The following is a 72,089-nucleotide window of genomic DNA, read 5'->3' as shown; positions in this document are numbered from 1 at the left end:
TGTCTCTGAACTCACTTTCAAAAGCGCAGATAACTGAGGCTCCTCTAACACCACCTCTGTGGAACCCATGTATTGTTCCACCTCATAAGCCTTATCCACCTTCAAATTCTCACAAAAGTAAAACAATGCCGGATCATACGTGCGCAACCGGGGCGCACCACTATACTTCCCAACGGCCTTCACCAACTCAAACGCATAATCGCCGTCCCCTTTCGCCGCAGCAAGTCTCGCGACGGCTGTGATTGTGGCCTCATTCGGAGCAACGCCGAGTGATTGCAAGTGATTAAAAACACGAAACCCAAAACTGGCCGCGGATTCTTTCAACGACGGGGCAGAAATTGCGGTAGAACAGAGGTAGAGGAGAGTATTGAAGTGCTGCTGATTGAATTTCAAGTTCTCCGAAACTGCAGCTTCGTAGACGGCTATTGCCGAAACTAAATCTTTGTTTCTCGAACAGTGAGTAAGGTCTAAGTGAAACTTGATTTCTGGCGATCGGTTCTTAGCCTTCTTTCTCGCGTTGGGAGAGGCAGAGGAATCCATGGGAGGGTCTGCGGAAGAATCGAAAACAAAATGCCCTAACCGCGGGAATTTTATGGAGCTTGCAAATTGTTTGACCGCTCAAAAGAAATGGGCCGTTTCAAAGAGTAGGTTTTGGCTGCTGTAGTGTAGAAGAAGGCCCTTTAAATTCGCTTGTTAGGGCTGCAAGAAATCAAGAATACTAGGTTTCTAAAAAAAATTCTAAATATTAAAAAAAAGAAAAAAAAACCAAAGCACTCTCTTGGTTGGATATAATCGATTAGTGTTATTATTATAAATGTTGTAAGGTCAGGTGATTGGTTTGTAAGATTAGTCGAGATGTGCCCTAGACACTCACGATATCAAAAGAAAAAAAATATATTGCTATTATCAAAGTTAATCGATGAGGAATCAATTTTGAAAAAAATGTTAAATATTTGCAACTTTGGTTGTTTTTCTAAAAAAAATTTATTCCTAATCACTTTTAGAAAAAATATATATATATTTACAAATAAGTTAAATTACAAATTTAATCTCACTTGTTATATTAACAGATCTCTAAATTTTAGAAGTGTTTATTAGATCGTGTTTAATAAAGTAAGGACCTTTTGACACAAAATTGGAAGTTTAGAAATCTATTAGATACTTCTAAAATTCAAAGACTTATTAGACACTGCATTAACAGTTTAGTGACTTATTAGATACTTTTAGAGTTCAACTTATTTGATATACCCTTAAAAGTTTAAATACAAAACTTGAAATTTAATATTTTTTTATTTATTATAATTTTATAATAGAATAAACTCAAACATGAATTCAATTATATTATTCTAGAATAAGATATTTTAAAAACAATGTATGTTTTGTATATATTATAAGTTTTTTGCATATTACAAATGAATCATTTGTAATATGTGAAAATTATTAAAAAAATTATGTTAAAAATTATTTAAGCATGAAATTTTGTTAGATTTAAATACAATTGACACGTTGAAAAATAAAATTAGAAATTATTTAAGTATGAATAAACTTTGAAGTTAAAAAATAATAACATCAACTATAAAAGAACCCAAAAACAATAATGTAGGAAAAAAAATAATTAAGAGAATAAATTTTTAGTTAGAAGGGCGACATATTACGTAACAGAAATCATGAAGTATTTTTTTAGGCTTTATATATTAATATTTTGTTATTGTTTTTGATAAAATACCAAAAAGTAATTTAATAGGCATGCTAAATTTGTATAAATTTTAACCTACTAGAAATCAATTCTATAAATTCGAATGATGCACAAATATTATTGGAAACAAAAATACTGTAACAGTAATTATAAAAGAATAAAAAAAATAACAAGTAAGAACATAAAGACATGTAACAACTTAGTTAAAATAGATTTACCTCTCACTTGAAAATTGTGAAAGAAATACAACTATACAACTTCATCAAACACAATGTATCTCAAAGTATGATTTATAATTTTGATAAGTTTCTTTTCAGATTGAAGAGGCTTTAAATGAAAGTAAAGAAAATGAAACTTAAATTATCTGTTTTAAAGAAAATGAAACTCAAATTATCTGTGAAAATGGTGGAAGAAAGTTTCTTTTTTATAGTTACAAAAATTTTATAGTCCCTTTTTTTTTCAAGTTCTATAATTAATTATAATTAAAGAAAACATCTTTAAATTAAAAAAAAATAGAGGACACAACTCTTTTCTATCACGCTGATTAGTTTCCATATATTCTCATTCACTCGAAAGATAAATGCCTATCAATTATAATTTGTTTATTGAAATTTTGAATGAAAAATTAAGCTAGTTTTTAGTATTCACAGCTTAGTAATTAATTAGAATAAATTTATTGAATTATAATAATATTTTGTTAGATTGTAATATTTTAAATTTATTGTGTCATTATTAATGAGTTATAATTGATAATTGATGAGAGAAAATTAGAAATTACCCTTTTGAGATATAAATTAAATATATAATTTATTAATAATTAATAATTAATTATAATTGTTTGATCAAGAAAATGATCAAATCCACTTGCTTCAGATCGGTTAGGATGAGCTGGATAGAGAGCTCCGGACGCCGTGCACAAGACCTGCAAAACAGAATAAGCACTCTGATGCTAAAGTCAGCAAATATCCAAATCAACTCACGATAGAGAATTGGGTTGTTCACGTACCTTGAAATGAAGCGGAATGGTTCTATTTATAGGCAAAGTCCCCGACAACGTTCCCGACAAGGCCTCAACGGCTCTTTAAGGTTATCGTGAAGTGCGGCGTGATGTCGCGGAGTCTGTCGGAGAGTAGGCTGAGCCGAAGTGGTCCAAGTTAGGTAATTGGTCGGCTTAGCCGTCTAATAAGGTCGGTTCGACATGAGAATTCATGACCAAGGTAGATACACTTGCAAAGGGCGACACATGTGTTGCTGAACAGTCAGCCATAGCATGCCACGTATAGGTTGAGAATTCACCTCCAACATTGACCCCCACTATGCTGAGGCACCTTGACGGTTCAGCTCAGTGATATCGTTGAAGAATATGGTCTGCGGGTCATCCGAACGATTCAGATGGAATATGAAGGGGTCGAGCTGACGTGTGATGACGTCACGCCCAGTTGTCTTTTGGCGGGATGGAATCTTGGCCGTTGATTTCAAAATTGACAGACGGTTGAGATGAGACCCCCATTTTCTATAAATAAGGAGATTTATTTCTTCATTTGTCCTTACTTTGAATCTTCAAATTCTCTCAAATTCTCCGACTCCCGAATTGCCTCGGCTCGAACAATTCTCTAGGCCAGTTTTCTTGTTTAGTTCTTATGAGTGAGTCGTCTTCGGAATCGGGTAGAATAATCTTTAGGGCTTGTAGTGGTCAGGTCGAGGGTAACTTAGGGCCTATGTTAGAACCATCGTCTAGGGCCGAGCTGAATACAAATATGGAAGGGAACATAGGTGCTTCAACGTTTGGTCGAGCCGAACCTTAGGAGTAACTTTGTTTTATAACTAGAATTAACAGAGACACGAATCACCGATTGAAAAGAAGATGGTGATTTGTCTTCCATACTAGGGTTTTTAAGAGAAGGAGATGAAACGATAAAAACAGCAATTACAGTGACTTTACGACCCTGAGGCTTGCATTTTCTTCCCAAGAGTATTGTTAGATATCCATAAATGAATTAAATTTACCCAACCCATCAACTTAAATTTTTGGGTTGAGTGGTGGTTTATTCATCATTAACATGGTACCAGAGCGGGAGGTCCTGTGTTCGTAAAAGGCCAAATCAAATTTAAAAAGTATATATATTTTTTGTCAATAAAATAACCTATATAATTTAATGAAATTGAATACAAGAATCATGGACGTAAATTCTCTTATAAGTAAAGAATTACCTTTCATGTATTACTATATTCTCTTATAAGTGAAGAATTACCTTTCATGTATTACTATGTATTCAATCTACTTGGAAGATTACACTATATGTGGCTAATTATTGTTTTATAAATGAACTTCTAATGTCCATTCATGGTCTTACTTTATTTCAACTACCTTACTGTCATTCACCAAATTTTATGTAGACAAACAAATATGATACTGGAGTTTTTCACTATCAAAATATTGTAATAAAAAGAGTGTCTCAATTACATAGAACTGAGTCTCATATGACCTACATGTTATTTATATAACTTAGGTGCTAATCCCTTTGTCAATTGATCTGCAATCATTGACTTAGTGTCAATATGTTAAATGAACATCTCATTAGACTTAACATGCTCTCTAATGGTTAAGTACTTAAATTCGATGTGCTTACTTCAACTTCCATTTTTGTTATTCTTAGATACACGTAGCGGAATTGACACAATATATCTTTAATGGCCTGGAAATAGAATCTACTATTCCAAGTCTAGAAATAAAACTCCTCAGCCAAATAGTCTGTGATGTTACTTTATAACAAGAGATAAGCTCAGCTTCTGTAGTTGATGTGGCTATTAGTATCTGTTTTACACTTCTCCAAGAAATAGCTCCTTCGGCTAGTAAAAAGACATATCTTGATGTTGATTTTCTGCCATAAGAACATCCAGCAAAGTCTTAGTTTGAATATCTAATCACTTCTAAATGATCAGAATTTATGTAAGTAAGCATGTAATCTTTCGTTCCTTGAAGATAAGACATCACTTTATTTGCAGCTCTCCAATGATCCATGCCTATGTTACCTTGATATCTTCCCAACATTCCCATTGCAAATGTTATATTAGGTCTAGTACAAACTTGAGCATACATCAAGTTTCTTACTGTAGAAGCATAAGGAATGTGTTTCATCTGTTTCCTTTCAAGGTCATTCATTGGGCATTGACTCAAATTAAATTTGTAACCTTTAATCATAGGTGTCAAACCAGATGAATAGTCTTTCATAAAAAATATTTCAAGAACTTTATTGATATAGGTTTCTTAAGAAAATCTTAATAGCCTTTGAGCTCTGTATCTTTTAATTTTTATGCCAATTACATAAAAAGTTTCACCCATATCTTTTAATTTTTATGACACTTCATAGAATAAGCCTGAATCACTTGCAACATGCAAGATGTCATCTACATATAGGATTAAGAACATGATTTTGCTTCCATTAACCTTATGGTATATACATTGATCCATAATATTTTCTTCAAAACCAAATGAAGTAATGACATCATGGGACATTAAATTGTTGGCTTTTTGGCCCTTAATCTCAAATTAATTAATTAATGTTTTGATGATAACAAAGTTAATTTTATTTATTGACATTTTTAGTATTTTTAAAGTGTCCACAACGTAGAGCTCGTTACAACAATTCCAACAACTATTGGATAATCCAAATCGGAGCTCAAGTAGAGAAGTTACGACCGAAACAAGTTGGAAGGAAAAATATCCGAGAAGATGACGTGTAGTTCGTAGGCTGACAAGTGGCAAGCTTACTTATATATATATATATATATATATATATATATAAAGAAAAGAAAAGGATTTTAAAAAAAATCAAAATCAAAATCAAAGTTACCGTTGTAACTTTTGAAAAAAAAAAATTCAAAGTAACCGTTTTCTCAATTTAAACCCAACTCCTCCTTCAAAATTACATACAATTCTCTTATTTTCAAAGTCCTCCATAATCTCAAAATTTCTAATTGTTATTCTCTTCAAGTTCTCAATTTTTCTTTTCATCTTATTTGTGAGAGAAATTTATTGTTGTGATGATTGAATTGTTTGTGAGCTCAAATTTGTACATTCGCTCTATTTGAGAGTTTGTAAAGTGTGTGTTTTCAAAACTTTCAACTCATTGTAATGATGTGATCCTCACTGTGGAAATGATCGTCTTTGCTCTTGAGAATGACAGTATATCGGTTTGACTCCCACCGTGGAAAGAGTCAGAATTTCAATTTACAACTCAAAAGGTGCTTGGAAAGTGGAGTATGACAGTTGTGTCAAACCACTATAAAAATTCCCAGTGTCAAAATTTTCTAACCCTCTCTCTTATTTATTTTTGCAATTAATTTTAGAATTATATTGTTTGTTTTAAATTTCTCTTATTTGCCTTAGAATTTACTTTATCTTACTTCATCAAAATTGCATATCTCAAAAAGTGTATTATTTTTGTTTAAATTGAGCACATTTGTTAAAAAGTTTGCATTTTGTTAATTAAACTCTATTCACCTCCCTTCTAGGGTTGCTATACCGATCCAACAATTGGTATCAGAGCGATGTTGCTCTTATTTGATAAACTTAATTATTTTTTAGCTATGCCAACTTTAGGTTTCATCACTTTTACCGATAGTCAATCTATTACTAAGCCTCATTTCTTTAATGGTGTACTAATTATAGTTATTGGAAAAATAGAATGAATTTTTCTTGCTTTCTATTAACTACGATTTATGGGAAGTTGTTGAATAATGTTTTAAAATTCCAACAAAAGATGTTGATGGTGTTAGAGTTGTAAAGCCTAAAGAAGAATGGTCTATGAAAAGAAAGCACGTTCTTTAAATGCCAAAACTATTAATTGCTTGTTTTGTGCTTTGAATGAAGTTGAGTACAATAGGATGTCTATTTGTAAAACCGCTAAGGATATATGGGATAAATTAGAAATCACTCATGAAGGAACTAGTCAAGTAAAAGAAACAAAGATTGACATGTTAGTTCATCAATATGAAATGTTTAAAATTGATGAAATGAAGATATTTCTGATATGTTTATTAGATTTACTAACATTGTCAATGCTTTAGAAGGGCTTGGAAAAGAATACTCAAATCTTGAGAAGGTAAATAAGCTCTTATGGTTTTTGCCAAAACAATGAGAGCTTAAAGTCACCGCCATTCAAGAGGCAAAGGATCTCAAGACTCTCTTCATGGATGAACTCATTGGTTCGTTGATGACGCATGAGATAAAGATCAAGAAAAACATGGAGGATGAGAAATTTAAGAAAGAGAAGAGTATAGCTTTGAAGACCATCACCTTGGAAGTTGACTCCAAAAGTGAGAATGCCCTTGATGAAGATTATGTGACCTATCTCTCACATAAGTATAAAAATTTCATCAAGAGGAAGAAACAATTCAAGAAGTATTTCTCCAACCAAAAAGAGTCAAAAGGTGAAAGAGTACAAAGGATGAGGTAATTTGTTATGAATGCAAAAAAGGGGCCACATTAGAACCGATTGTCCTCTTCTTAAACCATCCAAGAAGAAAGCAACGAAGGCTACTTGGGATGATAGTGATGAAAGTGGAAGTGAAAGTGAGAATGAAGAAGTGGCAAACTTTTGTTTCATGGCTCATAGTGACAAGGAGGATGAACAAGATGATGAGGTAACTCTTGACCCTTTCTTATGATGAGTTGTTTGAAGCTTTTGAGAATATGCAAAATGATTTAGAGAAACTTGGTTCTAAATATGTTGTGCTTAAAAAGAAATACATGCATTGGCTAGTGAAAATAAGTCTTTACTTATGATATTGCTTGCTTAAAAAAAAATGAGCATGATATTGTGAATGTCTCTTGTGATAAGCATGTTCTTGATTGTAATGAGAAAAATTAATGCCTTACTTGATAAAATTATATTTCTTGAGCATGATGGTTGTGAAAAAGATAATTTGATTAAATTGCTTAAGAAACATGAATCAAATGCTTTAGTGGATAAGACTAAAGATTCTATTAAAAAGTTACCAATAGGTGCTGAAAGATTGGACAAGATAATTGAAGTAGGGTAAGTTTTATGGCGATAAAAGAGGTTTAGGCTATGTTAATGAATGTTCTACTCTAAGTTCTAAAACTATTTTTGTTAAAACATCTCCTAATATGCCTAAGCTTTCCTAAGGTTGTATCTAAACATGCTAAAGTTAGCTTTGTGCCTATACGTCATTATTGTGGTGTTGAAGGTCATATAAGACCTAAGTGCTTTAAATTAAAGTATGCTCAAACTACTTCTCCCTAGAATAAATTTCTCTCAAAGGACAAAGTTTCACAATGCTCCAAGAAGAAATTTCTTCAAGAAAAGTAGGATGCATAAATGTGTTGTAAAAGATAATTCATTGCATAATGTTGCTTGTTTTTCATGTGGCAAGTATGGACATAAATATTACTCTTGTTACTTGTCCAAATCTTATACTTTCAATGAAAATGCAAAAAATGAAATGGATTCCCAAGTTTGTTAATGCTAACCTTCTAGGACCCAAACAAGTATAGGTACCAAATGATCAAATTTAATTTTTTGTGCTTGTAGGTTTGTTTGAAAGCTTCAAATAAAAGCAAGTGGTACTTGGATAGTGGTTGCTCGAAGCACACGACGGAAGACCAATCCAAGTTTGTCACTCTCTCCAAAAATGATGGAAGTTTTGTAACATTTGGTGACAACGAGAAAGGTAAAATAATAGGTAAGGTAGTATAGGTAATGAATCATCTACTTTGATTGAAAATGTACTTTTGGTTGATGGTTTAAAGCATGATTTACTTATTATTAGTCAATTGTGTGATAAAGGATTTAGAGTTGTGTTTGATAAAAAGAATTGCATCATTGAAAATGCTAGGGATAGAAAAGTTTTATTTGTTGGAAATAGAGATGAAAATGTGTATACTATTGACTTGAATAATTGCCCTATTAGTGATAAATGTTTATCGGTCTTGCATGATGATTCTTGGTTATGAGATAGAAGACTAGGACATATTAGCATGCACTTAATTTCAAATAATTCAAAGAATTATTTGTTTAGAGGTCTTCCCAAGTTTAAATTTGAAAATGATAAAATTTGTGATGCTTGTCAAATGGGTAAGCAAACCAAGTCTTCCTTCAAATCTAAAAATATGATCTCTACTACAAGACCTTGAAAACTATTACACATGGACTTATTTGGCCCTTCTAGAATTGCTAGTTTTGGTGGGAATTATTATGTCTTTGTGATAATTGATGATTTTTCAAGATTTACTTGGGTTTTGATGCTAAAACATAAGGATGATGCTTTGAAAATTTTTTGTAGTTTTGCTCAAAGAGTTCAAAATGGAAAAGGATTTTTGATTTCTAAAATTAGGATTGATCATGGAGGAGAATTTGATAGCAATGCTTTTGAAACTTTTTGTGAAGAAAATGGATTTTCTCATAATTTCTCCGCTCCAATAACTCTTCAACAAAATGATGTGGTTGAAAGAAAAAATCGTACTTTGCAAGAATTTGCTAGGTCAATGTTGCATGAGTATGGTTTACCTTCATACTTTTGGACGGAAGTCATTAACACCGCATGATATTTTAAATAGAGTTTTAATTAGACATTCTTTAGATAAATTCCTTATGAACTTTGACATAACAAAATTCCAAACATTGGGTATTTCAAAGTTTTTGGTTGCAAATGTTTTATTTTGAACAACAAAGAAAAGGTTGGGAAATTTGATTCTAAGGCGGACGTTGGTATTTTCTTTGGCTATTCCTATACTAGTAAAGCTTATAGAGTTTTCAATAAAAGAACTTTGATACTTGAGGAATCTATGCATGTGATATTTGATGAATTTTGCAATGTTGTTTCTAATGATTCTTTTTGTAGTGATTCTTTAGAATGAAATTTTGGAGATTTACTTGTTAGTGATAAAAGCAAAGAGATTGCTTCAAGTAAACAAAAAGTGAGCATCAACGAAAATAAGGTGGACAATTTTTTATCCATGCCTAAGGAGTGGAAGTATATGCTCCATCTCATCCTAAGGATTTAATCCTTGGTGATCCCGAACAAGGTGTGAAAACTTGTTCCTCTCTTAATATGTTTAATAATATTGCTTTTGTTTCACAAATTGAACCAAAAAGTTTTAAAGATGCTGAAAGTGATGAATTTTGGATTTTAGCAATGAAAGAAGAATTGAATCAATTTGAAAGGAACAAAGTTTGGTAATTAATCCCTAGGTCTTCTAATGCTTCTATAATTGGGACTAAATGAGTATTTAGAAATAAAATGGATGAGAATGGAAATATCATTAGAAATAAAGCTACACTTGTAGCACAAGGTCACTGTCAAGAGGAAGGAATAGATTATGAAGAAACTTTTGCACCCATTGCTAGATTATAAGCTATTAGAATGTTACTTGCTTTTGCTTCTTATAAGAATTTTATTTTGTATCAAAAGGATGGTGCTGTTTTAAATGGTTATATTATGGAGGAAGTTTATGTGGAACGACCTCCACGTTTTGAAAGTTTTTCCAAATCATGTTTTTAAATTGAAAAATGCTCTTTATGGTTAAAACAAGCTCCAAGAGCTTGGTATGATAGACTTAGTAATTTTCTTATTGAGAATGGTTTTAAAATGGGTAAAATTGATACTACTCTCTTCATTAAGACTAAAGAAAATATATGCTTTTAGTGCAAATATATGTGGATGATATTATTTTTTGTTCTACTAATCCTTCTATGTGTGAAGAATTTTCTGAATGTATGCATAATGAGTTTGAGATGAGTATGATGAGAGAGCTTCTTCGTTGGACTCCAAATCAAACAACTCAAGAATAGTATCTTCATAAGTCAAGAGAAATACATAAGAGATTTGCTCAAAAGGTTCAAATTCAATAAAGGTAAAATTGTCAAAACTTCTATGAGTACATCCACTAAGCTTGACAAGGATGAGAAAGGTAAATGTGTGGATGTAAAGACTTATCAAGATATGATTGACTCTTTACTTTATTTAACCGCTAGTAGACCCGATATTATGTTAAGTATATGTGTTTGTGCAAGATTTCAATCTTGTCCTAAAGAATCTCATGTGCATGCCGTTAAAAGAACTTTTAAATATTTACTTGGAATTATTGATTTAGGTTTGCGGTATCCTAGAAATGTTGAGTTTAATTTGGTAGGATATTACGATGTGGATTTTGCAGGTTGTTTACTTATCGAAAGAGTACTAGTGGGACTTACCAATTTCTTGGTAGTTCCTTAGTTTATTGGTTTAGTAAAAAGCAAAATTTGGTTGCCTTATCCACTACCGAAGCAGAATATATTGTAGTTGCTAGTTGTTATGCTCAAATTCCTTGGATGAAACAAACTCTTTGTGATTTTAGATTAAAGTTTGAAAATGTGCCTATATTTTGTGATAATAACAGTGCTATAAATTTGACTAAAAATCCTATACATCATTCTAGGACTAAGCATATTGATATTAGGCATCACTTTATAAGAGAGCATGTGTAAAATGGTCATATTACTCTTAAATTTGTAAGCTCTACTAATCAATTAGCGGATATTTTTACCAAGTTTTTAAACGAAGAATGTTTTTGCAAAATTAGGCTTGAGTTTGGTATTATTCGTTGCGATACATCTTGATTTTGTATTTGTTGTTACTAGTTATTTTTTTAGAATGCATATTGGTAGGGGGGAGCTTTTATGCAAACTCGTGTTAATATTTTTAGGGGGAGTTTTCTATGTTCTTAATTATTACTTGTTCTTTTTTATGATTCCAAAGGAGGAGAAGTTTAAGAAAAATTTGCTCTAAAATTGTTTCATGATTTATTGGTTTATTAATTTATGGAATTTTTATTGAGGGGGAGAAATTAATCTTTGAATGATTTTTAAGTATGATATTTATAGTGATTTTCTAGATTTAATGTGATGATTATTAAATGTCTATGTATTTTTCTTTGGAGGTTTGTCATCACAAAAAAAGGGAGATTGTTGGCTTTTTGGCCTTAATCGCAAATTAATTAACTTTAATTAATTAATTAATTAGTATTTTTATGATAACAAACTTAATTTTATTTATTGATATTTTTAGTATTTTTAAAGTGTCCACAATGTAGAGCTGCTTACAACGATTCCAAAGACTATTGAATCATCCAAATCGGAGCTCAAATAGACAAGTTACGATTGAATCAAGTTGGAAGGAAAAGTACCCGAGAGGATGACGTGGATAGTTCATAGGCTGACTGTTGTGCCTCTGCTTAATAGCTAGAGGATAAGTGCAAGTGCACACTGTCACAAGTAATAATATGGAAATATTCTAAGTTCGTCTCCACAGGGACTAGTTTTCTTTTAAAATTGAGTTTGTAAACTGCTTGAATGAGCAATCGAGTTTGGGAATAAAAATTGGTGGAATTGTTGGGAAACACAATTTAAAAACACAGATTAAAAAAACCAATCCCCCTACTAAGATTTAGTTCTAAAAGATGAATTACACCTATCAAATGTGTCCGTAATTAAACTCAATTTATGCAAACTGGTTCAACTTCTATTCCATACCGCTTTTGGTTTGTTTAGAAGCTTAGGCTCTTGTTTACATATGTCTATGCAACTCTAGAATCCTAAATAAATCAAGCTCCAACTTACGTTTAACGGATAAGAGAGCCTATGTCTAGGATCTTGTTTTAGTTCTTATTTCTAAGTAACTTCCCGTTTTACCTTGATGAGATCCGTTTGACTCTAACCTTTTCAGAATTAAATTCAAACTAACGTGATTTAAACAAGTGACCAACAAGAAAATCAACTAGATAAATTAGATCAATCAAGATAAGCAAAAGAGAGAGTAATACGCCGTGCTCACTGATAGATGTAATTTAAATAGATGAATTAAACTCGTAGGAGGGTTGAAGAAACAATTTACATACTCATTAAATTGAAAGAAATTAAAACACAAGAGAAGATAACAAAAGAATGCATTTTAATTAGAATTGGAAAGAAAGTACAAAATGGAACCAATTGAATTGCAATAAAATAAACAAGAGTAATTGTAGAAAAATAATTGAAAACAAAACTTAAATAAAAACTACAAAACTAAAGTAGAAAGAAAAACAAAAGCATGAAAAATGAGATGCCTTGAAGTGATGCTTGGAAACTCCTTTTATAGGCCATGGAGGTAACAAGATGTTGAGAAATGCATGAGAGGTTGGAACCAAATGAGGTTGTAGAGATTTTAAGAACTAATAACAAATCTTGTACCAATTACTTGGTCAAAAGTGATTATTCACGTTTTGATCATCTAGGCATCAAAGGTGGCTGAAGTATTGTGAAACTAGAATGTCCAAGCAATTGGCTGGCGCATCCCTCTAATAATCTGGAAATACTTGGCGTGTAATGTGCATGACGGCATTGCAGTCATCAATTTTCAATTTTCCTTACAAAATAAACAAATTTTCATCAATGAGCCTCTATTTGCTTCTAACTACTTGTCTAAGTCCTTAATAACGAAATATGCACATTTTATATGAATTATATGCATGAACATACATTTTTCATCCCAAATAACTATCAACTAAGCATACAAACCTACAATTTTTAGTCCTTTAATCAAGGCTTATCACTGACAAGTGGCAAACTTACTTTTATTTAAAATATATATATATATAAGAATTTTAAAAAAATTTCAAAATCAAAATCAAAGTTACCGTTGTAACTTTTGAAAAAAATAAAAAAAAAGTCAAGTCACATTAAATGCGCTGACGTAAAAAAAATTTCAAAGTAACCGTTTCTCACACACATATATAAGGCTGACGTGGCAAGCAGTTAATTGGAGGGGAGTATGGTGCTCCCTAGTACCTGAAAATTTTTCCAACAATAATGAACTTTAATTTATAATACAAGGCTGACATGGCAAGTAGTGGTGAGTTTAGGAATTAATGTTTGAGAAACATTCAAGCTCGGTTGGTATGTGGAGTGTTTTGGCAATGAGTATAGTGAGTAATCTATCTACTCCTAGTATTTAACTAATCCATCTAACTTTTTCCTTTTGAGTAGAACCATCTATACCATTGGACTTTTGTTGGCTAGAGACTTGATTGTCCATATGCTTGAGTTGTCACGTATCTACCCCTTTTTTGGCTCTCAACACGCCGGCAACTCCTCTTTCCGTCTTTCCACGTTGGCACTCCATTTCCATCCCACTTTCCTCTATGATCTTCTCACATTCTTCTTCATGCATGTCCTTCTCCCTCTCTCTTAGACTAGAGATTATCGCTTAACTTACTCTTTCTTCCCCGGCTAGGTATGTTTATCTTCTTGGCTTATTTCTCTCTAAGATTTGAGATTTCTCTATCCACTACTACAAATTTGGTCTTTGTTGACGCTGACCTTTTTTGTTTAGTTGACATTTTCCGAAAAAAAAAACGTTAATAAAAATTGAATTTTGACCTTAAAATAAATTATTTTTTAAAAATACATATATTGACAGTTATAAAACATCAACTTACATCTATATTAAAGTTGACACGATAGAGTGTCAACTTTTAGACTTTTGTTGACGTCAATTACATAACTTTTTCGTAAATTGCCAGATCCCCGTGTTTTTCATATGGTTGATGGTTCATCAATATTGCCCTTTTTATTGACGGCTAACAATCGTCAATACAACAAGCAAAATTGACGCATTTTGGCCGTTAATGAAAAATATGCATTGTTGATGTTGAATAACTTTCAATAGTTCTTATTTTGTTGATGGTTTAAAAGTGTCAATAAAAGGACAAATATTGACAATCAATATCCGTCAATTATACTACATTTTAATTGACGTTGAATAGTCGTCAACTTAGATTTACATAAACTATCACCTAAAACTGTTAAATTTGATAGGTATAATTGACACATTTAGACTGTCAATATTAAATTTAATAAAAGAATATCGTTTTGATGATTTAAAATAATATTAAAAATTTATTTGATGAATATATGATTTTTTTTTTTTGAAAAATCATAATTAAAAATAAAAGGTTCATAATCAAAAATAAAAATTCATAACTAAAAATCATAATTAAAAATAAAATATTTTATATTTAAATTATACCTTTATTTTTTTGGATTGGAATTAAAGATATTTTTCACAAATTAAGAAAATGGAAAAAAAAAACCATAATAATATAGTAAAAAGGCAAAAGCATAAATCAAATCCAATACCTAGAAGATATCCATGCACGCCTTAAGCCAACGAACCAACTCAATATTTTGAAATTTAAAGTTATTTTTCACAAATTAAGACAATGAAAAAAAAAACCATAATAATCTAGTAAAAAGGCAGAAGCACAGATCAAACCCAGCTCTTGCATGCCTCGGACCAGCTCAATATTTTATTTTTTTTATACTAATTAACATGTTATCTTAATCGGCCCTAGGTATTTATGGGAAGCTTTCTCTTACAACAATATGCATTTCTTCAACCATCATTGATTTCAACCGATTCAGGAAATGAGGAGAAACGATCTTTAATATTATGCAATCAATTAAGAGAGATCAACCATCGATTAGTTATCATTCCTTGTAATCCTGGGTAAGTATATATTTGAGTTATTAGTACATTTTTCTATTTGAATCGAGTATAAGTTTAATAGGTGATCATTGTATATAGATGTCATTGGATGCTGCTGGTTATATCGTTAGGGACTAGTACAATCTTTTCAATAGACTCTCTTGGACATGACATCCGCAATGAATTAAAGAATATAGTTAATACGTAAGTCAAATAGTCATTTTAACATATTCATGTTTATTATGTTTATTATTCAAATAAACACTTATGTAAATGATTTTTAAGTACACGTTGAATTATGGCCATAAGACTGTTTTATGCTGAAATTAATGTGAGAGGTCGAAGTTTCAATTGGGTGTGTTTAAACTAGTAATTTTATAGGGATTGACACATAGATGGTCTATTTAGGAGACCTAATTACATAAAAAAGATTGAAAGTACTAGAATTTACACTTTTGTCTAACATAATTCCCAAAATAGATGGTACCCATAATAGAAATTACTAATATATCCATCTCAATATTAAATCATTAATAAAATATGAAATTGGTAAATATTTATTAAGATATATGAAATCCCTAAAATCAAGCAAATTCAAAATTCAAAAATTGAGGTTTTTAGAAATCCACAATTTCGTAACCTCTTCATCTCCGTTGTTTTCTCCTTCCTCACCGTTGCGACAAAACCTTTTCTCCATCATCAAGCTTCCAGTCGCGTTTCTGAAGAGATATCTCCGGCGGGTGCTTCTCCGTTTTCTGCAGAAAATATCTCCGGCGGCTTCCGTCGCATTTCAGAGGGCAACATCGTCACACTTCCTTCGTCTCTGGCGGCTACGTCGACCCATTACACTGTAAGTTCTAATTTCATCTTCTTCCTCCGTCGCATGATCAATCCAGCTCGTTATGTCCACTTATACCGTATTTTATGTTATATTTAGGTTTCAATTTTGTACAGAACATTAGAGATATAGTTCTTATTGTATATTCTAAAATTAGGTTTCATTTTTTGACAGAATCTGTTGCTCTCTGGCTTCTGGTATCTCAATGTATCTGCTATTATCGTTTATAACAGTGTATGTTTCAGTTTATATAATATAGTGATACAGATTAGGATATATAATATATATCTACATAAAAGTATCTCCATATATACCGATGAAACAATTTCCATGGAAAATCTAATAGGATATATAATATATCTCTAGTTTACAGAGGACTTTCGGTATTAAATTGGTATATACGAGTATATTTTTCTTTACTCGTTTGTTCTGAGTAACGTATGTATGGTGATATATAGTGTTTAGATAAGGATATATATTATATCTCAAGATTTATGTATCTCGATATATACAGATGGTGATTTAAAGTTAAAAATATATTGGATATATACCGTTGATGATTTACATCAATACATATGGATAAATTTTATATCGCATAAGGTTTAGTCTATGTTATATCAGATATATTATATACTCAATATGTTATATTTTATACCATGTCTTTTAGAACTTCATATTGGCTTTCAGCTTGGATTTTTTGCCCTGTAATGAGCATTTACTATTTTACATGTTTTAGGTGGATATATATTAGTTGAATTACATTAACATGGTCAAGTGCAAAGGGCTACCAAAACAAAAGGAAAGAAGAAGAAGTAATAGAAGTGCTACCTACATGACATTTATAAAAGTACATTTACTTACATGGGTATAAATTATATACTACTTAATAGGCGTTTATACATAATTGATAGTATATTTCAATAGTACAAGTATATTATATACCCATGTATGTACTAATCCCTATCTTATAATAACAAAACAACATGAACATAATTTACACCCATAAATATGAATACCTAAAATGTAATTTAAAACAAGATAGTAATAGGAAGTACAGAAATAATGTGACAGTGAAAAAAACTGTGATATTAACCTGTAATCATAAGAAATAATAAAAACATGTAATTGTTGGAGGCTTTAATGACGGTGGAAAAACCAGAATTCATGTTTTGAATGATGAGTGACGTGTAACATACTGTGTTTTTTTTTTGAACAAGTGCGAATGTGAGAGGATTGTAGAAAATTTAGATTACCATTTTGAAACATTGTAGCACCGTGCAACATATCAGAAATCGAAGGGAAAGTGTTCATAGCACCGTAGCAGACGACAAAGATGTTGTGTTGGGTAGTGAACGAAGAAGAAAACGGAAACAATGGAGGAGAGATGAAAAACAGAAGAAAAGCTGGAGAAAAAAACGAAGAAGAAGAAAATCGAGGGATTTGGAGAAGAGAATGGAAACAATGGAGGAGAGATGAAAAAAAATCATTTTTGAGGGATTTGGAGGAGAGAATTAAGGAATTTGAATTGAGATAATATCTATGGGTCCACATTTATTAAATGATTGTGATATTAATTTATGGAAATAACAATTTTATATTTCAAAAAATCCAAATCCATTAATAAATGAAAATGCAATCAATAGGGGTAAATTCGGAATTAAATGAAAATCCTACCTGCAGAAATCTAAAAGTGTAAATTTATAGAAATTTAGACATTTATGTAAATAAGTTTCTAAAATAGCCCTCCGAAGATATTATCTCAATTTTATATTGTAATTTGTATCACATATAATTTTTTATTAATACATGTTTCAAAACATGTAGTGTGTTCGACAACTAGGAAGTACAGAGTGTGGGTATTACACAATAATGAAGTTCATGCGAAAATATAATAACCCATCCAAGCACCATAATTATTAACGTGGTATAAATTTTATGCTAGTATTAATTTTAAACTTTATTATTTGTATAATCTTTTATAATATATTATATTTACGTATTTGTTTGTAACTGACAAGAAATGAGAAATTTAGTCAAGTAGAGATGAACGAGGTTCGAGTTGAATGATGTGACTTCATTGGACAATATTCATATGAGAATGTTTTTTTAATACTTTTTAATAGCGTAGGTCTGTTAGACTTGTTAGACTTCTGTTATATTTTTTGACATTGTTTAAACACACGATACATTAAGGATAGTTTTTTGTGGACAATTCGTTCTTTTTTGTGATACGTTAAGGATAGTTTTTTTTTTTTTTTTTTTTCAATTTTTATGTGGATGAAGAAGCGAAATGAAAATGTAGTTGAAGTTGTTATACTAGTTTTGTGTAAACGTGTAGTTGGATAATATTGGTTTACAATTTGGGCAACAGTGGTTGGTGACTACTTTAGGGAGATTGTTAGCTAGTTGAGTGTAAATGCATAATGAGGATTAGTTGCTAGCTAGTTCTGTAGATGAAGGTTTGAGAGTTGTATTTAGTTTTGTGTGAAGTGTAGTTTAAGCAGATTGCTGGTTAGTTATGTGTAAATGTGTAGTTGGATATTCTGGCTAGTTTTTAGCTTAAATGTCTATTTTGAAGATTGCTAGCTAGTCATTACTGGATAGTTTTGTAAATGCAGATTTTAGAGTTCTAATTAATTTTATGTATATGCAGTTTTGGATAGGGGTAGATAGTAGGATTGAAGGATTTTTTTTTTTATTATTTACAGTACAGTTGTCGGCTAACTAACGTCAATAAAATGTATTGTTGACGACTAAAAAAGGTCAATGAAAAGCGTAATCTTGACAACTACAAAATATCAATAAACGATGCAATAGTTGACGGCTACAAAACGTCAATAATAATGTCATGTAGACGGTTAAAAAATGTGAAGAATAACCATAGTTAACGTTAATAATATTTAAATTTGATGGATAAAAATTGTTGACGTACGAGAAAAATCTGCTATCAAATCTTTATAGATTATTTAGATATTCTGTTTATAATTGATTACCTCAATTTTAGGATGTAAATCAGGGTATGGTTGTATCATTTTTGTTATATATGAGTTGTAATCGTTTGAAGGAAAAAAAAATAAAATCGATTTCCCACCTTACTTTCCTACATGGTATCAGAGCAATACTAAACGTAGAACTTGATTTTTTTTCCCAACAAATCATGACCGAAAAAGACTCATCTTCTTCCTCACAAATCATGACTAAAAAAGACTCGTCTTCTTCATCCACTATTCCTCATGAATCTCGAATTATTATTCAAGACAATACCCCTTTTCCATCCGGAGTCATCTTAGATGATACAAACTTCCCGTTATGGTCTCAACTTATGGAGATGCGTATTGGAGCTCGAAACAAATATGGATATCTTATTGGTGCAACTCCAAAACCAGATGCAAATGACAAGCAATTGGAAAGCTGGCTTATTGATAATAATCGGGTTAAGAGTTGGCTTATTGACTCTATGAGTCCGCTCTTGATGCAACGATTCATCCGTCTTCAAACAGCCAAAGAACTATGGGAAGATGTTGCAAAGACATTTTATGATGGCTCGGATGAAACACAACTCTTTAAATTGAATCGAAGATCGTTTACTACTCATCAAAATGGTAGATCCTTATCTTTATATTACAATGAACTGATTGGTATATTTCAGGAATTGATGCTCGTCTTCAAACAAAAGAAGATAATGATGTTGTAATCGTATCGCTCCATAAATATATGACTCGACTTCGAGTTCATATTTTTTTCGGTTGGCCTTGACCCTGAATTCAATCAAGCTCGAAGTGAAATTTTGAGAAAAGATTCATCCCTTGATCTTGAGGCATGCTATGCTTATGTTCGAAAGGAGCACAATCAGAGGCAAACAATGGAAGAACCTAAGGTTCAGTCAGATTCTATGGCTAACTTTACTGCCTGTACTCGCCATGCAAATTCCCAACAAGCCAAAGGAAAAAAATCCAGCACTAAAGGGAATAATTATGTTTGCACTCATTGTGGTGAGGAGGGACATTCCAAACAACATTGCTATGAAATTATTGGGTACCCTAAATGGTGGGATTTTACAAAAAAAACCTCGAAAGAAAATTGGACAAGCTGCTATTACTACCACAATGGGTGAGGAAGTGATTCCATCTACTTCAAATAATGGTGCAGCACATATTGTCGAGGTTGATAATTCAGGTCTGTCCAACACTTATCTTACTTTGAATAATACATGGGTTATTGATACAGGTGCTACATACCACATGACAAACGATTGTACCCATCTTTCCTGTATTTGTTCTTCATCTCAACACCACATACTCACTGCTAATGGAGAAATTTCACCTATTACTGTCAAAGGATCAGTACATGTGTCAAAATTCATTAATCTTGATATTGTGCTTGTAGTCCCTTCTCTTACTTCCAATCTTTTATCCATTAGCAGAATCACAAAAGCTTTGAATTGCACCGTAATTTTTTGGCTTGATAAATGTGTTTTTCATGATATTGCAACACAGACTCTTGGCTTTGGTATTAGACAAGGGAATTTGTACTATCTTGATTTGATTGCTGAAAACAACCAGATACATGATCAAGCGAATAATACCGGAGGAAGTCAAGGAAACAAAGATATGGCTTGGTTGTGGAATCGTCGCCTTGGTCATCTTTTATTTAATTATCTTCGGAAATTGAAACCAAATCTGTTTTTACACACAGATTCTAAGTTTAATTGTGACATTTGTGAGCAAAAAGCCATAAAATTTCTTATCTACCTAGTTATAATAAGAGTGTTATGCCATTTATGACTATCCATTCTGATGTTTGGGGACCTGCTCAAATCCCTACTTTATCTGGTGCTCGTTATTTTATGACATTTATTAATGAGTGTACTCGTATGACTTGGATTTCTCTCTTGCGAAAAAAAAGGAGATATCAATGTCGAATTCAAGTTCTTCAATCTGATAATGGTGGGGAATATATAAATTCTTATCTCGAGAATTTTTATCAAGCTAATTGCATTCGACACCAAACTTCGTGTAGTGGTACACCGCAACAAAATGGTTTGGCAGAACAAAAGAATCACCAAATACTTGAGGTTGTTCAAGCTTCCCTGTTTGGAATGAAATTGTGGCGGGAGTATTGGGTAGAAGCAGTTCGCTCCGCTGCATATATTATCAATCGAACTCCATCGAGAGTCATTGCTTTCAAAACTCCATATCAGAAAACTCCATGAACTTGTTTCAGCACCGATTGGTTTGAATCTTGAACCATGTGTGTTTGGTTATACTGCATATGTCCACCAAGTTACGAGCAAACTAGATCCATGAGCTGTTCATTGAATATTTGTTGGATACACAGATTTCAAAAAGGGATATCGATGCTATGATCCTAACGCAAAAAAAAAAAAACGTATATAACTCGAGATGTTACATTCCATGAGGATATTCCTTTTTTTGGTGTTCTCTTCAGGAGGAGACAAGACTTAATTTAGACAACACTCATGAGTTTCTCTAGGAGCAAACACAAAGTAATATACAGCCAGATGTTGAATTCTCAAATACTGATATATGTTCTGAGGATGTTGATGGCACTCAAGAAAATTTTGAAGATATTGATGCCACTCATGAAAATCAAGATAGTACAATTTCCCAAGGCACACCAACGACCATGAAAATTCTGAATGTGTCTCCTGATCAGGTAACATCATTTCCTTCACCTCCTGTAATACATGAGTCAACACTTCCTAATATTGAATCAAGATATCCGATTAGGATAAATAGAGGGATTTCAAAAATTTAGTATGATCCTGATCTTAAAGCCAAGGCTAAATACCCCATTAACAATTATATTTCTACTCATCGTTTGTCAAAATCTCATGCACTTGTTGTAAATCAATTATCCCATGTATCTATCCTAAGTAAAGTGTAGGAAGCATTGATGGATTCAAAATGGAAGGAAGCTATCAATAATGAAATGGAAGCCTTGCAGAAAAATCATACATGGGAACTTGTATCTCTACCCGTAGGGAAGAAAACGGTTGGGTGCAGGTGGATTTTTACAGTCAAACTTAAACCTGATGGAACCATAGATCGCTACAAGGCAAGATTTGTTGCTAAAGGGTATACGCAGAAGCATGAAATTGATTACGGGGATATATTTGCTCCTATAGCAAAAATAAATACCATACGAGTACTTATTTTCGTAGCAGCAAATCAAGATTGGCCACTACGGCAGTTCGATGTTAAAAATGCATTTCTCAATGGAAATTTAGAAGAAGAAGTGTCCATGGATTCTCCTCCAGTGATGTGATCATATTTGACCGAGAGCTTGAGGAAAGACCCCCCCAAATGAAAGAGACTTCATTGGACACATCAACAAATTTTGACTATTTTGAAAGCCAATGAAGAACCCACTAGGGTCAAGAGGAAGAATGGAGAAGAAGAGAGGTTAAGCGAGTGGCCCCATTTCAAGGACAAGCCTATCGAAAGGCCACCCGCACGCAAGCACCGCTAGGCACCGCCCCTGCTGCGTACACCAACGTGCCGCTAACCTCACAACGCCCATGTCATACGCCCGCTGCCATCCGTCCACGCCTGTACTACCTGCCTCCGCCCGCGCGACCTACTGCCACTAGCACCCATACCCGCGCACGCCGCACGCTCACCAACGCCCCTGCCGCCCTTGCCGCTCGCCCAAAGCCCATGTCGCCCACTCAGCATCCTGTCGCTCAACGCCCACGCCACCCGCGCCATGCCACCCACCAAGCGCCATCGCACCCCTGCCCAGCGCCTGTGTGCGTGCCCTCGTGCCAATGCTTGCCTCAGTGCCCCTGTCGCCCGCCAGCACGCCCTGCCCCAGTGCCAGCCATCCGCCAATGCGCCCCTGCCCCAGGGCCCATGTGCGCACCCATCGTGCCAGCCCAGCTACCCACGCACGCCCATCGATGCCTTGCCGCCCACTCCTCCCAAATAAGGAATATATTTTCTTATGATTTTGGTTTATTCTTGAGATATTTGATTTAGGATTTATCTTTGATTTGTTTGTTTTATTTATCAAATTTAAATTTCATCTTTAGGCAAGTTTTAGACATTTTAGGAATTTATCAATTTTAATTTTCTTTTTAATTTTGTTATTTTCCTTAAAAGGCCAAGGGCCTTGGCCTATATATAGGCATGTACCCCCTCCTTTGTGAGGCACCTATCTTTTGAATATTGAGTCAAATTGAGTTGAATGTTTCTATCATTGCCGTGTGCAAACCCCCCCCCCCCCCCTCAAATCTCGAATCCCTTTGTGTGGTTGAACTTAGGCCATCATGTTAGAACCTTTCGGAGCATGCTTGTTTGATTGATCATCAAACTCGTGGAGTGTTTCCGGCCTCGAGCATAGTGAGTAATCTGTCTGCTCAAGGTAACGACTACAAAGGTAATCCCTCTAACCCTTAGTCTTTCGGGTTGAACCAACTCTATGGTTGGATTCAAGTGGCTTGTGGCTCGAGTAGCTTAATAAGCTTAGGTTGTCGCGTATCATTTGGTATCAGAAACTTAGGCTCTAGACTGGGATATATGTTTATTTTTTGTCTTTAAATTTCAGTCTTGTCTTTACATTCCTTTATTCGAAAATCTCATAAAAAGTTCCATTGTTCTTGTCTTTTGCGAGCCAACTTTATCTATCATTGTTGCAAAGAATTTGTGATTTTAAAAATTTGCTTTAAAGTATCCAAAACTTGTTTGTTTGTATTCTACACTTCAAAAGCTTTCCAACAAACCAAGTTTCACTTTAATTCGAGCCTCATAGCCAAAGTTATCAATTTTTCTTCAAACCCCAGATTTTTTAGAGAAACCTGCAGAGAGCACAAACCCAGAGCAAACTTAAAAAATCCTAACTTTTTTGCTCAGAAGTCCAAATTGAGTGAAACCGGTGCCATTCGAAAGGTCTCTGTGTTAGCTTTCCATAGAGCCTAGAATCGATAATTTTTTTCAGTAGTTTGGAAGTTATTGAGTTTTCGAAAACACTGTGCATTCTAGAAATCTTGCAGCCGCCGAAGAAGCAGAGTCCCAACTTCGACGATTCATAACTTACTGATCTTTTTATTGAATATAGTCAAATCAGGTACCATATTAAAGGTCTATGAAAGAGCTTTCCAAGAACATATAGATCGCCACCATCCGAGATCTGTAGCAGAAGTTATTGGAGAAAGAAGAGAATGTGTCCAAGCAGAAAGCTTTCCAAATTTGAAGTTGGACATTTTTTGAGAAAATCTTTGGGCCACCAAATCTTGTCCAAATCAATTTTTTTTTTTGACAAATAATTCTAACATTGATTATACTTTGATTTAAAATTATTGTTGGATTATTTTGACCTATTTGGACAGCTCAAAAGAAGGAGGACAGCCGCATTACCCACTGGGCCACCCGAGAGAGACCATTTTTGCAGCCCCAAAATTTTCTTTGAGAGAGCAGCCCCCTCCAATGAATTTCAAACCTTTTGGCAGCCCACATACTTCAAGTACACTTGTTGTCCTAACATTTGTCACTGGTTGGAGCCCCATCCAAGTTGTATACATCACACACCCCTCACCCAAAGCTACCCTATTTATCGCAAGGGCTACTGTTTTGTTGGTAAGTATTGTTTTGTGTGTGTTTGCACTACAAATTAGATTTGTACAGCTTTTTGGTTTATTTTTTATTTCATTGATTTTATTTGCATAATTATTTCTTTGTTTAGCTTTAACTTCAATTTGCATATTGTAGTTGAGTTCTTTAGAACCAAAAGCATTAGGCCTAAGGTTGTCTTTATCATTCTTGTTCATATCTTGCCTTATTCTTCATAACTATCATTTGGTATCATTGTAACTATCATTTGGTATTCTTTTGAGTCTTGTCTTTGGTATCAACTATACCATTGGCCCCTAGTCAAAAAAAAAAAAAAAGAAAGAAAAAGAAAAAAGAAGGATATTGCAAGTTGCTTGTAGGCTTGTACTCACTTGTTCTAAGACCGATTCGACATGAGCATTCAAGTGAGCATCTCCAAAGGGTATCCACATCAACATCCACCCTACCAAAGGAGAGGAAGCCGAGAGATTAAGTAAGGGAGTGAGAGTGAATTTTCATTGTTTATACTAACCTTTACTTGTGTAGTGGTGGCATCAAGAGGAAAGTCTCATGACTCACAAGAAGAAAGAGACAAAGCCAATGTGAGCGATGAAAGACTTAAAGAAGCTCAAATCCAAACCTTTGCAAGGTTCACACAAAGGCTTGAAGACCTAATCAAATCCTTGCACATGAACACACGTGTTCAAGGATTGGAAAGGCCACAAAGAATGCCATACCGAAGGAGACCAATGAGTCCAAGAGAGATATCCGACGGTTCTCAAGAAGATGAGGTAGGTACTTTAAATGAATATTTTGCTAATGAAGACCCTTTTGATGTAGGTCCAAGAAGAGCATACATTGGCCAAGGAAGAGGAAGATTCCAACAACATCGAGAGAGACCAAGAAGAGAAAACTACCTTGGGAGCATCAAGTTAAAAATCCCCAACCTTCCATGGAAAGTCTACACCCGAAGAGTTTGAATCATAGGAAAAGGAGATTGAGTTAGTGTTTGCATGCCACAATTATGATGATGGCAAGAAGACAATTCTCGCAATCACTCATTTTAAAGATTATGCATTAACTTGGTGGGATAAAGTGATGGCTCATAGAAGGAGAAACCATGAAGGACCTGTAGCTTCTTGGATATAGTTTAAGGAACTCATGAAGAGAAGGTTTGTGCCACCACACTATCATAGAGCAAATTCAAGGAAACTTAATAAGCTCTATCAAGGCACTAAGGGAGTTGAAAACTACTACAAGGAGATGGACATGTTGATGAGCCGATTGCAACTAGAGGAAGATGAGGAGACCACTATGGCTCGATTCTTAGATGGTCTTAATCCGGACATAGCCGACAAGCTTGATTTACAACACTATGAAGACATGGAGGAACTTCTACACCTCGCCGTAAAAATAGAGGAGCAAAACCAAAAGAGAGCTAATTAGGTATATCAAATCTACTCCTAAGACCAGTAGTAGAAAAATGGAGAACAAATCCCTAGAGTTAAAGCCGAAAGTTAACTATGAAAAGGGAGAGTCATCCAAGTCCAAAATCCAACCCGAAATTCCCAAGACTAGGACTAGTGACATTAAATGTTTTAAGTTTCATGGAGTAGGCCACATAAGCCGAAATTGTCCTAACCAACGAGCCATAATACTCAAAGATTGAGAGCTAGTCACAGATGATGAGGAGAAAGAAAAAGTAGAGGTTGAGGAGAGGAAAGATGAGAGTAGTCAAGAGGAGGAAGTAGAAGAGGATTCCAAGGACATAGCCTTAGTGGCTAGGAGGAACCTTAATGTGCAATTTAGGGAAGAACCCTTAGAAACACAAAAAGAGAACCTATTCCATACTAGGTGCATAGTAAACTCCACCTCATGTAGTGTTCTCATTGATAGTGGAAGTTGCACTAATGTTGCTAATAAGGATATAGTGGAGAGGTTGAATTTAGCACTACACCCCACCCACGGCCTTATAGCCTACAATGGTTAAATAATAGTAGGGATGTGAATGTCAAAAAGTAAGTTCAAGTTCCATTCAACATAGGTAGGTACAAGGACGAGGTCACTTGTGATATTGTGCCTATGCCTGCTAGTGATTTCTTGCTAGGGAGACCGTGGAAATTTGATAAGAGAGTGAGTTTTGATGGTTTTCTTAATAAATATTCCTTTGAGCATCAAGGTAAGAAAATCACACTTGTACCTCTTTCTCCAAAGGAAGTACACATTGATGAGTTAAATTGGAGGAAAGAAGGTTCGAGGCCGAGAAAAAGGAAGTTATTGAACTTCAAAATAAAAAGAAAGAAAAGGCTCCAAGAAAGGATGAGAAAGTCGTGACCCTAATGGCTAGAAAAGATGAGATAGAGCCAACTCTATGTGCTACACAATTACTTCTTCTATATTTCAATGAAGGTAATAATCTCCTAACTCAAGAAAGAAGAAATACTTTGTCTAGTACTTGTGTTGAGTTTTTACAGGAAATTGAGGAGACAATGCCCGAAACCATGTCGAATTTGGAAGGAAGAATGGAAGAAGAAGAAGAAGAAGAAGAAGGAAGCAACTTCGAGCCACCCACTCAAGGATCCCAAAAACCTCAAGAGGCCGAGCCACATGAGGAGAGCACAAATGGCAATCAAGTGGAGATCTTTGAAAAGAATAAAGAAAATGAAGTTTTTCAACTTCATCAAGGTAATGGTCCTACTATAGATGCATATCATAGGACTAACTTGCTTCGTTTGGATGTAGGTAAACAACTTGATTCGAGGATGAATCCAATTCAAGAAGGAGGAGATAATATGATCATATTTGACCTAATACTCCAAGATGACACCTACACCAACAAGGAAGAAGAGCTTGAGGAAAGAACCCCCAAACGAAGGAGACTTCATTGGACACATCAACAAGTTTTGACTATTTTGAAAGCCAATCAAGAACCCATTAGGGTCAAGAGGAAGCGTGGAGAAGAAGAGAGGTCAAGCGATTGGCCTCATTTCAAGGACAAGTCTATTGAAAGGCCACCTGCACGCAAGCACCGCCAGGCGCACGCCCCTGCTGTGCACGCCAACGTGCCGCTAACCTCACAGCGCCCATGCCATACCCGCGCACACCGCACGCTCACCAGTACCCCTGCCGTCATTGTCGCTCGCCGAGCGCCCACGCCGCACGCCCAGCATCCTGCAGCTCAGTGCCCATGCCGCCCGCGCCATAAGCTGTGATGGCAAAGTATGCAAGCTAAGAAGGGCCTTATACGGATTGAAACAATTTCCTCGAGCGTGATTTGGAAGACTATCTACTCTCATGAAGAAGATTGGATATAAACAAAGTGATGCTGATCATACTCTCTTCATCTAGTAAGGTTTTAAAAAGATAACTGTTCTTATTGTATATGTTGATTATATGGTTGTTACAGGAAATGACTCAAACGAGATAGCTGCCCTCCAAGAAAGTCTTGCAACTGAATTTTAACTTAAAGATCTTGGGCACTTAAAATACTTCTTAGGCATCGAAGTTACAAGATCAAGCAATAGAATCTCTCTTCGCCAACGAAAGTATGTGCTGGATTTATTAGCAGAAACTGGTATGCTTGACTGTAGGCCTGTTGAAACTCTCATTGAAATGAGTCACAAGTTAGCCATTCAACAGGATCAAACTCCAACCAATAAGGAGAGATATCAAAGATTGGTTGGGAGACTAATATACTTATCTCATACACGTCTTGACATTGCATATGCGGTGAATATTGTAAGTCAATTTATGCATGCACCAAGTGAAGATCATATGGAAGCTGTTTATCGGATCTTACGATACTTGAAGTCTTCTCCGGGAAAAGGATTACTTTTTGCAAAAAAATGGAGATCTGGAAGTCAAGGGATATACAAATGCGGATTAGGCCGAAAGTCAAACCGATCGAAAGTCTACATCGGGGTATTTTACATTTGTTGGAAGCAACTTGGTTACATGGCGAAGTAAGAAACAGAAGGTGGTAGCAAGATCAAGTGCAGAAGCAGAATTTCGTGAAATGACACAAGGTATTTGTGAGTTGCTATGGATAAAACGTATTTTACATGATCTTGGTGTATGCATATCAAAACCTAGGGTGTTATTATGTGATAACAAAGCAGCCATATCAATTGCAAATAATCTGATTCAACATGATATAACCAAACATGTGGAATTTGATCGACACTTCATCAAAGATCATCTTGACAAAGGATCAATTAGTCTTCCGTTTGTCACATCAAAATATCAATTAGCAGATATTCTAACAAATGTTGTATCTGGAAAAGTGTTTCAAAGCTCACTTGACAAGTTGGGCATGTTTGACATATATTCACCAACTTGAGGGGGAGTGTTGATGTGAGCATTCTAAGGAGAAAAATCTGCTATCAAATATTTACAGATTACGTAAATATTGTGTTTATAATTGGTTGACTCAATTTTAGGAGGTAAATCAAGATATGGTTGTATCATTTTTGTTATATATGAGTTGTAATCGTTTGAATGAAAAGAAAAAAAATGAAAATCGATTTTCCACCTTATTTTCCTAAAAAATAGTCAACAAAAGTTTAACTTGACGAATATGAAATGTCAACAAAGCACAAATAGTTGACAGATGGTAACCTTAATTGACAGTGTAAAACTGTTAATTATTATATACGTTGAAAAGACATAAACGTCAACAAACACGATATAGTTGACGTTTTTCATAGTAAAGTTGACGAATAAGATACGTCAACATTAACGTCGTTGACGATCAAAACGTGTCAAGAAAGCCTATAGATGACGTTTTTTGACCGTCAACAAGTAAGGAAAAGTTGACATTTTGGGAAACGTTGACACCTGAATATTTGATGGTTAAAGGACGTCAATTATGAGATTGTTGACATTTTGTAGACGTAAAAAAAAAAAAGCGAATTTGTAGTAGCGGTCGCTCTTTTTCTTAGTTCTTGGTCCGTCGCAATCTTCGATGTCTAAGGCTCTCACCGTTTTATAAAACAAATTTTCTTTCTTGGTATGCTTTCTTCATGTTTCAGAAAAGAAAAAAATAAAAATCAATTTAACCGAAACCAACCAAGTTGGCAAAAATGAAGAAAAAAATTGTCTGTTTCAATTTCTGGAAACCTAGCATGTCGAAAATTGACATTGAAACCGACTGACTTACACCCCATATTACCCTTGGTTACAAGCGTAAAAAGAGGATGAATTCATGATGTTTTGCTTTATTTTTTTTAAAACTAGTATGTGTTGGTTTGCTTTTGTGCCAAATTGATGTATATTCGTGCATTGTGCTTAACAATGGTCTATTTATACAAATATTGAATTTTAGCCAAGGTTCGAAATGTCGATGTTGATGGAAATGCCGAGGTTCCGATTTTACGGACATATCGATGTAGACAAATATTTTGAAAAAAATGACGGAAATTGTGAAAAAAAAGTTATTTTAATTAGTAAATAAACCTTTAATTGTAGCTTAATTAAGTTAATAATGGATCATTTTTATCCATCATATGTAAAAATATGACTATCTTACTTATGAAAATGTTGATGTCGATAGAAATATCAGAACAAAATAACGAAGATTGATGAAAACAATTTGAATTAGTAAATTGAAATTCAACGTTGCTTAATTATGTTTTATTAATTTATAACAAAAATTAGTCTTTAGTTACATAATTGAACAAGATATGAAATATTGATATATATGATGATTAAATTGAGTTATTAGAAATTGAAGGATAGGGTTGAAAATTTGTAATTAAATTTGAGAAGCAAAATAGGTCTAAGGTTAAAAAAACCAACAGGAATAAAAATACGACGGGTCAATAGTAAAAATTGAAATAAATAAATAAATTTAAATAATAATAATATTATTATTTATTAAAATAAAATAAATAAATACAAATAAAAAGTGCAAAAGCACAAGCCCCACCCCACATCAGAAAGGTAATGGTGGTGTGGGGGGGCCCGACTTTTTAGTTTTTTTTTCCTAATATCGCCGAAATGTTGATATTTTCTCAACATATTGACGTATCGAGCTAACATTTAGAACATTGGTTTAACATCATTTAGAGTTGAAAACTTAACAAAAATCGAACTTTTTGTGCAGCGGCATCAGGGTAGACGCTAGACGCCTATGTTGCGCCTCTACTTAACAGCGAGGTTACAATACAAGTGCACACTGTCACAAGTAATAATTATGGGAGTAGTTTCTTTTTAAATAAACTTGTAAACTGCTTGAATGAGTAATTGAGTTTAGGAGAAAAATAGTTGAAGTTGTTGGGAACACAGTTCAAAAATAATACGAGGAAAACAGAATTTAGAAAGCCAAACCCCCTTACTACTATTTAGTTTTAAAAATATTAATTACACCTACCAGACACATTTCCGCTCATTTTATGCAAGTTGGTTAAACTCCTATTCCATACTGCTTTTGGTTTGTTTAGAAGCATAGGCTAGCATTTACACACCTCTATGAAACACTAGAATCCTAAAATAATGAAAACTCCAACTTCCGCTCATTTTTACACATTTCCGCTCATTTTATGCAAACTGGTTAAACTCCTATTTCATACTGTTTTTGGTTTGTTTAGAAGCTTAGGCTAGCATTTGCACACGTCTATGAAATAATAGTTACCTAAATAATGAAAACTTCAACTTTGGTTTAATAGGTAAAAGAGTCTATATTTAGGTTCTTGTTTGAGTTCAAATTTCTAAGTAACTTCCCGTTTTATCTTGACAAAATCCATTTGACTCTAACCTTTTTAGAATTAAATTCAAACTATAATGTAATTTAAATAAGTGGCCAACAAGTAAATCAACTAGATGAATTATATCAATCAAAATAAGCAAGAGGAGTGTAAACGTCGTACTCACTGATAGATGTAATTTAGAAAGCTAGGAATCTAAGATATTCATAGGAGGGTTGAAAATGTAATTTAGCTACTCATGGCTATAGAAAAAACGAAATCATAAGAGAATTAAATTAACAAAAGAATTTATTTTCCTTAAATTTGAAAAAAAGTACAAGATTAGAAATAAACAAATCAATTTGATTTAAAGGAAACAATGAACAATTACAAAAGTAACTAATAAATAAACAAAACTCTGGAAAAATAAATCAAGATAACAAAAAATTAGGAAGAAAGCTTAAAAGCTCGAGAATGATGCAAATGATCTTGGTGGTTTGTATTAATAAGCTTGTAGGTTGCCTTTATGTTGGAGATAAGTTTGGGAGGTTAGAAAAATCTTGGACCAACTTATTTTGACTTCTTCTTGCGTGATCTTAGGAAGAATGGGGTGGGCATTTGATTTTCACGGAATACTTGGTCAAAATAAGTTAAAACACAATTTTTCTCGATTTGGGCAAGAAATACACTTGGTGCATTTAGGTGCAGCAAGAAATCTCAACAAAATGTGGCTGGTGCATTTGGTCAATAAGTTGAGGTTTTGGGAGTGTTATCCGTCCGACACAATTGATCAACAATCCTTGTTTTCCCCTACAAAATAAACATATTGGCAACATTTTACCTGCATTTACCTAAGTCTAAGTGTCCGAGTTTTTAAACACAAAATAGACACATTCTCACTAAATTATATGCATGAACATATGTTTTCAACCTTAATGGACCTTAAATAAGCATGAAAACATAACACATTTTAGCCTTTTAATTCAATGCTTATCAGCTTACCTCGGGGTTATTTTCTTCCGTTTTTACCTTTAATGAAATGCAAGTTCATAAGTATTTTGACGAGTTTTCTATCTCCACACGTGTCAACCAAGTGTAGAAGAGTATGTTTGAAATAGAATGGGTCAGTTAAAAGGGGTTGGAAGTCAATGGTGGAGAAAGTTTTCTACCAACCTAACCAACTGCATGCTGCCTATAAATTTAATATTCACTCAACACAATTTATTAAGCTTTCTACCGTTGTTAATCACTTTACAAGCTTTTTAGAGTTATTTTCCAGCATAATTTAGGATTGCACTGTTCTTCAATTTTTTATTTTTTTACCTAAGCTTAAATTCTTAACTCTTTTTCTTATTTGTAAGAAATTTCCCACCTTGATTTTACTCCTTGCACTTTAGGAAACTCAAATTTATAAAATTCTAGCCAGAGATGTTCATTTTCCCTACGGGACCCCATCCCCACGTGGACCGGCCTAAATGAGACCGGGAATCCCCATTTAAATTTCCCACAGTGAGGATGGGGAAAGTTTTTTCCCCATCACCTAAATGGGGACGGGGATGAGGAATGCATTCCCCGTCCCTGTTTCTCGTTCCCTGTCCTACCTCATATTTTTTTTAATACATATATACACTAAAATAATCTTATTATTCTTTCTATACTAACATATACTAATAAAACCATATTCTTCTCTACCCACCAAATATATAGAGGAGGACTAGACCATGTAAATAAATTTTTATCGTTGAAAATTATTTAATTAATTAAAAATTTCCTTAGGAAAAATTTTTAATTGAGAAATAATTTTAAAAGTAAAAGAATAAATCGGGAAAAAATCCTCACGGGGAACCCGATCTCCGTGAATTCCCCATGGCGAATCGCCAGCCCGATTCCCGCAAAATTTTGCGAGGAATTTCACGGGGATGAGGAATTAAATGGAGGGTGGGGATGGGGACGAGGAAGCTTTCCCCGTCCTCGCCCCGCCCCATCAACATTATCCCTAATTCCAACATTATTGTTCTTCTTCTTATTTTCGTTCCTATGTTAAGAGAATCTTGTAATCTCACATTATTGTGGAATAGAATGAGTTTTTGCTCCTCTAAGCTCGAGAGAGAAGGGGTAAAGTTTATTCGAATTGCAAACTTTTCATATACAGCTTGTTCTTAATCTTTAGATCTTAAATCATGTCTTTCTTTTGCAAAACCTTTACATTCTATTTTTCCTTTAAAAGTATGAGCTAAATTTGTTTTCCATAGCTCAGTCATTGATGATTAGTAAGTTTTTAAAATGGGAGCAAGGGTAAATGGTGTTTTCTCACTCTTTCATCAACGAAGTTGTTTTACATAAAGTTTAAGTTTTAATTTGGCCAATTAATACTTGAACATAGTTAATACTGAGAAGGTTGACAAGTTTTTACAACTTAAGGGATTAAACCGAGGAGATGAGGCTTTAGATATAAAGGTTACATTCAAGTAGCCTAGATATAGAACCTTGACCCAAGGTTGTGATTATTTTTAAGCCAAAACTAATGGATTTTCTAATAGATATATTAGGAAGAACTTAGAACTTCAAGATCACTTAGATATAACCGGATTAAGAAACATTATCATTAAACAACAAGAGATGCGCAAGAGAGGCGCTTGGGCGCCTCGAGCTAATCCCGACATTTTACTAGCTAATTATTTGAAGTAGCTAGGGCTGAGTTTTATTGCATTAAGTTTTAAAAGAACCAAGCCAACATCACTTGTGTTATTTGTCACCTTAAACCAATTACAACTCTTTGATCATTATCATTTTTATCAAAAAGATTATATTAGTTCCTGAGGATCGGTACTCGAAATATTCATTCCACTTATTACTCGTGACGGGTTTACACTTGCGCTCTATTCCTTTCGAATTCAAAATTCCAAACAACCTCTGATATGATTTATTCCTTTCTTCATAGGTAATCTTCTAATTAGATTTTAAAAAGTGTTTCACAAGGAATTTTGAAGAGAGACTCTTAACAATGAGCTTGATTCTGTATTTGATATATAATCCTCTTTATGATTTCTCTCATGTATAAAATTTGATTCGGGGGTTGACAAGTTTGTTCTCGGATTGGGAGGATTCAATCTTCGACTTTTAACTTATGAAGAGACGATCAAATTCTCAAAGTTTTGTAGCTTTTGGATTCTTCAAGTATTCAAAGAGTGTTCTTGTCTTTTACTAAGTGATTCTGGATACTTCTGAATAATTCTAGATGGTTTTAGATGGCCAAATGAGAGGTGACCTCCTCCATAAAGTTTTTGTGAGTTTTATTCGAGCTTGGACTTGGTTGACTTTAAATCCAACACTTGGACTAGGCTTGACCCTAGGTGATTGCGGGGCCCAATTTCTTTACGTGGATTTGAGCTCATATGGGCTTTGAGCCCAATTGCTACCCACCGATTTGATTAATTAGATGATTATAAGAAAAAACACATGACATTATTTAATTCACCCATTTTATGTTTTTTTATTTAATTTCGAGACACGTGTAAATTTATAATTAATATTAAATTTAACCATGTGTGGATTTGTCACTTATTTAAAATAATAACACAACAATTTACGATTAGTTCAAATTTATCACTCAACACAGAGATATTAATTTTTTTCATCTATTCAAGTTTTAGAATTCAACTTAATTAAATTGAAGAAATGTTAGTTTAAAAATGAAATTTCTCCTTTTTTTTAATTAGATACAAATTTATAGATAAATTGTAGATATTATCTTTTCATAGACATCTAATGAATAATATTTACCTGATTCATCAACACATAAATATCGGATTGACCACCATATACTATATTATATTTTTGATAGGTATGAAAAAGAAAAGAAAAGAAAAAAAGAAAAGAAGGGAAGAGAGAAAATATATATCTATATATTTAGAAAAAGATAGTTAAATTTTTAGAAACTAATTTATGACTAATTTATATTCTAAAGAGAGGGAACAATAGTGAGCTTTATTTATTATTATTATTATTTCCCCCTCAAAGCATTCATCACCATTGACAGTGTCAGTGCTGTCATTTCATCACTTTATCAGTAAGCAATTAATCATCCTAATTAATTCAAGTTCATGCATTGTGGCTTAATCCCTCTCACTAATTGGCAGATGGCAAGTCTTGTATTAGCTTTTGAAAATGATGCATTATCCAAAACCCAACTAAGAACCTCCACTCTATACCCTCCCATAAAAGCCATTTTAGCTTTTGAAAATGATGGATTATCCAACTTCAATACCCATGATTGTATACTTATAATCCTTTATTTTCTTATGTTTAATTAGGTTTTAGGATAAGTCTATGATTTAGACAATGTAATGATTTATTAAAATTCAAATCAAGATGCTTTTAATATTGTCTCTGGCTATAATGTTTTCTTTTTTCCAAATTAACATGAAAAGCTTGAAACAAGACTACACTATTATCACAGTCTTCTAGAAATAAAGTCCAAAATTTTTATCATTTCAAAAGAAAAAATATATATTGAATTAGGTGTTCTTTTAGTACAACAACCCTGTTAGATTAGGTTTAAAATATATTATATTTGTTCTATCAATATTCATACGATTTAATGATCTCAAAATTAATGGGCTATGAGAGGAGTAATCTATATCTATTATAAATATTTGTAAGCTCTTTTTTCTATGTCAGATCTTTAACATGTCCCTTCAAGATCGTTGTTTTTTTAATTCACTGATCTTAGTTGGATCTCATTTTTTGACCAGATTCTCCTTTGCGCATTTTGGACTCTAATACCATATCAATATTCATGAGTTTCATCTCAAAACCAATTGGCTATGAGAGGGAATAACTTAAATCTATTATAAATTTTTGTAAGGTCCAATTTTCTACGTTGGATCCTTATCATGTTCTTGTACTTCAGTTCCTATAATATTTTCATCCTCCTGCTTTTATTTCTCTTAATGATATAGTCTTTTTACTCTCACCAATATATGTAGAATAAAGTTCTTTTTAAGTTCAAATTTGTATTAAAGATTTGGATAGGAAAACAACCTATAACATAGAATATATCAGCAATATGTGTGAATAAAGTCAACAACTTGCCATGGTCAAAAATCAAAGATAGAAGTTTTTTTTTTTTTATTACTCAAAGATAGAAGTTAATGTTGTGGATTAAATCATTACATGTTTTAGTGGATAGTGGATAGAAGTATAATAACCCAACTATATATTACCAAAGTGAAACTACAACGAGTATGAAGTGTGTGTTTTTTTCAAGTGTCTATAAATTAAAACACCCGACATTGTTTTTGTTTAAAAAGGGTATGAAATTGTGATTTTAAGTACTTATATATTCTATAACGAATTACGAAAACGTCTAAAAATACACAAACCACACCCAAATAAAGCCTCCTACTTACTTGATTTTGTCTCATAAAGCCTAGCTAGGAGTCCCTAGAATTAGTGGACATCAGATATTGATTAGAAACATGCATGATGTTGTGCAAGAGAAACCTTGGAAGGCCTACTTTGTCGCCTGTTTTCTCTACATCTTTCTCTATTTGTTGTCTATACTCTTTGTAGCTGAACTGCCTGTAGATGCTTGGTTTCGTGCAGCTCTCAATCATCACATCATCAGATGGGCAGTAGAAATATGCAAACGAAAATCTTTCAACTGCTTCTGAAGCTATCACTCTGTGCTTCAGGCTCTTGAACACATCGTTGCTCACAACCTGCATATGTCAGATTTTTGTCACTCCACTTTTCAGCAAAACATGAACTCTCTCTTCATAAAGGTCGGTGATATTTAAGTTTTTTCATTATATACATCCCGTTTGTTGTTTTGTTATCCGTGTTTTTAATATCGTCCTCAAGGGGCAGTCCGATTGATAAGGACTTGGAGTATATGATATCAATATTCATGGGATTCCATTTCAAAATCAAATGGCGACGAGAGAAGTACCCCATGTTTATTATAAATCATTGTAAGGTTTTTTTTTCAATGTGAGATCCTTTAACATCTGGTTTATATTGACTCAGAGGTCTGAAGTTCAAACCTTCTGGTGAACTTAATACCAAAAATCTTTGATTGTCTCTCGGGTCAGGGCCTTAGGACGGGCACAGTGTCCCTAGTATAGAGGAGCAAAGTTCTGACTTCCAATTCTAAAAAAAAAGGGATAAATATCTACCCATGTATATCTTTTGTTAGGCTCTTTGATATTTTTGGTGTAGGATTTGTAACATATACCCCTTAAGATGATGGTTCTTTTGGACTCACCAATCTTAATCAGATTTCATCACCAATGAGTCAAGAAGCTTAAGCTTATGGGTTAAAGTAAATTTAATCATAGATATATGTTAACACTCACCCCTTGTGAAAGACAAAATCAATATTAAAGAAGGGAAAATGACAATATAGGATCTCTCCTCATATACCATATCAAGATTCTTTATCTCAAATCAATTGACTAGCGAAAAAAAAAAAAAAGCTAGCTTAGGCATCTTATAAACTTTGTTAAGTTCCATGAGATCCTAATGAACAATAAACATATGAAGAACTTTTTAAGCCAAAAAACTAAAAATATAATCATTATCAAAGGAGACCATAGCTTTTTCTACCCTTTATTAACATACAATTTGGCTAATTCTCGAGGGAGATAAAGTTCTTTGAAATCTATATGTGAAGTATAGTATCAAATTTTTTTCAAGTTTATGTAACTGTTCTCTCACTTTTTTAAACATCCCAGCATGATATAAGTCTAGGGCTCAATTGATATTTCATTATATATCCTTAAAAGTTTTGTTTTTGTCTTATGTTTTTATAGATTGTATATTTTGGTTACTAATTAATTTTCCTTTTTGTTCTTTTAATCTATTTTGAAGAATGTTTTTAAAAGCCTAGCCAAATTTTAAAAATCCTAAAATATATAGTTTTCAATAAACTTTATTTAATGTTTGAAATTTGAATAAAATTTTTAAATTGTTTTTAAGAATTTGAAAATTAAAAAAGGAAAGGGTTAATTAACTAGAGTAATTTTTAAAATAAAAACTAAAATTGAATTGTTACCAAAGGACTAAGATTTTTGTTTTCATTTTTTTTGATAATATTTTTTTTTTTGTTTGTCACTGAAATTGTAAACAAAATTAGAAAAAAGTCTTGGTATTAATGGATAGCAATTTTGTTTTTTGTTTTTTTTCCTTTTTTGGCTTTAAAACGTTGATCTTCTTTTCTAACATCTTCTGTATGTTTTATTTTTCATATTTTTAAAATACTTTTGAAATCTTACTTCTTTTTAAAAAAATAATTTTTAAAAATTACTTTTCTAGTTTTTAAAGTTTGGTTAAGACTTCAAAAAAAAAAAAAAAAGTGTTCGAAAAAAAGAGATTATATAACCAACAAAGTTGTTCATGAGAGAAGCTTAATTATTTTTTAGAATTTTTAGTACAACATTGTGGAGATGGGAGTTTGAACTCTATCATGGTCAAAGATAGATGTCTTAACTATTTGAACTATGTTAGGTTTCACCATAGAAATAACATTTTAAAGTTTAAATATGAGAATCTCTTAATTTGATATCAAGTTTAAAAAACTACTTAAGTCTGGAAAAATAAAATTTAATAGGTTATAATATCTTTAATTCTTTAAATATACGCTTAATATACTTGTAAAAATAAATTAAATAATAAATTTAATCCATGAACCTTAATTATTGTATCTATTTAATCATTAAATTTCATGTGTCTAAATTTTTCAATTTCGATTCTAGTAAAATTATTATATCGTTATTTAAATGCACTAACATGACATGTTAATTTGACTAACAAACTAAATGATTTAACCTAACATAACATAAAAGAGTACACCAACTAAATAAAATATTGGCGGGTGGGCCAAAAATTTCAAGAGATACTTAATTATGTCGAAGATATTCTTTAAATCAAAATGTTTTTATAGCTTGCCCAGAGCCTATTCTTTTTTATCGTTCTTTTCATATCAAACAAAATCATGACTTATTATAAATTGTTAATGGGAGGAGTAGTCCACTATCCATATTCATGAGTTCCATTTCAAAACCAATTGACAATGAAAATTGTGACTCTTTTGACTGATCGATCTTGGTTAAATCTCATTTTTAGACTGATTGTACTATTTGAACATTTTGGAATCTCCATTAGAGGAATAGTCTATGTCTATTATAAACCTATGTTAGATCCCCTCTCTTTTGAACGTAGGATCCTTAACATCCACTTATATTCAAGATCGTAGCTCTTTTGACTAGTCGGATCCCATTTTTTAACCGAATGCTCGTTCGAGCTTTCGGACTTTGATACTATGAGATTCCATCTCAAAACTTATTGTGAGTCCTTGTTAGATTTGTCATATCCTTTTTATCTTTTTAACATGAAATCCTTAACATCATTAGCCCAATCAACATGTGGTCACTAAGAACCCATTTAGAATCATAATCAAAAGTTCAAGAACGTAGTTAAAACTGGAGGAAACTGAAAAATGGGGGCAGGATGGGAGTACCTGAAGTAAGTCGCCGATATTGACAAGCAAGGCTTGTGGGTTAGGCTTGACGGCAAGCCAGTTGCCATCTTTCATGAGGTGAAGAGCGTTGATTTGAGGAGGTTGATAAAGAATGGTGAGAAAATCGGTGTCTGTGTGAGGAACGAGGCCATAGACTTTGGAGGCGAAGGGACAAGGTGGGTATCTGTTCAGCCGAAAGCTGCTCCTTCCTCTCTTGCAGCTTTCTTCGAAGTAACTCGATTTCATGCCCAAACTTTGCCCTAAAATCTCTGCTATGCTCTCTGCTAAGCCCCCAAATTTCTTCACCACTCCTTCAACTGTTGATCTGTCACACAAACAAACAAATGGGTTAATTTTGTTTTGTTTCTACGACACAAGAAGCTGCTCTACTTTTGTCACAATCATTACGAAAATTGCAGTGGATAATAAAACATTATTTCAAAATATCTCACCTATTTTTTTAAGTTTTAGAATATAAATAAAAATTTTCACTAGTAAGACACTCATACAATAGTATATTAGTTGTATATCAAATACATATTGTATGTATATCAAACACTCTTATCAGTAATGTATCATATTATATATCATATAAATATATTAGTAGTTAGATATATTACAGATATATAATACATGTATATCATTTGAGTAAAGTTGTCATTTTAAAATTGGACTTCATAATTGTTATTTTATTAATTTTACTAAATATTTTTGAAATATTTGAAAGTGTCCCATTTTAGAGCCGACATCATATGTATCTCAAAAAATTCACTTCTCCCTTTATAAGAGAATTCATTGTCTAACATAAGATCTTGTTGCTTATATCAGAACAAGACCATTCAGAATCCTATATATGTAACAAAAAAAAAAAAAGATTGAGATCGAAAGTAGGTTAGCACATAATAAACAACTAATGAGTATGTTCCTAGTGTTTGGTTAGATTATAAAAATCCTTCCTCCCAAACTTTGGAAAAAAAAAACATTTAAAAAAACATGTTGTACATAAAAACACTACTCTGAATCTAACATACACAAATGAATCTTAAAAAAACCAGATAAAGAGGGGGGAGCAAGAGATTTTTAGGTCTGAGAAAATAAATGTGAAAACACACATGGGGAAAATGGGAAGTTGTTTTTGTCATCTGTTTGGGAAACAAAGTATATCTGGGGAGCAATAATGAAAGAGGAGAGAGCAGTAAGAGCCAAAATGAATGTGTTGCGATAAGATAATGGAAGGCTGTGCCCTTTAGGAAACTTGTGCATGTGATTGTCACGTGATGGGGTGGTGTCAAACTAAGAGAATTGGCTATGGAGCCATGCACTTTGTTGTTGTGGAAGCACCCCTTCTCACTTACTTCACATGCCATTTCAGTCCAAGTGGGGTATGTTAAAAACCAGAAAACAACAACAAAAATAAAAGAAAATGTATATTTCTTGGACAAAACAGTAACTTATGTCATCCATCCATAAAAGCTGCTAAAAGTGCATATATATAAAACCTTATCCAAGAGAGTTCTTTACGAAACTATGATTTAGAGTTAATTCACTTTTTGGAAAAATTATTAGAGGAAGCCATCACAATGTAACCCGTAGTTTTACACTTTTAAAACTACAAAATGTGGTTTTGAATTTATGTCAAATAGTTGTTAAGGATATACAAATTTTGAATTTGTATCCAATAGTTATTAGGGACAGTCTCGTTCAATAGTTTTTTCCCCTCCTTGAGTGAGAAAGCTAACTTTTATAAAGGAAAATTTAGGGTGAGTTTTGTATATAGTCAAGTATAAGATTGCTTAAAAACATTAAAAATTGTTTTTCTAATAATACTTCTTCTAAAAGGGTTTTAAATTTCTCACTTAAAAAGTACTATTCTCAAGAGTCATTTGGAACTCGCTCAGACATGAGGTACACAAACCGAAGCTTTTTCAACTCGCTCTATTGCTCATGAACTTGGACTATTCGTCTAACATAGCCAAACCTATGCATGATTGTGATATTTTTCTCTATTTTGTTATTAATGTTTTTGTAAGTTTAAATGAGCTGTATGAAAGTACTTTTTCGTTTTGGTACTTGAAGTAAATTCAGACATTGAATTCAAAACCAAAGAAGCAAGTGAAAGGGTAAAAAAATACTATTCAAAACTTCCAATCAAGAGATAGAGAAAGAAAAAAGTACTCTTGTGTGTTGATATATGAGAGAGTATGTAGTTTTTGTTGCTTCTTTAGGGGAAAAAGGCAAGAGAGAGAAATAGAGTAGTAGCTTATTGGGATTGCTCACTTCTAGCTATACCCTACTTTGATTTATCATTTTCAAAAATTGTACTAGTAGTAGTAGTAATAATAAAAAACAAATAATAATAATTCTTTTAAGATCGAGTTTTTAATTGAACATGAGATCTTCTGATGGCTTAGAAGGAAGTAAAAAAAATAAACTAAAGTTGTGAGTTGATAAAAATATACTCCTAAATGATATACATCTAGAAATTACTCTTAAAAGATTTTGATTGTTTCCTACTGGTTATCAGAGTTGACTTTCCTTTATGGATAGATCCAGATCTTATACTCAACTTTGGAAAGATATTAAAGTCTAAGTCTCCTCTTAGTTTTATAAATTCTTCCCCTTTCGTAATTATATGATGTATCTAACATTTCGCTAAATTGAATTGTTTTTGTTTAGTCTCCTTTTTGTGTGTTTTCCACGTACTCCTAAAGAGGTAACAAATATGTTTCATCCTTACCTTCATTTTAGTAAGATGAAGGACCTAAATAAAATTTAATACACGATATTTTTCACAATAATTATGAGGGAAACTATTTGGAAAGTTGGGTAGCAAAATTGTTCTCAATTTTTTGGAATGAAATTTGTTTTTCTTTTCAATGCAAAGAGCCTATTAACCATAGGATAGTAAATATTTCAACTTTTCAAGTATTTTATTGGGCAGAAAGAAAAAGAAAATAAAAATAAAAATAAACAATGTTGAACAATATGAACAAGCTAACCTGAGCATAGTTCAACGGATTAAAACACCTATGTGGACTAGAAAGTCGTAAGTTCAAAGCCGTCCACCCTACTTACTGTACTAAAACACAATAGAAATCATGCACATTAAACTTTTTAACATAGCTTCATAAAACATAAGCATTCCAACAATATATATATAAATTTACCAAAAGAATACTCAAACTTCCCAAAGGTTACCCCATTATACAAGTATAACATATTTATAGGCTTTTAATCTAATTGGTTGTGTAACCACCACACCATCTTCTTCATAATGCAATTACTTTATATTCTATATATTAGTAGAGAATCTTATACATTTAGCCACATATATTTTCTTCGTCATAATGAATTACTCCTATAGCTTCTACAGTTATCTAGAATCTTGTACTTCTAGTCAATTAAAAGAAATTTTGGAGTTTTCATTCTCTAATCAAAGTTTAAATGTGCTATATATATATATATAATTAACCTTGTGATCTAGTATATTTTCATTTCTTTGAGGCCAATTTTTCTCTCTCTCTGATTAACTGTGGTTAGATAATTTAATGTGAAACAGGAGGAGTAATTCCCAAGTTAATTTGTCTTCTGATTATATACCTAATTAGCGAAACCTAATCTAACTATGGCTATGTTCTTCATCTGTTGATAAATCATGACAAAAATATCATAGCACAAGATGAAAGGGTGACTTTAAAGATGATTTATTCTTGTGATTAGACTTAATTTTCTTTAAACAAAAAAACCCTAATATTACTTGTTTCACTATTTATCAACCCTATTACTTACAAATAATCTTTATCAAGCCACAAAATTTTCCCATAAGCTGACCAGAGAGGTTAGTAAAAATATAAAAGTTTGAATATTTAAAAAAAAAAAAATTCCACCAGTAGGTGGTGGCATAGTGGGTTTGTGACCGAATGGGGATACCCCTCCCCAATTCGAGCCCTGCAAGGTGCGTAGCCGAGCTTTCGTCCCTCCCCTCTAAATTCAGGGACGAATTCCACAACGTCTATTGCAGTGTTAGGTGGCCGTCGATACCCTGGTTATATGGATCCAACTAGTAAAGCTACATGGCATCGATTCCGGATTATAAAAAAAAAAACTATTTTTAAATTTTTTTTTTTTTTTTGCAGAAAAGAAGAAAGAGTCATCCAAAGCAAGCAAAATCCATAAAAGAAAACCAAATTAATAGAAAAAAATTGAGCTGAATCTAGCTAGGGTGAGTATACCTGAGGCTCAAATATTGGTCCTCCAAGCTTGGAACCTCCAAAACAGCAATATGGAAAGCCTCAGACCAAGAGATTTGGGTTGGGGAAATGGCCTGTGAGTTCCCCCAGCGGTAACTCCCACTCAAATTCATAAAATTTCTCAAACTTTTCTTCTCAAAAGGCTGATTGAACACTTTCTTTTGCTCAAACATCACTGCCTTCAATGCCCTCTCTGGAACCCCATGATTCACCACTTGAAAAAAACCCCAATTTCTTGCTGCTTCAACAATCTGCCTTTTGCACTTCTCTCTCTCTAAATTCCCCATTTTTAGAAGCCCTAAATCAATAAGTGGTAGCTCATCACATTCCTCCACCACTAGTTCCCTTTCATCCTCCAATATTCTTCCATTTTCACCCTCCTCACCATCTTTCTTCATGAGGGCATTATAGAAAACTTGTAATGGAGGTTCAATTTCCATACTTTTTATCTCTCCTTTTAAAAAAATCAAAAAATTAATGAGGTTTTAGATTTCTCACCACATAAATAATTAGGTTCAATCTTCAAAAAGTGGAGTGAAGTGTATATTTTTCTAAAAAAGTTTGTTTACTTCAAGAGACATAATTACCCCTTCTTTTGACAAGTGCACAAAATTAATTGCTAGTTTTAGAATATAGCCTTTTGAAGTTCTAGAAAAGACAGTGTATAATGCTCTACAAACCATACAATAAAATATCTTTCTATAATTTCTGACGACATGTTAGAAAGTAGAAACTTCCCTGTTCATTGATTATTTTTACAATAATTTCATTTTCAATTTGTACTTTATATGTTGGATTTTAGTACAATGAGTTGTTTTTTCTCTAGAAAAAAAAAAGTGGAAATAAATACATATAATGTATATTTTCCTCTTTAGGATGAAGCTGTGAAAACAAAAACTTACCAATAAAAGACATGAAGTTAAAATGAAAAATAAAGTAGAATTTTTAAATCAAAGCTTAATATATATACTCCAGCATATATTTTGATGATCAATCTCTTCATACCTTTTAAATTTTGTTGTATTTAACCTCTTCTCAGCTCTAAAATTCAAGCACTGCTCTTCAAGTAGCTGCAAGAGGGAGAAATTTTCAGAAGAACAATGAAGGAAAAAGAAGAAATAATGCGGTTGATTTTGGAAAAGCAACAGATATTTCAAAAGATCATTAAATTGAAAAAAGGCACTGATCCAAGAGAGATATCTCCATAACATTATAGGAAAGAGCCTAAAATTCCAAGTGATCTGCAATGTCTTTTATACATGAAGATGGATTTGAAGAAAAAGTTTAATTGTGTGAGGTGGAAGAATAAGAGTTTTAGATTTTGTGATGGACAAATTCTATGGCTGAGTGGAGAACACGCGTTTGAGTGTGTCATCAGACAAGATTGTGAAAGAGAAAGAAGGGGGTTAGCTTATTGTGGTTTAAAGTTAAATTCTTTAAAAGGGTAGACAATTTTTATGAACAGATAATGCTTGCAAGAGAAAAAATGGAGCTAAATTGGAAGTTTTTCCATCTTGGGTTTTCTGTTTTAGTTGCAATATTTTCCTTTTCCAAACTTTTGATTGCAAATGACTTTTAACACCCCTCACAAGAAATATATATATTATTAGAAAATATAACCTCATTGATGTAGGTGAAAAATATAGGCAACAAGAAGAGGCCTAAACAAAAGTACTCCAATTTAAGAGAAAAAAATAGAAGGATCATAATTACCAAAAAAATAGTATATTTTAATGACCAAAATGCTTATGAGAGATTTTAATGATGTGTCGGTAATGTTAATGATAGATATTAAATCTGTTACTAAGTTGTTATTAGTACAGTTATTTGGTTAGCCGTTGGTTATTGTAATCTGTATATATATGTAAGCTGCGAGCGAAATGGGAGCAGCCTAAACCGTGAAAACGGGGTTGTGGGAGAGCAATACAAGCGTCGTGCTGCTAGGCGAAGCGGTGGAGTGCTGCACTCTAGATGGCGAGAGTCCAGTAGCCGAAAGCATCACTAGCTTACGCTCTGACCCGAGTAGCATGGGGCACGTGGAATCCCGTGTGAATCAGCAAGGACCACCTTGCAAGGCTAAATACTCCTGGGTGACCGATAGTGAAGTAGTACCGTGAGGGAAGGGTGAAAAGAACCCCCATTATTATTAAATAGAGTTCAGCGTCTTGGAAGATTATAACATGGTATCAGATGGCTTATGACTCAGTGTCTTGATCCTGTTTCCACGTTCTCTGCTGCATAACCCCACGTGTTGGTTTTTGCCCAAATTTTTTTTGCTTGCGCTCTCTCTCATCCGTATCCATGGCGGATTCTTCGCAACCACCTAAAGATCTTTCATCTCCAATTTTCTTGCTGTCTAACATCTGTAATTTGGTATCTCTTCGACTCGATTCTTCAAACTTCGTGCTTTGGAAGTTTCAACTTACAGCAATCCTTAAAGCCCATAAACTCTATGGCTTTATAGATGGATCGACACCAAAACCTGCTGAGTTCTTGGTTTCGTATTTGGACAATTCGTCATCTGTTCCGCCTGCTGCGAATCCGGCTTTTAGCGAGTGGATCGCCAAAGATCATGCTCTCATGACTCTTCTGAATGCTACTCTGTCATCATCGGCTCTTGCCTATGTGGTTGGATGTGATTCATCTCAACAGGTTTGGCAAACCTTGGTGAAGCACTATTCATCCTCGTCCAGAACAAATGTGGTCAATCTGAAGTCAGATCTTCAGTCTATCAGCAAGAAACCTGGTGAATCTATTGATCTCTATGTGCAGCGAATCAAAGAACTAAAGGACAAACTTGCAAATGTATATGTTCTTGTTGACAACGAAGATCTGCTCATCTACACTCTCAATAGTTTACCACCCGAATTCAATGTGTTTCGTACTTCGATGCGTACTCGCTCTCAATCGGTATCATTTGAAGAGCTTCATGTCCTATTAGTTTCTGAGGAAGCAGCAATTGATAAACAGACCAAGCGCGATGAAGTCTTTGTTCAGTCTTCTACTCTTCTTGCGAACATGGCTACGAAAGGTCAGAATTCTTATCCTAATATTTCGCGCGGTCGAGGTTTCAATGGTGGTGGTAAAGGGAAATTCCCTAACCCTAATAATCGATCCAAAATGGCCTCTCTGAGTACCACTGGGGGTAGAGGCCGTGATTCCTCAGGAACTGCTGTACCATTTGGAATTCAACCGAATCGGTCGTCTTATGATACTTAACACCACCGCATCGTTTGTCAAATTTGTGGCCGCACTGGACATAGTGCTCTAGACTGCTACAACTGGATGAACTACAATTTTCAAGGCCGGCATCCTCCTGCCCAATTAGCAGCAATGGTTGCTACCCAAAATCAGGCTGCTTACAATGCTTCTGGTTTGTCGAATGTTGGCAGTGGTGGTACTTGGCTTACCGACTCACGATGTAATACTCACATTACTTCTGATTATGGTCAACTAACAGGTGCTTCTGAATGTACTGCTGATGAGCAAATTACTGTGGGCAATGGTCATTCTCTACCCATAACTCATTCAGGTTCTGGTCTTTTACACACTTCTTCTTCCTCACTTGTTCTCAAACATCTTTCTTACTCACCTGATATTTCGTCCAATTTAATTTCTGTCTATCGACTTTGCCTTGATAACGATTGTTCCATAACCTTTAATGTTAATCAGTTTCTCATTCAGGACAACTCTTCGGGCCAGATTCTCTTTCAAGGCCCCAGTATTAATGGGCTCTATCCCATCCACTCTGCTCTACTTCCATCACATGATCAAATTCTATCTCGGCCTAATGTTGCTCATGTTGGTGCTCGCACGTCTTGTTCAATTTGGCACGATAGACTAGGTCATCCCAGTGAGTCTGTTCTTAGCTCTGTTCTTTGTTCTATGAATCTATCATCATATACCACTTCTAAATGTGTTTGCATACACTGTCTTCATGGTAAAATGCATAGGCTATCTTTTCCTCAGTCAGTTACTGTTTCATTGTATCCTCTTGAATTACTTCATAGTGATGTATGGGGACCTGCTCCTGAAACTTCAATAAATGGATTCAACTACTATGTGTCATTTGTTGATGATATGTCCAAATATACTTGGTTATTTCCTATTGCTAGGAAATCTAATGTTCATAATGTTTTTCAGCATTTTAAGCCGTTAGTTGAAAACTTACTCTCCTCTAAAATTAAAATTCTACGTAGTGATGGAGGAGGTGAATTTGTTAATCACAATCTCAGTTCCTTTCTTCACCTTCATGGCATTATGCATCAAAAGTCTTGTGCTTACACCCCTCAACAAAACGGTACTGCTGAAAGAAAACACTGTCATATCATAGAAGTTGCTCTTACTCTCATTTTGAAGTCTTCTCTTCCTCTTAAATTTTGGCCTTTTGCTTTTTCGCTGCTGTTTTTCTGATTAATAGGATGCCTTCTCCTTCTTTATCCAATAAATCTCCATATGAACTATTGTTTCATCGTCGTCCTGATTACTCCTCTCTTAAGGTCTTCGGATGTGCTTGTTATCCTTTACTTAAACCATATAGGTCTCATAAACTTCAACCAAAGACATCTCAATGTGTTTTCTTAGGTTATCCGCTAGACTACAAGGGGTATTTGTGCTACAACATGAGTAACGGCCATATTTACACCTCTCGTCATGTCATCTTTGATGAATCTGTTTTTCCCTTCTCTACTATTCCCTCTTCTTCTTCTATTGTGCCTTCATCTTCTTCCTATTCTGTTCTCCCTCTTTTATATTCCCTTTTTTGTCCTGATATTTCCTCTACTTCACAATCTTCAACTACATATCCTTTATCATCTTCCTTACCCACTATGACTCATCATCCCAGTAATTTTGCTTCATCATCACATGCTCCTCAGACATCTCCTGTTTCTGACCATAATGAGTGTTCTTTGGTACATTCTGATTTCTTGCTACCTACAGCACCTACTTTGCCCAATTTACCTACGGTTGCTTTACCTAATAATGTTCATTTGATGCAAACACGAAGTAAATCCGGGATATCCAAAAGGAAAGCCTTTATGGCCTCTAATTCTGTTGAGTCTATGGAACCTACTTCCTTTACAGCTGCTTCAAAGTTACCTCAGTGGCAAAATGCTATGACTGAAGAGTTTGTGCTCTCGTTAATCAACATACTTGGGTTCTTACTCCTCTGCCTATTGGGAAGACTACTATAGGTTGTAAGTGGGTGTATCGAATAAAGCATAATCCGGATGGGAGTATTGCTCGTTATAAGGCTCGCTTAGTAGCAAAAGGATATCATCAAGAACCCGGAATTGATTATGAGGAAACATTTAGTCCTGTTGTAAAGAAACCAACTGTAAGGATTATCCTTTCTTTTGCTGCTCAATTTGGTTGGTCCCTTCGGCAATTAGATGTTAAAAATGCTTTCCTCCATGGTGAGTTTAATGAGGAGGTTTATATGCAACAACCTCAAGGCTTTGTAAGTTCTTCTCAGCCTCAGTATGTTTGTAAATTGCTGAAGTCGCTTTATGGCTTAAAACAAGCACCTCGTGCTTGGAATGAGTGTTTTACTTCCCACTTACTCACTATTGGCTTTGAAGGTTCTCATGCTGATTCTTCACTATTTGTGCGACATTTGGATGATTCTATTACATATCTCCTTCTCTATGTGGATGATATAATTGTTACAGGCAGCAATGTATCTTATATTGATGATTTGGTCTCCCAACTCCGTCTTCGGTTTGATATGACTGACTTGGGCACCTTGAAGTATTTTTTGGGGCTTGAAATTGGTTATTCTGCTGCTGGAATTTCAATCCATCAAACCAAATATTCTCGTGATATTCTTTCGAGGTTTGGTATGCTGAGTTCCAAGGTCTGTGCTACACCCATTGCACTTACTTCATCTACTGCTGATGCTAATCCTTTCTCTGATGCCGATGCTTCTGTTTATCATGCCATGATTGGTGCTTTACATTATCTTACGTTTTCAAGACCCGATATTGCTTTTTCTGTTGGGAAGTTGTCTCAATATATGCATGCTCCTTTGTATTGTCACTTGGTCGCTGCTAAACGAATATTGAGGTACATCAATGGCACTCTGTCTTCAGGTCTTTTATTTCGCAGGGATGCCTCAGTTCTTCGATCCTTGAGTTTGACTGCCTACTCAGATTCTGATTGGGCGGGTGATTGTTCTGATCGTCGTTCCACCACCGGTTTTGTTATCTTCTTAGGCACTAATCCCATCTCATGGGCAGCCAAGAAGCAATCCACCGTGTCTCGTAGCTCCACAGAGGCTGAGTATAGAGCATTGGCTGTTACCAAAGCAGAGCTTTGTTGGATTCGACAACTCCTCAAGGATCTGTATATTATTGGAGCTCAACCCCCTCTGCTATATTGTGACAATGTATCTGCAATTCAGTTGGCACGCAATCCGGTGTTTCATGGAAGAACTAAGCATGTGGAGATTGATTTTCACTTTGTTCGTGAAAGGGTTATTTGGAAGGATCTTGATTTGAAGTTTGTCTCTTCTACGCTTCATCTGGCGGATCTGCTAACCAAGCCCCTGACTACTGCTCGTTTTCAATTTTTAAAATCCAAACTCATGTCTTCTTAGGACATTTGTTTGCGGGGTATGTTAATGATAGATATTAAATCTGTTACTAAGTTGTTATTAGTACAGTTATTTGGTTAGCGGTTGGTTATTGTAATCTGTATATATATGTAAGCTTACATTATTATTAAATAGAGTTCAGAGCACTTCCTTATTTTTGGAAGATTATAACAAGTAAAAGTTTGGAGATTTCGTTCCATCCAAACGTGCCACATAATAGAACTTACGACATTGCTCCATAGACATTTCTCTGATTTGTGAGAGGTATGGAGAGACTCTCAGTGATGACGTGATCGATAAGGTTTCGGAGCACAAAGTTAACTCTGGCTCCTCAAAAGAAATATAATTATTAATAATAATGGCCATACCAAAAAATTAAGAACTAGATGATAATTATTTAAAATCCCAAACTTTGATTGCCAAATGCTTTTACTCACCCACCCATGTGTTAAAAAGATCGTGTATCATTAGTTTTGAATTAGGTTTTATTTTGTATTGTGAACATTTGGGTTTATCTTGTAAGGGTAGATGGGTCTTTTGCTTAGATTTTGTATCTATTAATTATTATATTTCATGTGTGTTGCTTGGCCTTCGGATTAAGGTGGAAGTTTTGTTAAATATGTGGTTAAAGGAAAAATAATGGAGTGGTACACATTGTTTTGATTGGGATCGTTTTTGGATGATAGAAATAGCTAGACAATTTTTTTTAGTGCTTTTGTTTCTAGTTTTAATATTATCTTTTAATAATAATTTTTATCTGACATGAAAAGTAGTGTTGAGACTACTCAACGTCCAGTTGTAGAATCATAGGGATTGGCATGAAGGTTGTATTGAGACTCAATACCATTGAGATAGAAATTTGCATTAATTGTTGGCATTGGTTTGTACCTATTTTAATTAGCATTTCAAATAATAGCATTGCTATTGGTAACATTAGTTCTTGGAATTTGACATTGACATTGGAATTGGTTGGTGTTAGAATTGACATTACTATTGCTATTGGTTGTTGAAATTAGCATGAGTACTGTTGGAATTTGAATTAGAGAATTTGAATTGACATAATTGAATTTTATATTCACCTATTTTGTCTACTTACGTTTAAATTGCTTTTCTTTTAACTTTATTGATGTTAACTATTATTTTTCATTTATTTTGGTGGACGAATGAAGATTTAGTCTTTCGAGGCCACTTTAAAAATTTTCCAAACATTAAAAAAACAAATAATAAATCTAGCGCTTATGCAAACTAATACCAAGGCCCTACGACTCGAAACAGTGATTTGGAAACATACGTTTTACTACCTAGTATTAAGGATCTCACATTGAAAATAAAAGGGATTTAATAATGATTTATAATAGATATGAGCTACTCCTCTCATTACCCATCCGTTTAGAGATGAAATCTCATGAATCTTAATATCTAGGTGCTGACCACGATGTCTAGCTATGCACTATTGCGACGGGTTTTCACAAACTTTATTTAACTCTAGTCACCAAAGAAAGAAAGAAGGAGATTATGGAACACAAGAATTAGGGATTTGAAGAGCAAACGTTGGAGATTTGAAGAGAAACGAAAGAAACGTGAGATTCAATAGATTGTTGGGATCGAATTTTGTTTTCCTTTTTCTTTCTTGCTTCAACCTCTTTTAACATTGTGATTGAAACTTTCTTTTTAGATTTAAGGATGAACCCAGTTTTTAGATTTAAGGATGAACTTAGTTTTCTCTTCTAGGATATTGATGTTAACTGTTTTATTTAATACTACCCTTGTTATTTCTATTTCGTAATTGGTTATGAGATAACTATTTTGAATTTTATGTACTTAAGCCCAAGTCGTTCCACTCTCTGCTATCAAAATAGTGATTCTATGGATCATTTATTTCTCCATTAATGGACGCGTTTCTTCAAGATCTTCAAGATATACATTGTTCTTCCTGCTGGTGTTGATACCTTCATACGGGAATGCATAAATACCCTTATCTCAAATAGTAGAAATGTGCTTTGGTGTAATGGTTTTTGCTCTATCCTTTGGTTTATTTAGCTCGAGAGAAACAACCGTCTCTTTGCAGATAAATATAGACCTACAGCTCTTCTATGAGATGATATAAGAAGGATTCTTCCTCTTGGTCATATAAATCAAAGTTCTTTTGTAATTATGAAATTTTCACTATCTCTTTAAATTTGAGTGCTTTCATTTATCCTCCCTTTGGATAATTTTCCCTAATTTATACAAGATATAGAAATATTTTTATAGATTTTGTGGCAAACATGAGGTTTTCCGTTTTTCATTCTTTGAATTGTTATTATTGTCATAGAGATAAGATACTTACTTTCAAAGTAATTTTGTTATTGCTTCAGAAAGAATATCGAAACTATAGGGTAAAAATTGCCACCAACCTTGGAATATATATAAATACATCGGTTATTATTGAAGGGAGAATAGGAGACAATAGCGGTGTAGTTATTGCCCTAGAGAAAGTTGATTTACTTTGATCCTAATAATTTATTCGATATTCAAATAAATTAATGGTACTAATTAGTATTACATTCATTTACCGTGAAAAACGATACTTGTATTCAACTACTATATTTAGTTGTAACCATTCGCACACTTGCAAAATCGAACAATAGACCCTCCACACAATTTCACACTGGTATGATATTGTCCACTTTGGACCTAGCTATAATGTTTTTGCTTTTGGTTCTACCAAAAACATCTCGTATCAACGTATATAATTATCCTCACGTATATACCATAGATATCACTTCCTTCCATAACGAACATGAGGCCTTTTTTGCACTCCTTGCAGTTCAATTTCACGAGCGATCTCATTTCTTCCCCTTGTCATGTAATTGAAAGAGATGCAACATAAATCTCGCTAAAATTTGGATTTCCTCAACAAAAAAGAGCTACTTCTATCCTATGAAAATCTATAACTTTATTATATCACTAGATTATGTTATTTAAATCGACTAGATTAAGTTATTTGAATGAGTTCAATTTTATATTCGAAATAGGTTTTATTCAGATCTGGATTTAGTGCACTAATTGCACTAAAATATGTACTTCAAGACCAAGAATTTCTTCATGATCTTCTCGATGTTAAAATATATCTTTCTTCACATCAAGTGAACGAACTTCTATTGAAATGTTCAAAATTTATTTGCTTTGTCCATATAAAATCTTTTTAAAACTTAGGTTGACTGATGGACAAATATCTCATCTGCTAAATACTCAATTTGCAAGCCAAGGTAAAATTTTGTTTTTCCGAGATCTGTGATCTCAAATTCTTTCTTTAGATAACCTATTGCCTTTAAAAGCTCTTATGGAGTTCCAATTATATATAAGTCATCAACATATACAGTTATAATGACAAATCTCGACTGTGATTTTCTTCTAAAAACACAAAGACAAATTGGATTATTTTGATATTCTTCTTTCATCAAATATCCACTCAGACGATTGTACCACATTTGTCCTGGTTGTTTTAATCCATATAATGATTTCTATAAATTTATTGAATACAGTTCTCGAGAATTTTGATTATATGCTTCAGGTACCTTAAATCTTTAAGGGATTTTCATATAAATATCATTATCAAGAGATCCATATAAATATGATATGACTACATCCATAAGATGCATGCAAAGACTTTCATACACAGTCAGGTCAATTAGATATCTCAGACTAATTGCATCCACCATCGGAGAATATGTGTCCTCATAATCAATACTAGGTCTCGAAAAACCTTATGCAACTAGTCTTGCTTTAAATCTTATAACCTCATTATTTTCATTTCTTTTTCTTATAAACTACCCATTTGTATCTCACAAGCTTAACGCCTTCTGGTGTTTAGACTACTGGTCCAAAGACTTGACATTTTGAAAGTGAGGTTAATTATGTCTGGATTGCTTCTTTCCATTTAAGCCAATTCTTTCTCTGTCGACATTCTATGACAGATTTTGGTTCAAAATCCTCAGTTTTAGATACAATGTCAAGAACAACATTATAAGCAAAACTGTTATCAATAACTACATTAGCTTGGTTCCATCTTTTTCCTATCATGACATAGTTTTTTGAGATCTCATTATTATCCTCAGATACTTGATCTTTTTCAGTATCTCTATTAGTAGTAATGTTTAGAATTTCTTATGAAAATATTCACATTCTCAATTTAGTCATTTTGATTATTGACTACTCTTTTTTTTAAGGATTTTTATCTTTGGAACTCATTGGTCTACCACGCTTCTGGCGTGTCATAGACTCATTAGTTATGACAACTTGCTGCATTGGGATATCAATTTTCAATAGAGTATTTGCAGCTGGTATCTATGACTTGGTCACTTTCTTAGAATCTATAAATGCATATGGTAATTGATTTGCTATATTTTGCAAATGAATTATCTTTTGAACTTCAGTTTCACATTGATCTGTACGGAGATCTAAATGAGACAATAACGATGCATTTTAAGTAATTTCTTTTTCCAACTTCTTAGTTCCTCCCCTGAATGTTGGACAATTAGTCTCATTGAAATGACCATCAACAAATCGTGCAGTAAATACATTACCCGTCAAAGGTTTAATATATTTAATAATTGATGGGGAATCAAATCCAATTAACATATATTTCTAGCCTCCTTTGAGGATCCATCTTAGTACGTTATGGTGGAGTAATTGGAACATATACTACACATCCAAAAATTCTCAGATGGAAAATATTTGGCTCTTGACTATAAGCTAATTACAATGGGGAGTAGTTATAATAGGCTACTGGCCTAATGTGTGCAAGTGATGCTGCATGCAAAATAGCATGACCCTATACATATGTAGGAAGCTTAGCTCTCAAAAATAATGGTCTAGCAATTAACTGCAATCGCTTTATAAATGATTCTGTCAAACCATTTTGTGAGTGAACATGAGCTACATGATGTTAAACATTTATCCCAATCGCCATGAAATAATTATTAAATGATTGGGATGTACGAACGCTCTTAATTGTATAATCAGGAAATTGTGCTCTTACCTTAATTATCTGAGCAAGTAATCTTGCAAATGCAAGGTTTCAGCTTGATAATAAGCACACATGTGACCATCTACTAAATATGTCAATTAATGTCATAAAATATCTAAATGGTCAACTTGGTGGATTAATAGGTCCACATATATTGCCCTAAATTCTTTCTAAAAATGCAGGTGCATTCAGTAGCCACTTTAACTAGTGATGATCTAATGATTAATTTGCCTTGAGAGCAAGCATCACATGATAATTTATTAGATAGAAGAATCTTTTGGTTCTTCAATGGATATCCATGTGAATTCTCAATAATTCTTCACATCATTATAGACCCAGGACGGCCCAACTGATCATGCCAAATAGTATATATATCTAGATTCACGAACTTAAGGTTCATTGTTGCATATGTTTCAATTATTCGTATATGAGTATAATATAATCCATAAGATAAAGCAGACAACTTTTCTAATATATGTTTCTCATGTGAGACAGTAGATATAATATAGAAATATTCTACATTATTCTTGTAATCAATATCAATATGATAATCATTGAAACATATATCTTTAAAACTAAGTAGATTTCTCTTTAATTTACTACAGAACAATGCATTATCAATTGCAAATTTTGTTCCTCTAGGCAAAATAATATTTGTTTTCCCAAAACCTTTCAATCAAGTTCGCAGAGCCTGATATTGTATTGATTTTTGCTTCTCGCATTGTCAATTTGGAAAAATATTTTCTACTTTTCAATATTGTATGTGTAGTTGCACTATCTGCAAGATATATATCTTCATTGCTTATTCTCTCTTCAGGAGGATTCATCTTCTCTTCAAGAGATTTGAAAATCACTTCAATATTGTCTATTATCTCACCAGGAGATTTGAAGACATTTGCAATATCCAAATACTTTATATAAAGAGGAGCAACATGCAAAGTTTGTTTCCAAACATTCTTCCTCTTTTTATTTAATAAGGCTCTAAGAGTTGCATTATAAACTTGAATGTACTACATGTACGAGACTAATGCCCCTTTTATATCATTCACCTCAGGGAATGATTTTTCAATACTTTCATGATCTCAACATTTACCAGAGTGATCCATTATTACCATATTCACTTCAGGGAATAACGATTTGATGAGATTCATGAATTTTCATGAAAAAACTTATTGATATGTTCAATCACAAGAAGACATGATATTGAAGTCATGATAGCATTTCATATCATCTTTCTTGATATTGCTACTTCAGGAGCATATATCATATATAAACGTCTTCTCTGATATGTGCTTGTTACTTTATAATCACTTGTTGATTTTAAGTTATGCAACTCTGGTGCATTCAATCAAAATGAACACTGGTTGTTTCAAAATTATGCAACTCCAGGTGCATATTGATCAAACTTTACCTTCAAACATATATACCCAATACTAATCTTCAGAATTAATGGCATTCACATGGATATCATCTATGACAATTATTTTGACAATTAATGTCATAACTTTGCCACTTTGTCATGACAAAACTTTCACAATTACATATTAAATAGGTAAAACAACATATAATTTATTAAGATCATAATAAATATTAAAAACAAGTAACGTACCTTTAGAACCTACCTTTAGCTAGACAAAAATAGTAAAGGCTCGTGCTAATAAGGTGTTGTAAAATTGTGAATAGAGAGAAACAAGAATAGAAGGAGTAAATATAGAAATATTCTACTTTGAATTCCTTGTTGATTTATTTGGAGGAGAGGACATGAAGGTTTTTCTAAGATTTCCTATGATTTCTTGTATATATGGATCAATTGCAACAATAAACCTTTGTCAGAGCTTGGTGAATTAATAGGGTTGTATACTTGTCATGAGCTTGGTGAATTAGGTGTCATGAGTTTGTTGACGATGGATGTCTTATTTTTGGTGAATAATGAAATGAGGTAATTTTGGAAAATGGACATCTAATTAAACAAATAGGTTTTATAATATTTAATTATATTTTCGAGTACTTAAAAATTAGAATAATTCTTGGAAATCCGTAGAATGACAAGTGGCTGAATGTTCCAGTGAAAATATTTGGAAATATTTAATTTCATGTTGTGGAAGTCGGCAAGGTCTTGTAGTATTCGATCGATTTTAGAGGGAATCTGATTTTGTCTCCAAGTCGGCACATTTATGTTTGATGTGAAGTGAGAATTTGCAATTGCATGGTGTAGATAATAAAACAAAATCAATGGTTGGTTTGGTGAAAAGGTACTCCATTTTTTTCTATTTTCTTTGTCAATCCTTGTGGGAAAAGTTTGCAAAATTCTAAGTGTGAAATGGCCATGTCGGCCTCCATTGGCTAATGAATTTAATACCAAACAAACTTTTTCATTAATGCCAGTGGAAGCCATGCATGTGAAGTTGGTACTTTTTGATCAATTTTGTGGAGCCTAACACTAACTTTTCAATTTTTTCTTTCCATTACCAACAAAGCCCTTGTCCAACACATTGAAATCTTGCAACGTGCTAGTGTTGACCCTTTTGTGTCAAAATGTAGTCTCTTTACATTGCTCGGTGTTTTTCCCTTTTTGTTTTACTAGGGAGCAAGCGGTGAGCAAAGAGACTTGAAAAATTAATCCGATCAATTGGAACCAACTGAGCTAACGTGTGTCAGTCGGTTCCTTGGTTTATCGGCTCGGTTGTTGGTTTTGATTATTCAGAATTGACAAGTCGTTGGTCAGCGGTCATACACCCTATTTTTTATTTTTTAGTTTTTATTTTTATTTTTATGTTTTTAGACATTAGGTTTGAAACAATCACCCCTCACTACATGGAAGAGAATTTGAACTTGAATGTAAACAGTAATGAAAAAAGGTACATACAAGAGAAATTGAATAGAAGTAATAAAAAAGATGGTAATAAATTAAAAAACAGAATTGAAAAAAAAATAGCATTCTCGAGTTTTTGACAAACCGACTGACCGAACCGACAATCAGTTTGATCGACAAAAATTCTTGCAGGTAAACCATTAGTTTCCAGATTTTGAAACCTATTGTATCCGTTTTCGACATCGAGGTCGGCCAAAATCTGACCTCAATCAATTGTGCTCAGCCCTAGTGAGCAGCTACTATTACTTTAACAACAATTTTTTCATTGGAATAAAATTAGAGGTATTGAGTACAAATTAAACCTCTCTCAATACCTCTAATTTTATCTCTCTTTCTAAATATATCTTTCAATATTTACAAATTTTTCTCTCTTTTTATCTCCTCGCCCCTCTAATTTTCTCCCTCTATTAAATACCATCTTTCCATCTTTAAAAAGTTTAAATAAACTTAAACAAATTATACTTTGAGTAAGAATTTTAGATGTGTGGAGGAAAAAAGAGTCCAAGAGTGAATAAAGAAGAAAATAATGAAAGTATTAAGAGAGAATTATTTGAGAAAGTGGAGTCAAGGTAGAAATAAAAATATTTGGAAATTAAAAGGGGTGACGTGGGGTAGAGAAATATTGGTGGAATTTATGGGGATGGGAGAGAGAGAGAGTCGCATTAGGAGAGAGGAATTACAAAATTGTATCAAAGCGATGGAGAAAATTATTAAAATTAAAGAGTAAAATAGAGTGATAAAATTTCTTCCTATTGTGCATTTTATTATTAATAAGAGAAATTTTGTGGATGTGTGAGATTTGAGTTGAAAATGCTATGCGATTAAAGAAAGCTAAAAAGATTTATGTAGACAATATTATGCTATTATAAATATGTGAAAAGATATGTTATCTTTGAGAAGTGGTATCAGAGCCATCTATTGTCCATACAACTTCTTAGAGCGCATAAGATTTGTTCACGTCTGTGACAATTGTGAAGTGCTTAAAATAAGAAGGTTAGCTTCATATGAAATTTGTAAAAGTTGGTGTGTTCCAAGTTGAGACGTTGCTTCTTTTTGGTTACGTTCCTCTACTTATTTATGACTCTTGTTAAAAGAAGAAAGGGATTTTCCCATCACTTCCTTCTAAAACTCTCTTGCTCTCTTATAATTAGGTGTTGGAGTTCAAAGTTGAGCCGGTCTTTGGGCGATGGCCAATCTCTTACTTAAAGAAAAATCGTCACATATTTTTTTAAGGAAAGCGATTCCGTCTACATACTAGGCTAAAAACGGACACTTCAAGCAAAGTAGACTACGAATGTAAGTCTTCAATGTTAGGGGGTGAAAGCAAGATCCGAAAGGAAAGAGCTCTGTACTCGAGGCCCCATTCAGTGGTTCCCGTGCCACCACAATGGCATGGCATCGAAAGAGTGACCGGAACCTGTCCCTGACCAGCTCGTGAGTAGCATCCCGGGTCGGCACAGCGTAGCGTCAAAAGCACTTTCACACGCATAACTGCACGAAATTATGAACTTATTGTCTTTAAATAGATGGATCTATTTGATTATATGTAAATGGGTGGAGTCAACAATTGGTAGCACACTATGTGATATTTTATGAGATTTATAAATAGATTATTTGTAATTAAAAATCATATTCTTTATAATAGATCCACGCATATATAAGACAGTTTTGAGGAATGAATTATTGGGATGAAATGGAAAAATATCACCAACATGGAGTCAGTAGTTTGTTACAAAAGACAAGACAAGACAACACATAACAGAAGTCAAGAACCAGGATAACAGTAGCTTGCAGTAGGAAGAAATTCACCAATATTATAATAACAAAGTGTAATTAATCAGTTAAAGCGAACATAGTTCAACGGTAATTGACACAATCTCCAACTAAGAAGATACAAATACCCCAATAATATCGATCTTGATCTGCCCCAATGTCTGAGCCGCCGTCTCTGAAACTGCTGCAACAACACCCAAAACTGCAGCCACTGCCCTTTTTCTTTTCTCTCACGGCTACACTCACCCACCATAAAAAAAAAGAATATATATATGTTGGCACAAACCTAAAACAATAGGTTTTTGGGCCTTGGCCCATTAATTATTCACTCTTTTTCTTTTTCATTTTGTTTCCAATTCTCAACAGGAGAACCAACAACACAAACAAAAAGCAAGGAATCAGCGTGAGAAGCAACAAAACCCAGCGTAAGTAAGTAGGTAGTAAAACGCTCAAACTAAGCCCAGCCCGAGGCACTTGTTCTCGACCATAGAGAGACTTGAGCAATGTACAAATATAGTCAGGATGAGAGTTATCCTTGAAGCCAACAGGTTGATACATATAAACCTCTGTAAGAAGGTATTTTTAACATCCAACGGATGTAAAGTCCACTAAAAAGAAGCAGCAAGAGTTAAAATAACAAAGAATAGTAGACTTTTTAATAACTGGGCTAAAAGTTTCCTTAAAGTCAAAGTCCTTTACTTGATGATAACACTTAGCAACAACTTGTATCTAAAAATCAAGCCATTAAACACTTAGCAACAAGTTGTGCCTTGTATCTAAAAATCAAGCCATCAAAGTTAATTTGGTACGAAAAGCTCACTTACAACCAATAATATTCATACTAGGAGATGAAGGAATCGAACTCCATGTGTCTTGCTGATGTAAAGTAGAGAACTCATCAGTCATAGCACTCAGCCACTGACGATACTTAGAAGCAATTGGATAGGTGTAGGGATTTGTGGGAACATAAGCAGTAAAAGGCAAAATTGAATCAGAATCAGTAAGACACATCTTCTTTTTTAATATGACAGACTTAGCATGAATCTGCATCGAGAAAGAATTTTGCAAAGGAGCAATGGTAGCAACTTGTGGTATAGAAGGTAAAGAAATTGAGTTAGTATGTGCAGTAGGCATAAGTGAAGGATTAAAAGAAGATATGAGATCAATAAATGAAGAAGACAATGATGTGACGAACAAGAAGTAGAACAAAGAGAGGAAGGAGGATTAAGAAATTAAAGGATAATGGGAGCAACTGAACCTCGTGAAGAAGAGGGTATGAAATAGATTGCACATCTTGATAGAGCACACCCTCTGATACCACTTGTTAAGGACAACGGTATCCCTCGTACCCCACGTATCTCCACAATGGTATGATATTGTCCGCTTTGGGCATAGCCCTCACGGCTTTGCTTTTGGTTTCACCCAAAAGACCTCATACCAATGGAGATAATTGTCTTCTCTTGTATACCCATGATCATTCCCTTACCTAGCCAATGTGGGACTTTGTTTGCAATTACCTTACAAACCCAACAAAATCACCAATAGAAAAAGACCTACTAAATCTAAGATCATTAGTGGCCAAGGCTTTATTCGAAATAATAGAGGACGACAATCTAGAATGCCAAAGGGCGAAATCACTGCAGGCAAAATAGGCACGAGTCTTTGAAAAAGCTTGCAAGGAAAAATAATGAAAATGGGATAGAGACCATTTTCACTCTTTGTAAAGGATTCTTCCCGAGACTTTTTCTTAGGATAAGGAAACATTTAAAATAAAAAACAAAATGACAATTATTATTTCGACAACAATTATGAATAAGGATGGACCATTGTTAAGGATCCCACGTTGATAAAAGAAGGGACCTTACACAGGTTTATAATAGACATGAGCTGCTCTTCTCATAGTCAATTGGTTTTGAGATGAAACTTATGAACATTAATATGGTATAAGAGCTCAACAAGCTCAAACGAGCATTCAGTCGAGAAATGGGATCCTTAATCCCATGAATATTAATTACCATTACCCACTATTGCAAAATCATCACCATTGTAGTTCTCCCAAAAAGTAAAATTGACTAACCATTTTTCAAGCCCATTTTGATATATGTCCCTACCTCCAAAACTTATGTTTTTAATCATTTCATCATCAAATAAACCAAATGATCATAGTGTCCCTCCACTAACTTACTTAAATTTTTACTTTCCCTCTCTTTTTTTTTCATTTGAATCGGATATTCTTTCTCTCCTTCTCTCTCTTCTTATTCCTCATTTCTTCTGTCTCCCTCATCTCTCTTCGTGTTTCCTTCTCTCACTTCTTTTCTCTTTTCAAAATTTTCAAATTTTTAAGGATTTCAAATTTCTCCTTTTTTCTCTTCAAATTTTACCGAATTTTATGGATTTCAAACTTCAGATTTTCTAGATTTTCCCCCTCTATCCTCTGTTTCGTTTTTTTTTCCTATTTTGCATAGAATATTTTTCAATGGTAGGTAGTTTCAAAAAGAACAATGACTTTACTTGAGTAGGGTCAATTTTGTAGGTTGTAAATTTTGTAGTTTTGGTTAAGGACTGGGCACCGGACGCAGTCATTAAGGTAAACTTAATGTCATACATATACATATTAGCTGTCAGCTGTCATTACACGAACTCACGTGTGTATTGTATTTTAGGTTGAACCTTACATTGACCAGGACGAATATGACCTTCAGTAGGCCCCAACTGGGCGTGGGCTACGCAAGAGACATTACTCGTGGAAGCTGAAGGATATATACACACCAACCGATCAGCGTGGGATCACCGTGGATAGCTATGACCCAGTATGTCTCATTCCGCCCCAGTTGGACGATAAGTTCTAGAGATGGATGGATGACCCGAAGACGGACGGGAGGTTGCGGTCCACTGCAACTAGTTTCCAAAAGAAGGAATGATATCGCGATCTATTGGACCCTAGTATTGAATTGAAGGACGAAGTAAGTACATGTTACTATATTCGTAGTACTATATTCGTCAATAGTTTGATTACATCAATATGGATTGGTTAAATGTAACAGGTACTTGATGGTCTCGTCCTGTTTACAGCGAAAAAGTTGGAGAAGTGTCTCCATCTATGTCGCAAGAAGTTTGCGATAGGCGACGTACTTCTTTCGGTAATTACTTTTTACTTCTTCCGATTCGAACTAATAAATGTTGTTTTGATCAATTGTTTAACTAATGAATTACTTTTTAACTGCTATACAGACTCTGCTGAATCGGACAGATGGTCCATATGCGGCCATGAAGTCAGGTGTATTGTCCACTAGGATCAACTAACCCTGGCGCGAGGAGAATACAATCTGGCAATATGTCCACGGTAGGCAGTCGGACCACAACGTGCCCTGGAGTGATGCAGACATCGTGTACACCCCCATGAACGTAGGCGGGAACCACTGGGTGATGCTCGGCATCGACCTTGTATAGGGCGACATAACCGTATGGGATTCACTGCAAACGGCCACTCCACTGAATGAACTTGAGAAGGAGTTGAAGCCCATGTGTACAATCTTACCTGCGCTGCTGCATCATGGTGGGATATTTTCAGTTCGACCCGACTTGCCAGTGGTGCCGTGGATGGTGCGTTGGGTTCGCGTACCACAGCAAAGTAGCGCGACTGATTGCGGGACTTTCTGTGTCCGGTATTTTGAGTACGATGCCACTGGGTCAAATATGGACACTTTGACCCAAGATAATATTGTATATTTTAGGCGTCAGTATGCTGTACAGATGTGGACGCGTCGTCCCATTTTTTGAATAGTATGCATTTTCGATATTGTTTCTATGTCATGGTTCATTATTCTAGCATCATATATGAAACACATTCAAATACAATCTCCCCATTAATAATGATAATAATAATATAACACATAGGGTTACCAATGCATGCATGCATGGTTGGTTGCTTGGGGTACAAGTTACCATACAAATTTATGAAAAAACAACAAGTTACCAATACATCATACATTCACGCTGTGTTAATGGGTTCATTACATGTTTTGCGATTGTGCCCCGATGTACCACACCGACCGCACTTACGTGTTTGGCGCACCTCGCCCGTGGAAGCAATCCTAACTGTCCGCCTCCTGCCAACTCTAGGAACCATATCTGGTGCTTCTACCGGTGTATCGACAAAATCTGGAGAATTGTTCCACGTTGAGACGTGACCAATTGGAAATATTGGTTCTGCATAAGCCATTACCTAGGAGTTCGTCGTGTATGTCTCGTCACACAGAGTGTATGGATTTATGTTTCGCATCATCGCCCTGGCAATAGCATGAGAGCATGGAATTTTAAAATAATCAAACTCCCGACAACTACATGTCCTAGAGTTGAAATCAACAATCCCGTCAAGGTTACCATCACGTACCTGGACATGAAACTGGTCGATGTTCACTACAACGTGTCCCCTGGCATTGTCCGAGTATTCAGCAAGCTTATTTTCTGCGTAGTCGGACAATGTGGTTGATCGAAAAGAGGCAAGCGTCCATCGATTGTAGAACCAAGTCTGTAATAGACCTCTGATATGGTCCAATAAAGCAGTTACTGGCAACCTACGTGCGTGTCTAAAGAGGGCATTCACAAACTCCGCATTATTACTGGTCATATGTGTGTACCTCAATTCTGTTTGGAAACAACGAGCCCAACGCTCCTTCCCAATGTCATCCAGATACTCCCTCACACCAGGGTACGCACCAAGTTGAGCCCAGATTGAGTTGAAATAAGACTCTCGATATGCTTTCGCAGCTTTTAGAAATAGTTCCTCGAGTGCCTTCGCATCGACTTTAAATTTTGCTAACAAGTTCATCTTAATATGTTGTATACAAAAGCAATGAAATGCAGTGGGAAATACCTTGTCAATTGCCTTACAAATGGTGTGATGTCTATCGGAAACGAAAACCAAATTGTTCACTACGCCGAGCGCACCTTTTAATTGAGTCATAAACCATACCCATGATGCTACAGTCTCACCGTCGACAATAGCAAATGCAACAGGGTAAATCTGGTTATTTTCATCCGCACCAGAAGCTATTAACAATACCCCTCTGAACTTCCCTTTTAGGTGGGCCCCGTCGACAACCAACACTGGTCGAATACAAGCCAGAAACCCTCTAATCGATTGACCCAAAGCCATAAAGACATATTTGAAATATTTTCCATCTTTGAGTTCCAATTCGAAAATAGTACCTGGGTTCATGATTTTTAATGCTTCATCATAAGCTAGTAGTAGACTGTATGACGATGTTGGATCCCCTCTAATAAGTCGAAGTGCTTCTTCACTGGACCGTCAAGCTTTGTCATAACTTAAATTCACATCATACTCCTTCCTGATGTCTTGTATTATGTCTTTCGGTCTATACGTGCGGAAGACGTCTGTAAACTTCGCTTGGACAAGATGTCCGACCACCCAACTCTTGGCTTGCCTATGATCCTGTTTCAAAACTTCACCGTTGCATGTATTGATGCTATAGTATTTTTTTATCTTGAACAGATTGCAGTCCCTCAGCTTTGTAGCTCGAAGTCTCCAGGTGCAACTAGTATCAACGCAGCGTAGTATATATAGTTCCGGTGTCGACTTTTTTACTTTAAACTGAAAATTCAGCCACATTGCAACTTAATGCATTCTCAAACTCAACTCCTTCTTCGTATCAAATACTTCGCCCTCCTTAACATCATTTGTTCCAGAAGACTGTACTATGAGTTGCAACTTCTCATCATTAGGCTGTCTAGTGAGACCATCACACCCCATTTGTTGGATAGCTGCTTCATCCCTACGAATCTCAGCATGTACCTGTTCCACATCGGGCTCGGACTCTTCATCAAGTACATCGTCATAGTCATCATTCACAAATTCTGCTTCATAGTCTCTTTCTTCTGACTCTCCCAACGGGTCATATGATTCATCACTTTCATCTTGATTATCATTCCATAATCCCGGCACATTCCAATCACATACCCTGTCATCTCCTAGGTTACATGGAACAACATCTGATTCCAATGGTGTTAAACCCGCTATATCATGACCTAAATGCCAGTAATAGGGGTGTGGTTGTTGGGAAGAAGAGGGGTTCGATGATGAGGAAGGAAATGAATGTATCGAATCTGTGGGTCTCTGGAATGGGGGAATACAAGCTGTGGGCATACAACTCGAGGACACGTTTTGGCCTACATGATATGGGAAAGAAGACATGTACGTTTAATTCTCATGTACCTGCTCTGGCGTAGTAGATATGTATATAGGCAATTCAGAAACATCTTCACCAGTTAAAAAAAATTCAGGTCATCGTCATCAGTTATCTCCATTACACAAACTTTAGTTTTAAAATGATATACGTGTCTAATTCTAATATCGAACTGAAGGGGGTTTATATTACTCAATCTATACACGACCTAGAAATTATCTGTACGTGGTTGTACTATCCACTGTCAATCATCTCGTGCGACCACCAATATAATCTTTTTCACTATTGTTCCATTCTCCACCAAATGTTATGAAAACACGAGGCATCCTGCAAATAGATAAAATCAAGTAAGATAAGAATATCGTCCAAAAAAAAGTGGTAAAAAAATAACAAAATACATGTCATCCTGGACCGTCCCGGACCAATCTTGGTCCGAGACATATCCCGGACCACAGTGCTTCGAGATTGGTCCGGGATGTATCCCGGTTCACTCCCGAACCATCTTTCGATCCGGGATTGAACCTAGATTTGTCCGGGATTGAAATTCAATCCCGGATCTCGAAGCTTCAATCTTGGAACAATACTTGGTCCGGGATACCGACTGCATTTTTTTTTCTTTTTCCAAGAAGCCAAGTGAAAATGTATGAATGGAAAATATTTCAAATCATTTCAGAAATTTTGATGTTAACGTACCTCTAACTCTTCAAATGTGAAAATGTGGGACAACGATTTTAGATAGTGTGGGGATGATCAAACACGTGGCAATTTTTCTTTCCCGGATTTAAAAAAACGTGATCTGTGAGGAGTTTGGATGGTGTGAAAATTTTGGATTGTTTCAAACTCAAAACATAAGTAAAATATGAGGTTAAAAGTTTGGTGAAATAGTTGGGTGGAAGTTAATGGGGAAGTTAATGCATGATAAATAAGGGTATATTCGTCTTTTCACTAAAGGTGGGTTCAAAATTAAGTAGAGGTGAGGTCAAAAATTAGATTTTTTTAAAAGGGGTTCATTTATCCAATTTAAACTATTGGTGGGGTCAAAAACCCCAATTTCCCAAGAGAGAAAGAGGTTTTTAGGATCTGTAGGGTCACCTTTTTTTAGTTTTTGGACGAATCTGATCTCTTCAAATTTGATGACATCAGAGATTTTCCTCTCCCACCATTTCTCTTTATTAGAAGGAGAAAGAAGAGAGAGAAAGAAAAGGAGAGAAAAGAGAGAGGAGAGAGAGAGAGAAAGAGAGAACAAAAAGAAAACAAGAAGAGAGAGAGTGAAGCGAGGAAGAGAGAGCGTGAAAGAGAACGAGAGCGAAATAAAACGAGAAGAGAGAAATAAACGAGAAAAAGAGAGAAAACGTGAAGAGAGAGAGCTGAGAGCGTGAAAAAGAAAGAGAGCGTGAAAGAGAGAGAGAGAAAAGAATCCGTATTTTTTAAAGTCTATTATTAATTTCAATTGAGGCGGAAATTATGGAATCTCGATTCTAAAATATTAGGCTTTCGTTTTTATAAATTCAATCATTAAACAAATTTATAAAGTAAATTGTTTCAAAATTTTTTAAAATAAAATATATTTTAATAAAAAATAAAAAATTTGTTTAATTTAAATGAAATCATAAATAATATTAAATCAATCAGAATTGAATTAAATAAATAAATTTTGTAATAATTTGATCAAATTTAATTTCAAAATATTAGCAAATAATAAAGATATGTTAATTTTAATCAATGGAGAGAGAAGAAAGAGAAGGAGAGAGAATATCTCAAATTCAATTGAAAAAAAGATGGGGAACTAAAAATTTAAGTCAAAGAGGAGTATTGATGGTTATTTGGTTTATTTGATGATGTCATCAGAAAATATAAGTTTTCGGGTGGATACATATATCAAAGTGGGCCATTTAAAAGGGTTATTATGGGGCCCAAAAACCCAATCAATATATTTTCTTCCTCAATTTGCATAGAAACTATATTTTTGATGTGTTGCAAATAGTCATACATTTGTTCGTTACCTTTCTTCTTTAGAGTGTAGAAATCATATTGCAATTCCAGAATTGGAGAGCACGTAATTGAAGATTGAGTAGCAGCTGCCAACAACACACAAAAGTGCCTAAGACGAAAGTGTAGCATTAATCAAGGTGATTAGTGCAAAATCCTGAGTAATCCAAAGGGAATAGGCCGGATTTACAGTAGTACCAAGAACACCAAAATTGAGAGGTAGACAAGGTTATGAGATTTCAGATATCGAATAAACGTGACACTCTCATAAAACAAAATTGGAACAGTCCAGACGAAACGAAACAAGATTGTTATTGTTTGAAAGCAAAACTATTGAAGTTAAAAGGCATGATTCCATATGAAGATGAAGCAGAAGAAGACAAGGACAAAAAAAACTGTTGTTAGCAGCTATGAAACCAAATAACTAAGTCAATGAGTGCGTGCGTGCTGCTGAACTTAAAATCTTACACTTGGAAGAGGTGGTTTAAAGTCAGAATTTGGATGCATAACTAAATGAGATGATCGGGAGATTTTGAAGTTCTTTAGAGGTCCGTTAAAAGACTTATTCATTCAAGTTCTTACTTGTTATTAAAACTAGTTAAGAATATTAGTTTTTAACTAATAAGGAGAATTAACTTGTCGGAGGCAGTTGACATTTGAGAATTCTTGGCCGGTAAGATTATTAGTTCAATAATTAAGTAATTAGTTCTTAAGTTTGGTGGGTGAAATAAATTTTATATGAGATTTTCTTTCCATTGATTTCTCTTTATTATTGCATGTTTATTTGTTTTGATTCTGTTCTCTCATTCAAATTTGATTCACTAAATAAAATTGAGTAATTCTATTCGTAGTATTTGAGTGAGCTTAACATGTACACTTGCGGCATACAATTTCTGCTAAAAAGAAAGCTATAAATCACACTGCTCTTTTTTGTTATAGGTTTTCCTTTCACTGCTATTTTAATTTGTGTGATCTAAGTTAACAAGTCAAATTTGTGTTTAGTGCATGAGTTTGCTTATACTAAGCACTTACTAATTCTTGTCCAGAATCTAGTGTTACTTGAACTTAAGTTTATTATAGAATTCACATTTTACAACTTACTATGCATTAGAAATCATAATTAAACCCGTTGCACACATTCAAATTTCTGAAACATTTTTTACTATCCAACTATAAATTATACGTCAACTCTATGTAATTCATTCTCTTTTATACAATTCTATGCATAAATTACATAAATAGTTTCTATAGCTTATTCTGTTTTACGATCAAGATATAAATTATATTATATAGATTATGCTAGTATAGTAGTATATGCATCCCATACATAAATATAAATATATGATCTTTTCCAATAACACAAGTATAATGCAGAGAATGAATTTTATTATGGAAAATATTTCGCCCCTTGATGATAAGGAACAATCTTGTCTTCACTATCAGTAAATATTTGACAACTATGAGAGATAAATGCAAAAATAGAGACTTTTTATTAAAATTAATGGGTTGTCAAGTTTTTAAGAGATAATGTCTTGGACAAGCCATTTTGGAAACTTATTTTCACAGACGTCTAATATAAATTTTACAGTTTTAGATTTCTGGATTTAAAATTTTTCTCAAATATCAAATTTACCCTTATTTATGGCATTTATAACTATTATAATTAGTTTTTTTTTATTTAAATGTAAAATATTTAATGCTTCAAATTTGATTTTGTAAACATTAAATTATTGTGGGATGCAAATCAGTTATTCCCATAATCCCATAATTTATTCCTTAATATGTTATAAATAATGAAATTTACTACAAAATATTTTTTCATTCCTTCCATTCCATTCCAATTTTTGGCTCAATTTCAATACATTTCAAATGCAATATTTGGCTCAATCTCACTAAAATTCATTGGAGAGCATATACATACATATATATATATATTTATCGCCTACGTATTTTTCATTTATATGGAGATATAAACTATATCTAACTATAAACTATAGTCATTATAACATACATATAGTCATTATAACATACACTTATATGGAAATATAAACTATATATGGCTATAAACTATAACTTATATATAAAATATAAAGTATATACGACTACATCCCTCTACAATTAACAAACAAATCAAATCATCTACATAATCATATGACGTTACTATCGAATACTTTTTAAATATCACAAACTTGAACACCCAAAATCAGAAATAAAAAAACAAACGTATAATATTTAAAACATAAATGACAGAAAATGGGCTACCGAAAACAATGGTGAAAAGCGAGCGAATCAGAAACGAGCTGTTGGAAACGATAACAACAAAAAACGGAGAACACTAAGAAGACAAGGAACGGTCTGCCAGAAACAATGGTGAAAAGCGAGAAAAAAGAAGACGAATTAAGATTCAGAAGTTGGGAAGCTTTTGCAGGAGAGTGAAAATGTGCATAAATTTAAGGGTTTAAAATGTAAACCCCCAAATCAACTTCTTTTCTATTTTGAATTTCAATATCTAAATAATAATTACATGTATATAAAAAAGGGTATATTGGAAAAATGCACATGGATTTCATCTTTCAGAGATGTATTTTAAGACAAAGTATAAATTTTGTAGAATAAATCCGTTTGTGTAATTATCATCTCCAAATAGTCGATCAATGTACTAATATCATTTTTTAATAGTGTTGAGGATAATATTTAGTCTTCGCGGTTAAGGATCTAAGTATTTTTCTTTTATTATTGGAAAAAGTAATATGACATAAATAATGCTTTACAGTAGAAGATGAATAATGACCAAAGATGCTAATTCCAAATATAAAAAACAGAAGGTATAGAATGGATAAGTAGACTTCTTACAAGCAACATATGAAGAAAATTATTTGAGGTAGAACCAGGAGAGGCAGCTACACATTAATAGCCACCATGATCAAAATAGTTACAAAAGAAGTCTTCTCCAAAGAAAACTTCAGTCCATCAGACACCTTTGACTCTGGGAAGAACTTGCCCAATTTTGAGGTCCTTCACAAAATAATTAGACGGGTGAAACTCAAAAAATATATCATTTCCATGGCAAAACTACTAACAATAATTAGATTTTTTGTTAATTTGGACTCAGTAAATTTCCCTTCTTCAATTGCTCCTGAGTAGTTAGCTAGGTTTACAAATTGTAAGGAGAGACATCTGTATTGACGATATTCTTCTCATTTCGTCCCTCTTGTGCAAGCAGCAAGGAATAAATTTCTTGAAGAGTTAGAGTACCAACTCACGTATAGCAATAACAGAAACTGTAGAGTCGAAATCAGTACCAAGACCAGCCAATAGGTGCATAATATGATCCTCTTTTAAGACTTTCTTTCTAATAGTATTCAATAGAGCTACAATGTTATTAAACTTTCAAGAAATATTCCTTTTAAAGGTGAGATTGCATTCTTTGTATTTTCAAGTTTAGAATTCAATTGCATGATCTAGCTAAATTTCTTGAAGAGGGTGTTTCACATTCCAATATTTGTGATAATATCTCCTGAAACATAGATCTAAGGAGCCAAGAAGTAATTAATTTAT

General features: G+C 33.8%; 4 protein-coding genes across 6 annotated transcripts in view; 1 reads left to right on the top strand and 3 right to left on the bottom strand.

The window, feature by feature from the left end:
• Positions 1 to 648, bottom strand: part of PRORP2 (proteinaceous RNase P 2) — a 3,141-nt gene extending 2,493 nt beyond the window's left edge. The window contains exon 1 of one of the 2 annotated variants that reach the window (XM_088117121.1): positions 1 to 648. This exon is cut by the window's left edge and continues 378 nt beyond it. In XM_088117121.1, the coding sequence (XP_087973247.1) occupies positions 1 to 540 (540 nt within the window). In that variant the 5' untranslated portion in view covers positions 541 to 648. The other variant, XM_022288406.2, reaches the window with a different exon arrangement.
• Positions 649 to 19,254: 18,606 nt separating this feature from the next.
• Positions 19,255 to 19,755, top strand: LOC148208499 (uncharacterized). Its single transcript, XM_088118785.1, has one exon. It carries the CDS (start codon positions 19,255 to 19,257, stop codon positions 19,753 to 19,755), a length of 501 nt encoding a protein of 166 aa, XP_087974911.1.
• Positions 19,756 to 36,635: 16,880 nt separating this feature from the next.
• LOC111013796 (gibberellin 2-beta-dioxygenase 8) lies at positions 36,636 to 45,311 on the bottom strand. Of its 2 annotated transcripts, XM_088118971.1 has the most exons (4): positions 45,091 to 45,311; positions 44,068 to 44,539; positions 39,836 to 40,160; positions 36,636 to 37,037 (listed from the first exon to the last, which is right to left on the bottom strand). In XM_088118971.1, the coding sequence occupies exons 2-4, from the start codon at positions 44,523 to 44,525 to the stop codon at positions 36,750 to 36,752; spliced, it is 1,071 nt and encodes a 356-aa protein (XP_087975097.1). In that variant the 5' UTR covers positions 44,526 to 44,539; positions 45,091 to 45,311; the 3' UTR covers positions 36,636 to 36,749. The 2 variants fall into 2 exon arrangements, with proteins under 2 accessions (XP_087975097.1, XP_087975098.1); XM_088118972.1 differs by lacking the exon at positions 45,091 to 45,311 and having other exon boundaries at positions 44,068 to 44,849.
• Positions 45,312 to 64,561: 19,250 nt separating this feature from the next.
• On the bottom strand, positions 64,562 to 65,494 carry LOC111013823 (protein FAR1-RELATED SEQUENCE 4-like). The gene has a single exon (XM_022288338.2). The coding sequence runs from the start codon at positions 65,492 to 65,494 to the stop codon at positions 64,562 to 64,564; it is 933 nt and encodes a 310-aa protein (XP_022144030.2).
• Positions 65,495 to 72,089: the final 6,595 nt, after the last annotated feature.

The sequence above is a fragment of the Momordica charantia genome (genome assembly GCF_013281855.1).
Source record: "Momordica charantia cultivar OHB3-1 chromosome 10 unlocalized genomic scaffold, Mcharantia_2.0 BLBB01000010.1, whole genome shotgun sequence".
Lineage (NCBI taxonomy): Eukaryota > Viridiplantae > Streptophyta > Magnoliopsida > Cucurbitales > Cucurbitaceae > Momordica > Momordica charantia.
Note: the sequence above shows the minus strand (reverse complement) of the source record. Positions and strands in the feature narration are given on the sequence as shown.

Coding starts and splice junctions, on each gene's coding strand:
- LOC111013796 (XM_088118971.1), bottom strand. CDS start 44,525: ATGGAAATTGAACCTCCATTACAAGTTTTCTATAATGCCCTCATGAAG. Junction 40,161..44,067: donor GACCAATATTTGAGCCTCAG/GTATACTCACCC, acceptor TTTGTGTGACAG/ATCAACAGTTGAAGGAGTGG. Junction 37,038..39,835: donor ATATCGGCGACTTACTTCAG/GTACTCCCATCC, acceptor TGACATATGCAG/GTTGTGAGCAACGATGTGTT.
- LOC111013823 (XM_022288338.2), bottom strand. CDS start 65,494: ATGGCTTTGGGTCAATCGATTAGAGGGTTTCTGGCTTGTATTCGACCA.
- LOC148208499 (XM_088118785.1), top strand. CDS start 19,255: ATGACTAAAAAAGACTCGTCTTCTTCATCCACTATTCCTCATGAATCT.